Source organism: Oncorhynchus mykiss, chromosome 15, assembly GCF_013265735.2.
Source record: "Oncorhynchus mykiss isolate Arlee chromosome 15, USDA_OmykA_1.1, whole genome shotgun sequence".
Classification (NCBI taxonomy): Eukaryota; Metazoa; Chordata; class Actinopteri; order Salmoniformes; family Salmonidae; genus Oncorhynchus; species Oncorhynchus mykiss.
This window is the reverse complement of record NC_048579.1, coordinates 11448484-11520572: the sequence shown is the minus strand read 5'-3', so window position 1 is coordinate 11520572 and position 72089 is coordinate 11448484. Positions and strand designations below refer to the sequence as shown.

The window sequence follows — 72089 nt, the reverse complement described above, 5'->3', positions numbered from 1 at the left end:
ATAGTTCATTTGTCATGCTCATGCCTTGTCAATGAAGTGCCTGTTGCATTCTTTTTCAACTTGGCATATTCATTTAGCCAGTGAGGGAGGGAGGAAGGGAGTCTGTCTGTCTGTCTCTCTGTCTATCTGCTAGTTCTTGTGAAATGGAGATAGTGTTCACAGTAGTGGTCCTCTCAGCCGTACAACAGTTATAAGGCTAGTGAATGAGACAGCTGTGAACAGATGCTCTGGGGCCTAGCTGACACTAGTAGACTAGTACCCAGTAACACACAGTCTATTGCCCATCTGTGATAGTGAAAGCCAGAGAACACATCAGTATAGTGGTGGAACACAATAATCAAACCAGACTAATTTGACTCTCTTTCCCATACAGTCATCATGTACGATGAGGAAGTATTACTACAGCTCAGTTTGACAACGTATGGAACTCTCTCATTACTCATGTAGTGGATGACCTACAGTGCTGTAATTACTGGGGACAGGGAAGCATTCTTCAGTTGGCTCTATACTCCCAACAGTTTAGATTTGAAATCAAACAATGACTTTGAGGATTAAGTGCAGACTGTCAACTTTAATTTGAGGGTATTCGTATCAGGTAAACTGTTTAGAAATTACAGCACTGTTTGTACATAGTCCCCCAGTTTTAGGGGACCAAAAGTATTGGGACAAATTCACTTGATGTTTATTAAAGTACATATAAATGCTAACCTACCCTGTTATTGTAATGGTGACGTTTTGGGGGTATGATATTTGTGCTTTTATAAAAGTGACCCCAAATTGACACAATACAGGATTTACCGTTCATTTCTATTGGGAATAACATAATCCAAAACAAACAGAAAATACATCCAACAAATGTAGGACCAAATACTTTTTACTACTTTAAGTTGTCCCAATACTTTTGCTCCCGGGGGGGGGGGGGTCTGTGTTCTAAAAGTGCTGTAATTTCTACCCGATATGGATGAAAATACCCTCAAATTGAAGTGGACAATCTGTACTTTAAGCCCTTGGTCATGCTTGATTTCCAAAGTGTTGAAGTATAGAGCCAAAATAAGAAAAAAGGATTCACTGTCCCAATAATTACTGAGGGAACTGTAGTTAGAACAATGTATAAAAGGTTTACCCAAAAGCCCAACTTAAATAAAAAGGGGACATCAGTTGCTCGAAAAAACATTCCTTACCTCAGGATACTTCAACTAGTAACTATCATTCCTTACCTCAGGATAATTCAACTAGTAACTATCATTCCTTACCCCATGATAATTCAACTAGTAACTATCATTCCTTACCTCAGGATAATTCAACTAGTAACTATCATTCCTTACCCCATGATAATTCAACTAGTAACTATCATTCCTTACCTCAGGATACTTCAACTAGTAATTATCATTCCTTACCCCAGGATACTTCAGCTAGTAATTATCATTCCTTACCTCAGGATACTTCAACTAGTAACTATCATTCCTTACCTCAGGATAATTCAACTAGTAACTATCATTCCTTACCCCATGATAATTCAACTAGTAACTATCATTCCTTACCTCAGGATACTTCAACTAGTAACTATCATTCCTTACCTCAGGATACTTCAGCTAGTAACTATCATTCCTTACCTCAGGATACTTCAACTAGTAACTATCATTCCTTACCTCAGGATACTTCAGCTAGTAACTATCATTCCTTACCTCAGGATACTTCAGCTAGTAACTATCATTCCTTACCTCAGGATACTTCAACTAGTAACTATCATTCCTTACCTCAGGATAATTCAACTAGTAACTATCATTCCTTACCCCATGATAATTCAACTAGTAACTATCATTCCTTACCTCAGGATACTTCAACTAGTAACTATCATTCCTCACCTCAGGATACTTCAACTAGTAACTATCATTCCTCACCTCAGGATACTTCAACTAGTGACTATCATTCCTTACCCCAGGATACCTCAACTAGTAACTAGTAACTATCATTCCTTACCTCAGGATACTTCAACTAGTAACTATCATTCCTTACCTCAGGATACTTCAACTAGTACCTATCATTCCTTACCCCAGGATACCTCAACTAGTAACTAGTAACTATCATTCCTTACCCCAGGATACTTCAACTAGTAACTATCATTCCTTACCCCAGGATACTTCAACTGGTGACTATTCAGGAGAATAAAGGAAAAAGCACTCTGTTGCTGGGTAAATCTGATATTTATTGACCAGAGGAACAACCAATAGGCTTACGTTTAGGCATGACTCACCTTCATTCGTCATATCAATCATATCAATCATAGATGTCAGTAGTAGTAGCAGCAGCAACGCCACAGGTTATTCAAACGAGGATGATCATCAGTCAAGAGCCGTAGACATACATTCCACTTGAAAAACAAAAAGATCAGAAAGATCAGAAAGGAGCTGTTCATTCAGACCCTTTGTCTCGGCGCAATCTAAGCAGTCGATCCAAAGTGCCTCTAACAATTTCCTCACTATATTCCCTCCTCTGGAGGACAGAGAAACTAGAGGCTGAGCCATGATTAGCGTTTGCGTAATGCCGCGCATTCCCCTAGTCCATAGTTTTTTTGTGCAGATAGCCGTTTTGTGCTCAGCTATTCTTAATTTGAGCGCGTGTTTCGTCTGACCAATTTAAACAAGCCCACTTGGGCATGTAAATAACGTGTTGTACTACAATTTAGGAGGTATTTTATCTTGTATTATTTAACCGAACGTGGGTGATAGAATACTTTTGTGTCTCATGAGTTGGAACAATGACCGCAGCCGTAGAAACCATTAAGGGACCTGGGAGCACACTGTGCACGACGCCGTCTCTGATATTGCAACCCTCCTAGAGCATATCAGGGGAGGGTTGGACGCAAAGTCTTTGAGCAAGGGGTGACTGGAGAATGTGCCCGTGTTTGAGGATGATGCTTTTTATCTGCCTGTCTGGCACTGTAGTTAGGCTGCTTCATGCTTGAAAGATGATCAATGTAGATTTTACAGTGGAGTGTTCGTGCCAGACAAAGTGTTTCTTGAATCTGTGCCAGGGTTTCATTGGGCTAATCTAGTTCCCTGGCTAGCATGTCCCTGATGCTAATGTAATGAACTCCCTTCTCTCACAACACCCTGTCATCCGATTGGCTATTGGCAGCACTGCTTAATAAGCCTATGATCTGAATTTCTCCTGACAGCGCTTAATGAACTCTGTAATCTGATTTGGTCCTTGCAGTGATTGGTTAAGTAATTCTGTGATTTAATTGGTTGCTGGCTCTTTTAGGTAAAGTACTAATTTGATCTGATTGGCTCTTGACAATGATGAGTGAAGGAGCAGAAAAGAGCTTGGTAAATGTCACCCCTATTGGTTAAGATTATGACAACATTTTGTCACATTTTGTTTGTTTTGGAGTTCGACTGCCTTCCAGTCGGTTCTTAGTGAGGTGTCTTAGTGTTGGAACTGGTCCAATCCAGTCGGTTCTTAGTGAGGTGTCTTAGTGTTGGAACTGGTCCAATCCAGTCAGTTCTTAGTGAGGTGTCTTAGTGTTGGAACTGGTCCAATCCAGTCAGTTCTTAGTGAGGTGTCTTAGTGTTGGAACTGGTCCAATCCAGTCAGTTCTTAGTGAGGTGTCTTAGTGTTGGAACTGGTCCAATCCAGTCAGTTCTTAGTGAGGTGTCTTAGTGTTGGAACTGGTCCAATCCAGTCAGTTCTTAGTGAGGTGTCTTAGTGTTGGAACTGGTCCAATCCAGTCAGTTCTTAGTGAGGTGTCTTAGTGTTGGAACTGGTCCAATCCAGTCAGTTCTTAGTGAGGTGTCTTAGTGTTGGAACTGGTCCAATCCAGTCAGTTCTTAGTGAGGTGTCTTAGTGTTGGAACTGGTCCAATCCAGTCAGTTCTTAGTGAGGTGTCTTAGTGTTGGAACTGGTCCAATCCAGTCAGTTCTTAGTGAGGTGTCTTAGTGTTGGAACTGGTCCAATCCAGTCAGTTCTTAGTGAGGTGTCTTAGTGTTGGAACTGGTCCAATCCAGTCAGTTCTTAGTGAGGTGTCTTAGTGTTGGAACTGGTCCAATCCAGTCAGTTCTTAGTGAGGTGTCTTAGTGTTGGAACTGGTCCAATACATTTTGTCACATTTTGTTTGTTTTGGAGTTCGACTGCCTTCGGCAGTTATTGTTTTGCGGGTGTTCGACAAGCACACCATTTTTTGGGGGCAAGCCGAAGATCAGTACCCGAAGTCTACGCCCCTTCGTTAGTGATTGGTCAACAGTAGTGATTCTTCAATTAAGTCTTTGTTGTCATTAAACGAGAGACGACTGCTTTTCAATGAGAAATACTGCACCAAACATCTTAGTTAGATGGAAAATTGTGCGACTAAGATCACCTCAGCACAAACGTGAAAATGAATGGCAGATTTCTGGGTATGTTGTTGATACGGCAAATGTCTTTAGGCAGTATGCGAGCACAGAAGTTCACTTCCCCTCGCCGAGTTCTGCTAGGAGCAAAGACATACCACGTCATGATGCCAAAGGTACACTCACTGATGGGGAGCACTCTCACCTCATAGTGAGGTAATGGCTGGCTGGCTGCTGAGACAGACTGCAGCATGATGCCAAACCTGAACAGCAGCCAACTCACTGAGAGGAAATCACTAAATCCCTAACACACCCACTGCAACTCTGACAGAGTACACACACATATACACACACACACACACACACACATATACAGTGGGGCAAAAAAGTATTTAGTCAGCCACCAATTGTGCAAGTTCTCCCACTTAAAAAGATGAGGCCTGTAATTTTCATCATAGGTACACTTCAACTATGACAGACAAAATTAGGAAAAAAAATCCAGAAAATCACATTGTAGGATTTTTAATTTATTTATTTGCAAATTATGGTGGAAAATAAGTATTTGGTCAATAACAAAAGTTTATCTCAATACTTTGTTATATACCCTTTGTTGGCAATGACAGAGGTCAAACGTTTTCTGTAAGTCTTCACAAGGTTTTCACACACTGTTGCTGGAATTTTGGCCCATTCCTCCATGCAGATCTCCTCTAGAGCAGTGGTGTTTTGGGGCTGTTGCTAGGCAACATGGACTTTCAACTCCTTCCAAAGATTTTCTCTGGGGTTGAGATCTGGAGACTGGCTAGGCAACTCCAGGACCTTGAAATGCTTCGTAAGAAGCCACTCCTTTGTTGCCCGGGCGGTGTGTTTGGGATCATAGTCATGCTGAAAGACCCAGCCACGTTTCATCTTGAATGCCCTTGCTGATGGAAGGAGGTTTTCACTCCAAATCTCACAATACATGGCCCCATTCATTTTTTCCTTTACACGGATCAGTCATCCTGGTCCCTTTGCAGAAAAACAGCCCCAAAGCATGATGTTTCTACCCCCATGCTTCACAGTAGGTATGGTGTCCTTTGGATGCAACTCAGCATTCTTTGTCCTCCAAACACGACGAGTTGAGTTTTTACCAAAAAGTTATATTTTGGTTTCATCTGACCATATGACATTCTCCCAATCTTCTTCTGGATCATCCAAATGCTCTCTAGCAAACTTCAGACAGGCCTGGACGTGTACTGGCTTAAGCAGGGAGACACGTCTGGCACTGCAGGATTTGAGTCCCTGTAGTCCCCGTAGTGTGTTACTGATGGTAGGCTTTATTACTTTGGTCCCAGCTCTCTGCAGGTCATCCACTAGGTCCCCCCGTGTGGTTCTGTGATTTTTGCTCACCGTTCTTGTGATCATTTTGACCCCACGGGGTGAGATCTTGCGTGGAGCCCCAGATCGAGGGAGATTATCAGTGGTCTTGTATGTCTTCCATTTCCTAATAATTGCTCCCACAGTTGATTTCTTCAAACCAAGCTGCTTACCTATTGCAGATTTAGTCTTCCCAGCCTGGTGCAGGTCTACAATTTTGTTTCTGGTGTCCTTTGACAGCATTTTGGTCTTGGCCATAGTGGAGTTTGGAGTGTGACTGTTTGAGGTCGTGGACAGGTTTCTTTTATACTGATAACAAGTTCAAACAGGTGCCATTAATACAGGTAACGAGTGGAGGACAGAGGAGCCTCTTAAAGAAGAAGTTCCAGGTCTGTGAGAGCCAGAAATCTTGCTTGTTTGTAGGTGACCAAAAACTTATTTTCCACCATAATTTGCAAATAAATTCATTAAAAATCCTACAATGTGATTTTCAGGATTTTTTTTCTTCTCATTTTGTCTGTCATAGTTGAAGTGTACCTATGATGAAAATTACAGGCCTCTCTCATCTTTTTAAGTGGGAGAAATTGCACAATTGGTGGCTGACTAAATACTTTTTTTTTCATACATATATTGTCAAGGAAAAGTATGTGAACCCTTTGGAATTACCTGGATTTCTGCATAAATTAGTCAGAAAATTTGATCTGATCTTCATCTTAGTCACAACAATAGACGACCACAGTGTTCTTAAACTAATGACACACCAATTATTGTATTGTATTTCTCCATATTGAATACATAATTTAAACATTCACAGTGTAGGTTGGAAAAAAGTATGTGAACCCCAAGGCTAATGACTTCTCCAAAAGCTAATTGGATTCAGGAGTCCAATCAATGAGACGAGATTGGAGATGTTGGTTAGAGCTTCCCTGCCCTATAAAAAAACACTGAGTTTGCTATTCACAAGAAGCATTGCCTGATGTGAACCATGCCTCGAATAAAAGAGATCTGAGAAGACCTAATATTAAGAATTGTTGACTTGCATAAAGCTGGAAAGGGTTACAAAAGTATCTGATGTTCATCAGTCCACGATAAGAAAAGTTCTCTATAAATGGAGAACGTTCAGCACTTTTGCTACTCTCCCTAGGAGTGGCCGTCCTGCAAAGATGACTGCAAGAGCACAGAGCAGAATACTCAATGAGTTTAAGAAGAATCCTAGAGTGTCAGCTAAAGACTTACAGAGATCTCTGGAACATGCTAACATCTCTGTTAACGAGTCTACGATACGTAAAACACTAAATAAGAATGGTGTTCATGGGAGGACACCACCTGAAGAAGCCACTGCTGTCAAAAAAAAACATTGCTGCACGTCTGAAGTTCGCAAAAGAGCACCTGGATGTTCCACAGCGCTACTGGCAAAATATTCTGTAGACAGATGAAACTAATGTTGAGTTGTTTGGATGTGTGGAGGGAAAAAAGGCCCAGCACACCAACATCAAAACCTCATCCCAACTGTAAAGTATGGTGGAGGAAGCATCATGGTTTGGGGCTGCTTTGCCTCCTAAGGGCCTGGACAGCTTGCTATCATAAACTTGGGAATTAATTTTTCCATTGATCAAGACATTTTGCAGGAGAATGTTAGGCTATCTGTCTGCCAATTGAAGCTCAACAGAAGTTGGGTGATACAACAGGCCAACAACCCAAAACACAGAAGTAAATCAACAACAGAACGGCTTCAACAGAAGAGAATACTCCTTCTGGAGTGGCCCAGTCAAGAGTCCTGACCTCAACCCGATAGAGATGCTGTGGCATGACCTCAAAAGGGCAGTTCACACCAGACATCCCAAGAATATTGTTGAACTGAAACAGTTTTGTGAAGAGGAATGGTCCAAAATTCCTCCTGACCTTTGTGCAGGTCTGATCCGCAACTACAGAAAACATTTGGTTGAGGTTATTGCTGCCAATGGAGTGTCAACCAGTTATTAAATCCAAGGGTTCACTTACTTTTCCCTCCCTGCACTGTGAATGTTTACAAGGTATGTTCAATAAAGACATGAAAATATATAATTATTTGTATTATTAGTTTAAGCAGACTGTGTCTGTCTATTGTTTTGACTTAGATGAAAGATCATATTAAATTTTATGAACAATTTATTCAAAAATCCAGGTAATTCCAAAGGGTTCACATACTTTTTCTTGCCACTGTACATACACATACACACACACAAACCTGTGACAGGGAACAATTACAAACACACACCATCAGAGAACAAGTTTACAAACACACACACACTAGCACAGCTTAGCGGAGTAGGGTTTTCCTCTTTATCTTTCCAAATGAAGGGATGTAACCATAATACACAGTATTATAGGTCCTAACCAGCAGTACTTTGTATTCACAGTATTATAGGTCCTAACCAGCAGTACTGTGTATTCACAGTATTATAGGTCCTAACCAGCAGTACTCTGTATTCACAGTATTATAGGTCCTAACCAGCAGTACTCTGTATTATAGGTTCTAACCAGCAGTACTCTGTATTATAGGTTCTAACCAGCAGTACTGTGTATTATAGGTCCTAGCCAGCAGTACTCTGTATTATAGGTTCTAACCAGCAGTACTCTGTATTATAGGTCCTAGCCAGCAGTACTGTGTATTATAGGTCCTAGCCAGCAGTACTGTGTATTCAGCTAATTCTGGATAGGTACAGCTGTAAAACATGAGGGGGGCATGCTGTGTGAGTGTGGAGCGACCTAGCCAGGACACAAGTCAGGACACATCAAATCCCTCTTTTCAGATGGACTGGTAACCCACTTCTCCCTTCTAGGCTGTGCTAGTCTCTTCATCGTCTTTAGGTAGCTTAGGACTGACGCTTGTGCCTAACGCTCCATAGACTGTAGTGCCAGTCTGTATGTAGAGGCTGTGGTCCCAGTGAAGAATTTGTTGCACATCAGCAGCCTCTACTGCAGCCTGGCTCTGGGAAACAACATCTCTGGGGAAGTGACGCTGTCACAGAATAGTGTGAAGGGAGGAGGGAGGAAGAGAAAGAAAGAGAGAGAGAACAAGTGGACAGAGCTGGACCGGAAGGGAGATGGACGAGAGAGGGAAAGATGAGGGAGAACAGCTCTTGTCCCCTGGCAACATGCTGTCAGGGTAGGTCCCAGCTAACAGGGCCTGGACAGCTTGCTATCATAAACTTGGGAATTAATTTTTCCATTGATCAAGACATTTTGCAGGAGAATGTTAGGCTATCTGTCTGCCAATTGAAGCTCAACAGAAGTTGGGTGATACAACAGGCCAACAACCCAAAACACAGAAGTAAATCAACAACAGAACGGCTTCAACAGAAGAGAATACTCCTTCTGGAGTGGCCCAGTCAAGAGTCCTGACCTCAACCCGATAGAGATGCTGTGGCATGACCTCAAAAGGGCAGTTCACACCAGACATCCCAAGAATATTGTTGAACTGAAACAGTTTTGTGAAGAGGAATGGTCCAAAATTCCTCCTGACCTTTGTGCAGGTCTGATCCGCAACTACAGAAAACATTTGGTTGAGGTTATTGCTGCCAATGGAGTGTCAACCAGTTATTAAATCCAAGGGTTCACTTACTTTTCCCTCCCTGCACTGTGAATGTTTACAAGGTATGTTCAATAAAGACATGAAAATATATAATTATTTGTATTATTAGTTTAAGCAGACTGTGTCTGTCTATTGTTTTGACTTAGATGAAAGATCATATTAAATTTTATGAACAATTTATTCAAAAATCCAGGTAATTCCAAAGGGTTCACATACTTTTTCTTGCCACTGTACATACACATACACACACACAAACCTGTGACAGGGAACAATTACAAACACACACCATCAGAGAACAAGTTTACAAACACACACACACTAGCACAGCTTAGCGGAGTAGGGTTTTCCTCTTTATCTTTCCAAATGAAGGGATGTAACCATAATACACAGTATTATAGGTCCTAACCAGCAGTACTTTGTATTCACAGTATTATAGGTCCTAACCAGCAGTACTGTGTATTCACAGTATTATAGGTCCTAACCAGCAGTACTCTGTATTCACAGTATTATAGGTCCTAACCAGCAGTACTCTGTATTATAGGTTCTAACCAGCAGTACTCTGTATTATAGGTTCTAACCAGCAGTACTGTGTATTATAGGTCCTAGCCAGCAGTACTCTGTATTATAGGTTCTAACCAGCAGTACTCTGTATTATAGGTCCTAGCCAGCAGTACTGTGTATTATAGGTCCTAGCCAGCAGTACTGTGTATTCAGCTAATTCTGGATAGGTACAGCTGTAAAACATGAGGGGGGCATGCTGTGTGAGTGTGGAGCGACCTAGCCAGGACACAAGTCAGGACACATCAAATCCCTCTTTTCAGATGGACTGGTAACCCACTTCTCCCTTCTAGGCTGTGCTAGTCTCTTCATCGTCTTTAGGTAGCTTAGGACTGACGCTTGTGCCTAACGCTCCATAGACTGTAGTGCCAGTCTGTATGTAGAGGCTGTGGTCCCAGTGAAGAATTTGTTGCACATCAGCAGCCTCTACTGCAGCCTGGCTCTGGGAAACAACATCTCTGGGGAAGTGACGCTGTCACAGAATAGTGTGAAGGGAGGAGGGAGGAAGAGAAAGAAAGAGAGAGAGAACAAGTGGACAGAGCTGGACCGGAAGGGAGATGGACGAGAGAGGGAAAGATGAGGGAGAACAGCTCTTGTCCCCTGGCAACATGCTGTCAGGGTAGGTCCCAGCTAACAATACAGCAAGGTCCCTCTCTCCTCTACTGCAACTATTTTCATGTTTTAAAGTCCTCTCCCCTCTCTCTCTCTCTCTCTCTCTCTCTCTCTCTCATACTCTAGGGAATGCCAAGGAGGGATGGTGCAGACAGCTAACTTCAGGGATGTGATTTTTCCTGAAATGTGATTTTTCCTGAAACCAGTCATTCCTGCTTTTTTGTCGCCATCCTCCAGTCCAACAGCATTAGAAGGGATGAGTTATACCCCCAAAAGTAAAATCCCATTTTCCCTGTCCTGAATTATAATGCTTTCTGTATTGTGGACCAGTGACTAGGACCCAGGACAGGAAGCCTCATTCAAATACGTGTCTGCCTATTGCCTGTCTATAATACTGTACTGTGATATGACAGTATGTGTGTATCTGTATCCATGTCCACTCTTATGGACTCTTTATTTACTTGTACTTTGGTTCTGGGCATTTTCAATCCACCTGGGACTGAATAAAGTTGTTTTATAGTATTTCTAGGCTGTCTTTTAATAAATGGTACGTACACACACACACACACACACACACACACTCACAGTCAGACACACACACACATATGCATGGGAGCGAGTACGCACACATACAAACAACTTGTGTTAATGAAGGGTGTTGCTCTGTGGTTAGAATTTGTTAATTGCTACTCGGAAGGCTAAATAAATACTATTTAATTAATGCCATTTACCATGCACTCTCTTTCCACCTCTCTCTCTCCATGTCTCTCTCCTCCTCTCTCTCTCTGCCCACCTCTCTTTGCCCACCCCTCTCTCTCTCTCTCTCTCTCTCTTTGCCTACCTCTCTCTCTCTCTCTCTGCCTACCTCTCCACCTCTCTCTCTCTCTGCTCACCCCTCTCTCGCTCTCTCTCTCTCTGCCTACCTCTCCCACTCTCTCTCTGCCTACCTCTCTCTCTCTGCCCACCTCTCTCTCTGCCCACCCCTCTCTCTCTGCCTACCTCTCCCTCTCTCTCTCTCCACCTCTCTCTCTGCCCACCCCTCTCTCTCTCTTGTGCTCTCTCTCACTCTGCCTACCTCTCTCTCTCTCTCTCTCTCTCTCAGCCTACCTCTCCTTTTCCACCTCTCTCAATTCAATTAGCTTTTTTGGCATAACGTAACAATGTACATTTTGCCAAAGCTAACTTTGGATATTTATAATATTAAAATAATAAGAATCAAAATTGTCAACGGGACAACAGTAACAACAGTAACAAGGCTCAGAATAACCATAAATTGAACAATAACAATAAGCATAGAGAACATGTGTAGGTTGGTTGGTCTGTCAGACAATGTCCCTCATCTTATGGCAGGCAGCAATGTTGTGCGCTGCCAACCCACAGCTCTCTGCGTCCTCCCCCAACAGGACGGGTAGCCTACTCTCATCAGAGAGGTCTTTGAAATCTTGAATAGGGGTTTCACATTTTGGGAAATTACACTCTAATTGTTTTATATTTTGACATTTTGTCAGGAAATGCAGCTCCGTCTCAGGTTCTGCTGTTGTGCAGTGGTTGCACAACCTTTCCTCTACAGGGAGCCAGGTTTTCCTCTGTCTACACTTCTCAATGACAAGGCTGTGCTCACTGAGCCTGTACTTTGTCAAGGTTTTTCTAAGGTTTTGATCAGTAACCATGGTCAAATATTTAGCCACTGTCGATTAAGGGCCAAATAGCACTGCATTTTGCTTTGTGCTTGTGTTTCCCAATAATCAATATAGTTTTGTTTTGACTGTGTTCTAATTTGATTTATTCTGATTGATTGGATGTTCTGGACCTGAGGCTTCAGTGTGTTAGTAGAACAGGTTTGTGAACTCAGCCCCAGGACCAGCTGGATGAGGGGACTGAGGCTTCAGTGTGTTAGTAGAACAGGTTTGTGAATTCAGCCCCAGGACCAGCTGGATGAGGGGACTCTTTTCTTTGCTCAGCTCTTGGCATTGCAGGGCTTGGTAATGATACGACCGGGCGTCACTGTATTTTAGATGTTTCCAAAACTTAATTGCTCTTTTTTAAAAGTTTTTATTATTGGTGGATATTGGACTAATTCTGCCCTGCATGCATTGTTTGTAGTTTTCCTCTGGACATGTAGGAGAATCTTACAGAACTCTGCATGCTGGGTTTTAATGGGGTGTTTGTCCCATTTGGTGAAACCTTGTTTTGCAAGTGGACCCCACACCTCGCTGAAATAAAGTGCAATTGGTTCAATGACACATTCAATTAGTTTTAGCCAAATTTTAATCGGTATTTAAATTTGAATTTGTTTTTTAATGGCGTAGAATACAATGTGTGCTTTCTCTCTCAATTCATTCACTGCCTCATTAAGGTGTCCAGTTGAGCTTATTTTTAAACCTAAGTAATTGTAGTGTGTGCAGTACTCTATATATTTTGTACCAATTGAGAACTTTTGTCTAATCTTTGGTCCCTCTCTTTCTCTCTCTGCCCAACTGCCTCTCTCCCTCTCTCTACCCCTCTCTCTCTACCTCTCTGTCTCTCTCTACCCCTCTCTCTCTACCTCTCTCTCTCTCTACCACTCTCTCTCTCTACCCCTCTCTATCTCTCTCTCTCTCTCCTTTAGTGTCTACCTGGTGTCCTCTGCTCAGGCCAATTAACTGATTGACCTGTTGGTTCAAGAGCTGCTAATCAACCTATTAATACCAGATTGGTACTTTATGGTAAAAGGGGAAACCACTCATAGAGACCTGTAAAAACCCACACAGGGTATTTCAGACTGGTTCAAGTTTACCCCAGAAATAAACCAGGTTTTTCCAGACATCTGAACCTTGGGCAGCTCTATGCCTTTAAGGTGTTGTGTAGGCCCTGTGGTAAAGGAAATAATTGGAGAGGTCTGTAGGGAGAGAGAGAACATGTATAGACGTGTTTAAATCCCAGGTTGGATGCTGTTGTGTTGAGGAATACTGACTTAGATTACCAGAATGCTATATGACTGGTTAGTTGTCAGTCAGTTCCTCTAGGTACAGTATAAATGTCCTATAAGACCTTCATGGGGGAAGTAACAGCATTGAGATGACATTGACTCAGGCTCATCTTTGCAGTGACACACCTTCCTCTGTGGCTATCTCACACCTGTGGCCCTCCCCCCAGTGGTCCTATTCTGATTGGCTGTCTAGGGATTCCAGGAGCGGCTCGCTGTCGATGAGATGAATGTTATTGGCTGGTGGTGCATAATCCCAGAGGGATAGTACTTTAGGGGCTGAAATTACATGGCAGGAAGTTACATCCTCCTCACTGTCTCACACAAACTAGCTCCAGCCAGGGCCGTGACTAAAAATCATTGGAGGTGGGGCGGCAGGTAGCCTGGGCCAGTAACCGAAAGGTTGCTAGATTGAATCCCCGAGCTGACAAGGTCAAAATCTGTTGTTCGGCCCCTGAGCAAGGCAGTTAACACCCAACAACTGCTCTCTGATTCAGAGGGGTTGGGTTAAATACGTAAGACGCATTTCAGTTGAATGCATTCAGATGTACAACTGACTAGGTATCCCCCTTTCCCTTGTGTCAGACCTGTGACTAGATCAGGAGAAAACAGGCCTGTGACTAGATCAGGAGACAACAGACCTGTGAATAGATCAGGAGACAACAGACCTGTGACTAGATCAGGAGAAAACAGGCCTGTGACTAGATCAGGAGACAACAGACCTGTGAATAGATCAGGAGACAACAGACCTGTGACTAGATCAGGAGAAAACAGGCCTGTGACTAGATCAGGAGACAACAGACATGTGACTAGATCAGGAGAAAACAGACATGTGACTAGATCAGGAGAAAACAGACAGGTGACTAGATCAGGAGAAAACAGACCTGTGACTAGATCAGGATAAAACAGACCTGTGACTAGATCAGGAGAAAACAGACCTGTGACTAGATCAGGAGACAACAGACCTGTGACTAGATCAGGAGAAAACATACCTGTGACTAGATCAGGAGAAAACAGACATGTGACTAGATCAGGAGAAAACAGACATGTGACTAGATCAGGAGAAAACAGACAGGTGACTAGATCAGGAGAAAACAGACCTGTGACTAGATCAGGAGAAAACAGACCTGTGACTAGATCAGGAGAAAACAGACCTGTGACTAGATCAGGAGAAAACAGACCTGTGACTAGATCAGGAGAAAACAGACCTGTGACTAGATCAGGAGACAACAGACCTGTGACTAGATCAGGAGACAACAGACCTGTGACTAGATCAGGAGACAACATACCTGTGCCTAGATCAGGAGACAACAGACCTGTGACTAGATCAGGAGACAACAGACCTGTGACTAGATCAGGAGAAAAGAGACCTGCTGAACTGAACACTGAACAGCCTTGCCATCCACTCCTATTGGATCTGATTAGCTATGTACTGATACATTACAGACCGACTGAGAGGATCCCACTGGGAACAGATGTCTATTCCACGTTCAAATTGAAATTACGTGGCAACAACGTTGATTCAACCAGTCTGTGCTCAGTGGGATGGGACCATATTAAACACATTAGTGTATGGTAGCCTGCCCTGGATAGGTCTGTGAATCAATAGTTAGTTTGGTGGAGTATCTAGGCTAATGTGCTGCTCACAGTTTGCCTACTTTAACTTGGCTTGTTCTGAAGGTGTGGAAATATGAAAACTATTTGGTTGAATCAAGGAAGGATATTGTATGAATTGTTGTAACTGTTTTGATTGAATGGCTGAGTCAGTCAGCTCCGAGGTAGTGTAGGGGATTCCATGACAAGAGGAACAAACTTCTATGGTTTTGATTACACCGCCAAAACCTCACATTATCTCATTTGCGTTTCCAAGAAACAGAAAAGGGGTGTTTTTCCTGTAAAAACTTCAGAAGGACTGCTCATAAGTTGTGTTTTTTCTTTTCTGCAGTATGAATCATCCTAACAATGACAGTTCCTGGCACATTCTTTCTCACTTGTGCCAAACAATATAGTTTGAAAAGGGGGTTTAACATTAGGAAAGGGTAGCACTGGGTTGACCTCGTTTAGTTCTGATCAGTGGCGTCATTAGGCCTGGGCTTCCAGGGCTTCAGCCCCGGATGGTTTTGGTCCAGTCACATAAATAACATAATTTTACATTTCAGTGTGATATGAGTTTCTACAACCACACATCACTTGCTCTATGCAGTTTAACATTTGTATTTTTACGGACAAATTTTACTGACAAAAATAAACAATCCAACCTACTGCACTAGGCCTTAGCAGGCACTGCAAAAAGCCCCTGGACATGTGGTGCCTGCTGTGATTGGTCAAGATTTCACAACGCAGTGGACTGCACACGTCCCTTGACCCTTCCTCCACCCCTACAGCACCTGTTAGATGTCAATGTCACCACTCAGCAAGACGCCTGACACTCAGAGGCTGCAGCATAGCACAGAGCAAATATGGATATTCTAAATTTCTTCCTGAAAGAGGCGCAAAGAAAGTGAGCAGGTTGAGGCAACAGTGAATGAGGTGGAGAGAGCAGAAAAGCCAGAAAGTCAAGTGCAGCAGAGATACAGTGCCATGCGAAAGTATTCGGCCCCCTTGAACTTTGCGACCTTTTGCCACATTTCAGGCTTCAAACGTGGAAAGAACTGAAAACTGCTGTTCACAAATGCTCTCCATCCAACCTCACTGAGCTCGAGCTGTTTTGCAAGGAGGAATGGGAAACAATGTCAGTCTCTCGATGTGCAAAACTGATAGAGACATACTCCAAGCGACTTACAGCTGTAATCGCAGCAAAAGGTGGCGCTACAAAGTATTAACTTAAGGGGGCTGAATAATTTTGCACGCCCAATTTTCAGTTTTTGATTTGTTAAAAAAGTTTGAAATATCCAATAAATGTTGTTCCACTTCATGATTGTGTCCCACTTGTTGTTGATTCTTCTCAAGAAAATACAGTTTTATATCTTTATGTTTGAAGCCTGAAATGTGGCAAAAGGTCGCAAAGTTCAAGGGGGCCGAATACTTTCGCAAGGCACTGTAGCCATATGTTTGTGCAGGGTTGGTGGTAGCTAACTATCTAGTCTCCCTCAGCATACGGGTTGGTGGTAGCTACCTATAGTCTCCCTCAGAATAAGGATTGGTAGTAGCTAACTATCTAGTCTCCCTTAGAATAAGGGTTGGTAGTAGCTAACTAGCTAGTCTCCCTCAGCATAAGGGTTGGTAGTAGCTAACTATCTAGTCTCCCTCACCATAAGGGTTGGTAGTAGCTAACTAGCTAGTCTCCCTCAGCATAAGGGTTAACCTAGCTAATGCTAATAAGATTAGCGCTCAGCATCCTTAAACTATTGGGTGTAAGTCAGAGTTATTTAACAGTATATTTAGTGAATGGGCAAGCTAAGGATGTTGAAATAATCATGATATTAGGAAAAATTCTTTATTTTCCGCGAGTATGTGATGGGTTTCGTTTCTGTAGCTAGCTTGGCTGAATAGCCACTTCGGGAGCTACTGGCTGGCTAGCTAGCTGAGACCGAAGAGATGAGATAATGTGCTTCAGTCAGAAAAACATTATCTTCTGGCATTGACACCGTGCCCCCCTGTGGACTGAGGCTGAACTTTACTGCATTATATTTAACCTTTTTTATTTTATTACTCTTTTTATTCACTTATTTAGCTACTTGTTTTTACATGTTCGAGAGGTTAACCTGCAAGTAAGCATTTCGTTGCACTGTGTACTCTTATGGTGATTTTTCAGTAGCATATTGTGAAATAATATTGTAATAAAACCGAATCGTTAAAAGCTTTAAAGGAACCTGTAACCACACCTGTATAGCATAAGAAAAGCCAATATACAAAAGAAATAGACACACATTGTAATCCAGATGCGTGCCTGGATAAGAAGTATCAGAATCAATATAATGAATGTACTTGTGAATGCAGCCTGGTAGGGGCCCCTATTATTTTTTTACCAAACTGTCACAGTTGCACCACCAATATAAACGGGTCAGTGATTTGTAGAGTGTTAAATGATTTGTAGAGGCGGGAAAAAGCCTACCTCCAAGAAAGAACTTTGGGTGGGAAACAATAGTGGTGCAAAGCCAAAAAGAGTTGATCATTTACATAGACAAGAGTGGCTATGTACAGTATGTGATGTAAGGATGAAACTGTATAAAAGGAGTGTGCCGAGGCTGGGAAAAACAGTTGATCCAGGGACCAGATCGGCCTGTTACTTTGTAATAAAGTCTACTTTGGATTCACAAGTTCCCGTATCTGAGAAATATTATTGGACCAATATTTCTACGACAACTTCAAATCAAATTTTATTTTTCACATACACGTGGTTAGCAGATGTTAATGTGAGTGTAGCGAAATGCATGTGCTTCTAGTTCCGACCATGCAGTGATATCTAACAAGTAATCTAACCTAACAATTTCACAACTTGAACTTAGAAGGAGGAGGGCAGCCAGAAAGAGAGGGGAAAAGTTGTCAGCTTTGTGGATAGTTTGTAGGTGAACAAAACATTGAAAATACATAGGCTCTTAAGTTATGAGTCCTCAAATATTATGTAATCTAAAAATATCACATTAGCTGCTAGAACTGACGAAGTCATAACTTATTCCATTCTACAGGTACATTGTTTTGGCTTATGTCTCTTTATATTCATATAGCCTAGGGCAGGGTTGGGCCCCAAAATATCTGAACTCATCAGGAGGGCCCCTCACATACACACACATTGCGAGCAAAACATTTTCGTGAACTCCCTTTGGACAGTGGCGAGAAAATGTTCATTTTGTGCAATTCTACAAATTTTGCCATGTAGTGTAGAGAAAATGTTGCAGTTTTTAAGCAAGTTTTCTGCAATTGTACTCATTTTGCCATTGGGCGGAGAGGAAAAATAGCTGTTTCAACCATGATTAGGAAGTTTAGATTTGTAATGTAGTCTAGTGGCCAGCTACCTAAATTTAGTAATCATGGTTGAAGTGCCGGCCGGGTGGCCCCCCATTGGTAATCAGTCTCACTCAGATATCATATTAAAAACGAATAACATTTCTCTCCATCCTATGGCCAAATCAAATCAAACTTTAATTATTTGTCACATGCGCCGAATACAACATGTCACCTTACCGTGAAATGCTTACAGTGGGGCAAAAAAGTACTTAGTCAGCCACCAATTGTGCAAGTTCTCCCACTTAAAAAGATGAGAGAGGCCTGTAATTTTCATCATAGGTACACTTCAACTATGACAGACAAAATGAGAAGAAAAAAAATCCAGAAAATCACATTGTAGGATTTTTAATGAATTTATTTGCAAACAATTGGAAAATGAAAAGTGGATTGGCGGTGGCTAGAAGGCCGGTGACGTCGACTGCCGAACGCCACCCGAACAAGGAGAGGGACCGACTTCGTGACAACGGCGGAAGTCGTGACAACAGCATGCCAGTGTTGCACTCAGAACAGCAGTAGTCAGGGGCAAATGGTAGGGAAGAGGATGAGTTAGGTGACTCAGACACAGGCCCCAAACAAGTTAAGTTCCCCAGTATCCCCTTGACTGTTTTGGATTGCAAAACTGAAGAGACACATCAAACACACCAGAAAGCAACATAAGAATAGGATATGATGGAGAGAGACACCAGACAATGCACAGAGACAGAAACAGAAGAATAGGATATGATGGAGAGAGACACCAGACAAGGCACAGAGACAGAAACAGAAGAATAGGATATGATGGAGAGAGACACCAGACAAGACACAGAGACAGAAACAGAAGAATAGGATATGATGGAGAGAGACACCAGACAAGACACAGAGACAGAAACAGAAGAATAGGATATGATGGAGAGAGACACCAGACAAGACACAGAGACAGAGACAGAAACAGAAGAATAGGATATGATGGAGAGAGACACCAGACAAGACACAGAGACAGAAACAGAATATGATGGAGAAAGACACTAGACAAGGCTCAGAGACAGAAACAGAAGAATAGGATATGATTGTAGGGTTACATATGTTTTCAGAAGATGGGCAGCGACTCTGCTGTCCTAACTTCATTATGAAGTCAGTTCCACCATTGGGGTGCCAGGACAGAGAAGAGCTTGAACTTGGCTGAGCGGGAGCTGCCCTCTCGTAGAGGTGGGAGCCTGAAGGTAGGGACATGACTGGAGACATGACAATAATATTTGTTCATGCCACACAAACGACCAAAATGACAAGATACTCGTACATTAGCATAATGAGCTCAATAAAACGTCCCATGTCTAAAACGCTAAACCAATAGCCTAGGCCAATGAAAAGAATAGATAGACAGATTGTAGGCCTACAATAAGATGAATAAACTATTATCCACCAACTTTACAGTGGCACTTACTTATCCAAATAGCTTTTTCCCTTAATTGTATTTTGAAATATTGCGAAAGACATTTTAGCTGCCGCCTGCTGTTTATTGACAGCCGCCCACAACTCAGAAATCAGCTGTTGGATATTGGCCGCGCGGGCTGCTCAACGGCCGGATTCCCAACTGTAGGCCTATGCCTTTGACCCTCTGTGGCACAATTATTCTCTCTGGTGTAGTGTTTTTAATGATTTAATTTATTTCAGTACAGACAGGTACTGTCATTTTGCTCATTTATTTATATTTATCTGCAGCACTTACAGCAACCCTTCCGGCGGCAATGGTTTCTTCCATGGATTGTGTACAGTAACCAGAGGTTATTGCGCAGCTAGGTCGACTGTTACAATAACATTTAAAATAATCTATCAGCCTACAGTTAAAAGAGAGCACATACAGTAGGCTGAGTTAATGAAGCCAATAGTGTTTTCAGTTATATTGTTATAGAACCTATGTAGGCCTCATGTCTGTTTTGAACCAGCGTAGCACAGTTTCAATGTCCATAAGGCTAATGAGAAAACACGTCGAATGACTTGAATGGCCAATGGGAAAAGTTATCTTTAATTTGTATTCGCATCAGTAGGCTAAGTGACTGAAATGCATTAGAAAAGTATTGGAGAGTTCAGGAAAACATCAGGGAAGCTTATCAGGTAGGTTATAGGCCTACTGTGTGTGCCGAGAACATCTGCATTGCTTTCAATTGCTAGACTAATGATCATGAGCACTGATCTCAATTTAGCTAATATTTCCCAGCCTAATTGTAACCAAATATCCAAATGGAGATTCAGTGAAAAATGAAAATCTTACATTGAATGATTTATCGAGACGTGTCCCCCCATGCTTGACGCTGTCAAAACAGGGCTGAAATGATCAGTTGACCACACATGGCAATCGATTTATATTTGTTTTAAGAAGTGGTGTAATGCTGTGTTTGTTTAGGTAGCCTACTGAAGCACAGTTTAATACTATTATTTTGTCTTAACTTCTGAATGAAAGTTGGTACCAACATGTAGCCTATTATATAATACATTTTTAGAATATAATTACAATGCATCCTCCAAATTTTAGTATTGCCTATGCCTACACACGTGGTTCAATTAATTAATAAAACAATGTTTTCTTCCTTAAAACACCAAATTAGATCTACCTTATTTTAAATTAGGCAATCATCACTGTCAATCGTGAACGATAATTCCCCACGTTTTACAGGTGAAATGTCCATGCTGCCTTTGATCCCAATCAGTTTCACGGGAATATGCATGTTGATCTTATTGAATGATATAGGCTAAGTAGCCTAATTACTATTTAATCTAATGTTAGAGCCGATGGAGCTAAACACAGCCACATGGATTTTATTTCAATCAAAGCATGGTACGCTGTTGAGTGACATTTCAGCAAACATCCTAAATTGTCATAAGAAATGATGTGGTGTTTTTGGTCTAACAGTATCTTAACATTATGTGTGCTATTATATTTGATTTATTATATAGAATACTAATTAATCATTAATGCATCTTGTGAGACAGCACCATTCTGAGAAGTGGCAGCTCTACACCCCTGGTTATAACAGTTGGATGACTTCGGGAGTGACACCACACCTCTATGAACTAAGCGGTGCATTCATTTGGCCCAACAAATGTATTTCACCATCACAGCAACGCAAAAGATTCAGGGCTGACCCCGAAAGGGTCCTGGTGATGTCCCTGGTGAGCACGCAGTAGACGGTATCACTTAAACCTGCTCTATGGATTCTAATTACAGCACTGTGTGTGTGTGTGTGTGTGTGTGTGTGTGTGTGTGTGTGCGCGTGCGTGTGTGTGTGTGTGAGAAAGAGAGAGAGAGTGTGTGTTTGGGTACTGTGTGATTCTTTAATCAGTTTGGCTCATCGGACAGGTCAGAGTTCATGTTTGAAGTTGTTGAGTGGTTTTTGGCAATACACTGTAGATGTATGTGTTCCAGAGTAGAGAGTAGCAAATATTTCAGAGTAGAGAGACCCACAGTAGCAACTGTAATTGACTATTGATGGTGTCTGCTGTGGCAGGTGGGAAGGTGCAAATCACTAGAAAAATATATAATCTCTCAATGTTCTAATCTCTCAATGTTAATCACAAAATGCACCAAATTCATGCATTTAGCTGTTGAAATTATTTGTACATTTTTTTAGGGGGATACCTCAGGACCACCCTACTGGCATTGGGCTGAACCCCCAATGTCTTCATATCCTAGAAACGCCCCTGGCTCTGATGCTCCCGATGGGTTTGCCCGATTTTAATCTGCTCAAACGAAATGAGAGGGAGGGAGAGAAGGGGGGAGCGAAGGAAGGAAAAGAGAGAGAGAGAGAGAGAGAGGAGGGGGGGACGGGTAGTACACTACGAAACTAATCGGATTATGGGAAAGTTTAGCGTGTGCCTGTTTCTCTATTCTACATTGGTTTCTATTCTATTCTACACTGGTTTGGTGTGTGTGGTACTTTTAATTTCTGTACTGTCCGTTTTCTCCCCGAAATGAGGACCGGAATTTTGTCTCATCTCGATGATGAAATTACAAATCGGTGGAACTCTCTCGGTTTGATTTGCAGAGGAGGACCTTTGACTGGTGAATTAAAATGAAGACAAAAAACACCAATAATCTTATAATTTCGAATGCGGACTACAAACCCGTGTTGCCTAGGTTGGTACTCCAGAGCGAGAGCAGAAATATGGTTTGATGTTTATTTCTCACGGAATGATGGAGTTGAAATATTAACCGGGAAATATTCCCCAAAGGAGTCGGAGCGGCAGTTGGCCTCTTGGATTACGTCAAAACTATTTGCCAAACCTTCACTTTCATTTCATTTCCAGGCTCTTTACAAAGTTAAACTCATAATCCGCGTTGATGTTGGCAAAAACATCCAAGTGCGCCAGCCCACATCCACCATTCTTTCCCCCAAGGAGGACAGCCACCTAGGGGGTTAGATGGTTCTGATCACGGACGAGAGAGACGGAGGTGGCTCCTCTACTACGACCCGTGTCAACCAGCTGCAGCAGAGCACCAAAGGCGCCAGCGTTTTCGTCCAGGTCCACCCGACCATAACCGCCGAACCCCCGCCCTTATCAAACGACGACTCATACCTCGGGTCCTGTGAGTCTGAAGGAGACGAGGACGATGACTACGAGGAATACGACGATTCATCGTTATTACCGGACACCAAGAGTATCGCCTCGGACGACTCATTCTACCCACCGGACGATGCGTTCGCGGACAACGAGCGGACCCCCTCCCCGCAGAGTCCCGAGCCGTTGTCCTTCTTCCAGGCGTGCTGCACCAACAATGCCACGATAGTCCGGATCATGATCCGACAAGGTGTGAAGGAGGCGGAGGTGAGGGAGACGGATAAAAACAACAGGGTAAGTCGAGTTCAATGTGCCTATATGTTCAGTGTCAAATAGTTTCATCGGAAAGTGTTCTGTTCTAATGTATATCCAGTGGCTGCTCCTCTTGTGTGTTTGGAGATTAGGAAAATATAATTAGGTCGTTTGGACACAATGGCGCGTGAGGTGCGAACTCATATGTGCGTAATTACGCATGGTCAAAATGCGTATCCAAAGTGATCAACTGTTGCATGTCTGTTGGATGAAGACTTGGGCATTTCACACATTTATGTCACAGGAGTTAAACAAAAACATGTCAGCCACTACAACAGTATTCAGATGATCCATATATCACCGACCACTGTACCTGATATTCAAACTTTCAGATTCATGAGGACCTTTGTATCCCAAAGTTAAACCTGTCCTTCCATCCCTGCTGAACTGAGTTGCTAATGTAGTTTGTTCCACATCTAGGCCTAAGTGCTGTGTTTCCCTGGTTTCCCTGGTTTCCCTGGTTTTGTTATGAAACTGGTTTCCTGTAGATGGATGAAACATTACATGGGTATACTGTATTTTACCCAGTTCCATGTTTTATTCAAGTTGTTTGATATAACGGCCATATTCATTTAATATCCTCTCAGGTGTGTGTGTGTGTGTGTGTGCGTGTGTGTGTGTGTGTGTGTGTGTGTGTGTGTTTGTGTGTGTGTGTGTGTGTGTGTGTATGTGTGTGTGTGTGTGTGTGTGTGTGTGTGTGTTTCTCTCTACCCATAGTTTATGGGTTTAGAGAGAGGAGCCTGGAGCTCTGCTAGTCATAATTACAGCAACAGGAAAACACTGAGCCTCTCACAGTCAGCAGAACAGCCAGTCTTGTATGCATGTATGTATGTATGTATGTATGTATGTATGTATGTATGTATGTATGTATGTATTTCTGTGTGTCTGTGTGGATTTAGGGTAATTGTGAGAGAGTCAGTGTAATATAGATTTGCTTTCTGACTTTCTAATATGAATCTACCTTCAAATGAAGGGCCTGTTTTAAGACAGTATTTTACAGAGACTCATGAGAATACTTTTCTAATTTAGGTCTACAGACTGTCCAGCGACACATTACAACTCAATATCTGTTTTCTATAAAACATAGTGTAGATTTTATTAGACAATGTAAGTCAAAGAGACAGCTAGCTTCCCATCTGTTTATCAATGTTCCGATCCACCTGGTGTTTTAACTGTCATTATGACTCACCAGATGTTTTTCAACCACAGCCCTCACAACAGAGAGACCTAAGAGGAACTGGCTGGAAACCACCAGTGGGGCCCCTCCTCCTTTGACACAGACACTCAAAAGCCACTGAAGACAAACGTCCCTTTAAGTCTTCACCTCTGTACGGGGCGGCAGGGTAGCCTAGTGGTTAGAGCGTTGGACTAGTAACCGGAAGGTTGCAAGTTCAAATCCCTGAGCTGACAAGGTACAAATCTGTCGTTCTGCCCCTGAACAGGCAGTTAACCCACTGTTCCTAGGCCGTCATTGAAAATAAGAACCTTGCCTAATAAAATAAAGGTAAAAAAATATATAATTTTTTTTGTTTTGCTTTTTTTCATGCAAAGGACAGTTGCATAAACACACTCACTTGTTCTATCAGTGTGCTGTATCAGGGGCTTTTCTCAAATTGTACAGTGAAGTGGCCATGCAGTCCTCTCTGTGTGTAATCACTGATGAGGTCAGAGTGCCTGAGGGAGGAGGAGCGGGAACTACATCATCGGAACCGGAGTGCCATGATGCCGACTGGATGTGTCTCTCTGCTTGGCCCTGTGCCTGCTACCCATCTCACCCCATGCTGTATAGCATTCCCTATCAATGCTCCTAGTGTGTGTGTGTGTGTGTGTGTGTGTGTGTGTGTGTGTGTGTGTGTGTGTGTGTGTGTGTGTGTGTGTGTGTGTGTGTGTGTGTGTGTGTGTGTGTGTGTGTGTGTGTGTGTGTGTGTGTGTGTGTGCGTGCGTGCGTGCGTGCGTGCGTCTGCTGTTCATTACACTGAGAGATACTCCTGTCTCCTGTCTCATGTTCATTACACTGAGAGATACTCCTGTCTCCTGTTCATTACACTGAGAGATACTCCTGTCTCCTGTTCATTACACTGAGAGATACTCTTGTCTGCTGTTCATTACACTGAGAGATACTCCTGTCTCCTGTCTCCTGTTCATTACAGTGAGAGATACTCCTGTCTCCTGTTCATTACACTGAGAGATACTCCTGTCTCCTGTTCATTACAATGAGAGATACTCTTGTCTGCTGTTCATTACACTGAGAGATACTCCTGTCTCCTGCCCGCTGTTCATTACACTGAGAGATACTCCTGTCTCCTGTTCATTACACTGAGAGATACTCCTGTCTCCTGTTCATTACAATGAGAGATACTCTTGTCTGCTGTTCATTACACTGAGAGATACTCCTGTCTCCTGTCTCCTGTTCATTACACTGAGAGATACTCCTGTCTCCTGTTCATTACACTGAGAGATACTCCTGTCTCCTGTCTCCTGCCCGCTGTTCATTACACTGAGAGACACTCCTGTCTCCTGTCTCCTGCCTGCTGTTCATTACACTGAGAGACACTCCTGTCTCCTGTCTCCTGCCCGCTGTTCATTACACTGAGAGACACTCCTGTCTCCTGTCTCCTGTTCATTACACTGAGAGATACTCCTGTCTCCTGTTCATTACACTGAGAGATACTCCTGTCTCCTGTCTCCTGCCCGCTGTTCATTACACTGAGAGACACTCCTGTCTCCTGTCTCCTGCCCGCTGTTCATTACACTGAGAGACACTCCTGTCTCCTGTCTCCTGTTCATTACACTGAGAGATACTCCTGTCTCCTGTTCATTACACTGAGAGATACTCCTGTCTCCTGTCTCCTGCCCGCTGTTCATTACACTGAGAGACACTCCTGTCTCCTGTCTCCTGCCCGCTGTTCATTACACTGAGAGACACTCCTGTCTCCTGTCTCCTGTTCATTACACTGAGAGATACTCCTGTCTCCTGTTCATTACACTGAGAGATACTCCTGTCTCCTGTCTCCTGCCCGCTGTTCATTACACTGAGAGACACTCCTGTCTCCTGTCTCCTGCCCGCTGTTCATTACACTGAGAGACACTCCTGTCTCCTGCCTGCTGTTCTGTAAGACACACCTACTATTCTCCATGTTCCTGTCACTCAGAGGCCCCGTAGACACTCAGGTTGTAAAACTGATGTACAACGCATTTGCACATAATGGTTGTGATCCAATGGAGAGAATGTCTGCACAAATATGTTTACACAGTAATGCTTGTGTTATTATTTTTTGTACAGAAAAATGTTTTTCTCACAATGGCTGTGCCAATTTTGTTGTACATCAGTTGTACTATTTGAGTGTGTATGGGGCCAACAAAGGGATTAGTGGTTCGGGTTTGAGATGTGTTTTCAGTTTGCTTAGTCACAGAAACAAGGGACAATGTTTTCATCTGTGAAATGATCTCTTGGATCAGGAATGATGACCGTAGCTATCTGTCACACTGTCAACAAAGCTCTGTTTTGGGTTTGAGTCTCTCTGTGTGACGTACGTCCCACATCTCGTGTCCTCTGGTGTTACCGAGGCAACATCTATATCTGATACACAGACAGAAACAAAACTAAATCTGTTAAATATTTTATTAAAGCAAGGAGGAACACATATAGAATTCTGTTTACTATTGCTGTGGTTTAGAAGTTGTAAAATGTATCAATGGAACCTGGTCAGTTGAAGACAAGGAACGATGAACAGGCTACATGGTAGAGTAATATGGTAGCATACAGCAACAGAACACAGTCAACAACCTGTCTAGGGGGTTAAAGGTCATCCTCTGGACTGGACACAACCCTGATGATAGAGAGCACCTCTAAACCAGTGGAGGCTCTTCAGATGAGGAAGGGGAGGACTATAGTCCTCAGTGAGTTTCATAAAAACAAAAATAGTGAAACATGTAAAAATGTATCCTTTTTAGATAAAACTGTACTATATATATTCACGTCACCAAATAATTGATTAAAACACACTGTTTTGCGAAAAAGGTCAATGGTAGCCTTAACAGCACTCTGTAGAGTAGCACCATGGTGTAGCTTGTACGACAGCTAGCTTCCGTCCTCCTCTGGGTACATTGACTTCAATACAAAACCTAGGAGGCTCATGGTTCTCACCCCCTTCCATAGACTTACACAGTAAAACAACTTCCGGAGGACATCCTCCAACCTATCAGAGCTCTTGTAGTATGAACTGACATGTTATCCATCCAATCTAAGGATCAGAGAATGAATGTAGTTCTGAAAGCATAAGCTACAGATAGCTAGCACTGTAGTGTATAAAATGTGGTGAGTAGCTGACTCAAAGTGAGAGAAAGACAGTAGTCAAACAGTTTTTAACAAATTAATTTCTTCCAAAATTAGGGAGAAGCAAGAGAGAAATAGAGAGAGCGAGAACTTAACTTTAACTTTCACTTAGCTAGCAAATGCATATAGCTAGTTTAGCCTACTCAAACACCGGCTCAAACAGAGAGGGATGCTATGTTAGCTAGCAGGCTATGGCTATCAAACAGAGAGGGATGCTATGTTAGCTAGCAGGCTATGGCTATCAAACAGAGAGGGATGCTATGTTAGCTAGCAGGCTATGGCTATCCAATGCTGGAACTCTTCCAAGTCAAGGTAAGCGTTTGGTTTTATGAATTTATTGCCACCGGGGCTCGCCGGTGTAACTGCCAAACGGCTTTCTGACTGTACGCTGTACTAACGCGTTAGTTCTAGTAGACTATGACTTGACAACGATGTAAGCTGTGTGTAGCAGTTAGCGGTTATGATATGAACGTTTGGCTTGGAAAGGTTTTTTCACCTTTTCACAGACAGCTGATGTGTTGTGCACTGAAATCCATAAGCGAAGGGAAAAGGTGAGAGAAGTAGAGCGCGCAGATAGTCTAATTATATTAAACAATGAGCAACGTGACCATGCAGTTTTTATGTGGCTGCTATGAAAGTGAACTGTTTTCGTGTGATCAGGTGGTGTATTCATTCCACCGATTCGGTTGAAAAACGTTTCTTAAACGGAAGCAAACGGAACGAAACGGGGATAAACATACCTGAATTTGTCCGATAGACTTGTTTGCAACTGTTGAACTAATGATTACACCCTAGATCAGCTAGATGCAGGCAAGAGGTGATACTGTTGAACTAATGATTACACCCTAGATCAGCTAGATGCAGGCAAGAGGTGATACTGTTGAACTAATGATTACACCCTAGATCAGCTAGATGCAGGCTAGAGGTGATACTGTTGAACTAATGATTACACCCTAGATCAGCTAGATGCAGGCAAGAGTGTACATGGTGGTATTGAATGTGTCACTGTTTGTCACATTGTTTACTCACAATTCTCTTGACCTGTGTGCGTCTACGTTGTAAACTTTCATTCATAGGTTAGGTTGTAAGCAACCTCATGATTGGAACAGGGACCATTTGAGTATCATCGAGCAGCCTAAACCTATAGATGTTACATTGAACTGGGTGAATGGAATATGAATGACAGTCATCCAACATGCTGTAATAGAAGTAAGGCTCATAAAGACATGATCTCTCATCATAAACGGCACTGACTGCCACTGCTGTAAACCCCTAGAGATGAAGACACTGACTGGAGGGACAACGGGATGTTTTATTCAACATGTTACATTTCTTCTTTCTTGAGGTTGATCTTTCTTTTGTTGAGGAAAGGCTTCAAAGTTGAACATACTGTATGTCTTCGACACAAACACACCACTCTCTCAGTGACCTGTGGAAGTTTCAGCAACGGGCTGTTTCTTGACAGAGTAGTGTGTGCGTGTGTATTTGTATGTGTGTGTCAGCAGTGGCAGTCCCTCTCTCCTTCTGTCTCGGTTTAGCCTCTCCCACGCTCTCTCGCTCTCTCTCTCTCTCGCTCTCTCTGTCACACACAGATGGATGGACACACAGCAGATCACTAGAATGAGGCCACCCCTCTCTCTGTCCCTTCTCCATGTTACCTCACCTCTCTCTCTCTCTCTCTCTCTCTGTCTCTCTCTGTCACACACAGATGGAAGGACACACAGCAGATCACTAGAATGAGACCACCCCTCTCTCTGTCCCTTCCCCATGTTACCTCACCTTTCTCTATCTCTCTCGCTCTCTCTGTCACACACAGATGGATGGACACACAGCACATCACTAGAATGAGGCCACCCCTCTCTCTGTCCCTTCTCCATGTTACCTCACCTCTCTCTCTCTCTCTCTCTCTCTCTCTCTCTCTCTCTCTCTCGCTCAGTGTGAAGCTGATAGGGCTAAGCTTTTCTATTTCTGTCTCTCTATATTCCGAGATTACTCCCTGGCACTGGGTCTCTCTCTCTCTCTCTCTCTCTCTCTCTCTCTCTCTCTCTCTCTCTCTCTCTCTCTCTCTCTCTCTCTCTCTCTCTCTCTCTCTCCCTCTCTCTCTCTCTCTCTCTCTCTCTCTCTCTCTCTCTCTCTCTCTCTCTCTCGCTCTCTCTCTGTGTATCAGCGTCCTGGGATTTTGTGTGTGTACCTGTGAGGCTGACCCTATTGACCTTAAGGACCTCCACCTACAGTATATATCTAATGGGACTAGCCCTGATGCTCCTCCTCTTTCCCCCTACCCCGCTACACAGTTTCTCCCTGCAGTTAAGAGCTCCTTAAACTGACTCCCCGAAAAACATCTGGGTCAGATGGTTTAGACCCTTTCTTCCTTAAGGTTTCTGCCACTATCATCGCCACGCCCATCTCTGACCTTAAGAATCTGTCTCTCCTTTCTGGGGAGGTTTCCAGTGCTTGGAAGGCAGCCACGGGGTGTCCTTTATTTAAAGGGGGAGATCAAGCTGATCCTAACTGTTATAGGCCAATTTCTATCTTGCCCTGTTTACCAAAAGTGTTGGACAAACTTGGCAATAATCAACTGACTGGTTTTCTTGATGTCTATAATATTCTCTCTGGTATGCCGTCTGATTTATGGATGTGTCACTGCAACCTTCAATGTCTTAATTTATGTCACCACTGTTCTTGACTCTAAGCAATGATGTGCTTATATTTTATTGACTTGGCCAAAGCATTTTGATAGGTAGCCATTACAAGTTGATCACCAAACATTTCTGTAAAAAACCCAACGATAAGCCCTATTCTTTATTTGTTTGCAGGTAGCTGCACTTGATTCAGCAGCGCTAGTGCCGGGAAGTCAAAGTGTTCCCATGTTGAATCATTTCATGTGTCTGAAGGTAGAACTCCGCCTACCCGCAAGCCCAGAGAAACAGATCATGTGCACCTATAGGCCTACCGCTGGCCAATCAGATAGCTGAGATCACAGTGTCTAGTTTCCTCGCTCCATAGACTGTAAAAAGAAACCTTGAACATTTTTGAAACTATGACTAGAGAGAGACTCAATGAATACAGCAAAGAGCTGCTGTTTTTATGATTAAGTTCATCTTTAAGTTGTTATTCAGCACATTGTTCAACAGTTTTATAAGACATAAAATGCATGTTTCGATAAGCTTGCGTTGTTATTATTTGGGAGTTGTGTCTTTTTTAATATCAATGAATATTTCACTTTCTCTGGTCATATGAGTAACAACATGAATTGGTGCATGAGGCAGAGATAATGCAGTGCGACTTGAGTTTCGCTATCAGCTGGAAGACTGTCTGTCCCCTTTTCTCAGCGGAGGGAGGGAGAGAGAAGGGACAGTGAGTCGCGTGGGAGGCAGCCTCAGCTGGCACCCGCACTCCCCTCAGACTGACCATCAGATGCAGGCCAATAGTCTACTCAAATTTTAAAAAAGCAAACTATTATGCTCACTCAGCTGTGCCTCACAAGTAATACAGCAAATGATCTATTACCAACCAGTGTGGTCATAAACCTTCCATTTTGAAAATGGTTTGAGAAGAACAACATTGGTGGGAAAAATAAAGTGTATGCAGTGATAATGTTTCAGAGCATTTTTAAACATTTATTTTGGGTCATTTTCATTGTCAAACAGTTTTGAAATGATTATGTAGTGAAACATTTGTTTGCGATCTGTTTGACGTCTACAAATGATTTGTAATTATGTTCTGGCCCCCATCCACTCAAGAAAAAAATTGCCCATGACTGAATTTAGTCGATGATCCCTGGTATTGCGCTTTATTAAGTCACCTCATACACTGTAAGTACTTAGGAGTATGGTTAGACTACACTGTCTTTCTCTCAGCACATACTGTGGCTTGCGAAAGTATTCACCCCCTTGGCATTTTTCCTATTTTGTTGCCTTACAACCTGGAATTAAAATAGATTTTTGGGTGGTTTGTATCATTTGATTTACACAACACGTCTACCACTTTGAAGATGCAAAATATTTTTTATTGTGAAGCAAACAAGAAATAACACAGAAAACAGAAAACTTGAGCGTGCATAACTACAAGGCAAAACTGCTCCAGCTCTTTCAAGTTGTATGGGTTCCGCTGGTGTACAGCAATCTTTAAGTCATACCACAGATTCTCAATTGGATTAAGGTCTGGGCTTTGGCTAGGCTATTCCAAGACATTTAAATGTTTCACCTTAAACCACTCAAGTGTTGCTTTAGCAGTATAATTAGGGTCATTGCCCTGCTGGAAGGTGAATCTCCTTCCCAGTCTCAAATGTCTGGAAGACGGAAACAGGATTCCCTCAAGAATTTCCCTGTATTTAGCACCATCCATCGTTCCTTCAATTCTGACCAGTTTCCCAGTCCCTGCTGATGAAAAACATTCCCACAGCACGATGATGCCACCACCATGCTTCACTGTGGGGATGAGATTCTCGGGGTGATGAGAGGTGTTGGGTTTACACCAGACATAGCGTTTTCCTTGATGGTCAAAAAGCCAAATTTTTGTCTATTCTGACCAGAGTACCTTCTTACATATGTTGTGTCTCCCATATGCCTTTTGGTCAACACCAAATGTGTTTTCTTTTTTTCTTTCTTTAAGCAATGGCTTAAAGCCCAGCTCTGTGGAGTGTGCAGCTTTTATTATTTTTATTTCACCTTTATTTAACCAGGTAGGATAGTTGAGATCAAGTTTGCAACTGCGACCTGGCCAAGATAAAGCAAAGCAGTTCGACAAATACAACAACACAGAGTTACACATGGAGTAAAACAAACATACAATCAATAATACAGTAGACAAATCTAAATATAGCAAACAAGTGAAGACCTAAGTGTATGTAAACTTCCGACTTCAACTGTATGTTCTTTACCATTCTGCCATCAGATTTGTCACCAAAGCTCCTTTTAGGACACATCACTGCACTCTATACTCCTCTGTAAACTGGACATCTCTGTATACCCGTCGCAAGACCCACTGGTTGATGCTTATTTATAAAACCCTCTTAGACCTCACTCCCCCCTATCTGAGATATCTACTGCAGCCCTCATCCTCCAGTCACATTCTGTTAAAGGTCCCCAAAGCACACACATCCCTGGGTCGCTCCTCTTTTCAGTTCGCTGCAGCTAGCGACTGGAACGAGCATGGAACTACCATGTTTTGTTTCTGCCATGTTGTGTTGCTACCATGCTGTGTTGTCATGTTGTGCTGCTACTATGCTGTGTTGTCATGTTGTGCTGCTACTATGCTGTGTTGTCATGTTGTGTTGCTACCATGCTGTGTTGTCATGTTGTGCTGCTACTATGCTGTGTTGTCATGTTGTGTTGCTACCATGCTGTGTTGTCATGTTGTGTTGCTACCATGCTGTGTTGTCATGTTGTGTTGCTACCATGCTGTGTTGTCATGTTGCTGCTACTATGCTGTGTTGTCATGTTGCTGCTACTATGCTGTGTTGTCATGTTGCTGCTACTATGCTGTGTTGTCATGTTGTGTTGCTACCATGCTGTGTTGTCATGTTGTGTTGCTACCATGCTGTGTTGTCATGTTGTGTTGCTACCATGCTGTGTTGTCATGTTGCTGCTACTATGCTGTGTTGTCATGTTGCTGCTACTATGCTGTGTTGTCATGTTGCTGCTACTATGCTGTGTTGTCATGTTGTGTTGCTACCATGCTGTGTTGTCATGTTGCTGCTACTATGCTGTGTTGTCATGTTGCTGCTACTATGCTGTGTTGTCATGTTGCTGCTACTATGCTGTGTTGTCATGTTGCTGCTACCATGCTGTGTTGTCATGTTGCTGCTACCATGCTGTGTTGTCATGTTGCTGCTACTATGCTGTGTTGTCATGTTGTGTTGCTATCATGCTGTGTTGTCATGTTGCTGCTACTATGCTGTGTTGTCATGTTGTGTTGCTACCATGCTGTGTTGTCATGTTGCTGCTACTATGCTGTGTTGTCATGTGTTGCTGCCATGTTGTGTTGTCATGTTGTGTTTCTACCATGCTGTGTTGTCATGTTGTTTTGCTACCATGTTGTGTTGTCATGTTGTTTTGCTACCATGTTGTGTTGCTACCATGCTGTGTTGTCATGTGTTGCTGCCATGTTGTGTTGTCATGTTGTGCTGCTTCCATGTTGTGTTGTCATGTTGTTTTGCTACCATGTTGTGTTGCTACCATGCTGTGTTGTTGTGTTGCTGCCATGTTGTGTTGTCGTGTTGTGTTGCTACCATGTTGTGTTGTCATGTTGTGCTGCTTCCATGTTGTGTTGTCGTGTTGTTTTGCTGCCATGTTGTGTTGTCATGTTGTGTTGCTACCATGTTGTGTTGCTGCCATGTTGTGTTGTCGTGTTGTGTTGCTACCATGTTGTGTTGTCATGTTGTTTTGCTACCATGTTGTGTTGTCGTGTTGTGTTGCTACCATGCTGTGTTGTCATGTGTTGCTGCCATGTTGTGTTGTCATGTTGTGCTGCTTCCATGTTGTGTTGTCATGTTGTTTTGCTACCATGTTGTGTTGCTACCATGCTGTGTTGTTGTGTTGCTGCCATGTTGTGTTGTCGTGTTGTGTTGCTACCATGTTGTGTTGTCATGTTGTGCTGCTTCCATGTTGTGTTGTCGTGTTGTTTTGCTGCCATGTTGTGTTGTCATGTTGTGTTGCTACCATGTTGTGTTGCTGCCATGTTGTGTTGTCGTGTTGTGTTGCTACCATGTTGTGTTGTCATGTTGTTTTGCTACCATGTTGTGTTGTCGTGTTGTGTTGCTACCATTTTGTGTTATCATGTTGTGTTGTTGTCTTAGGTCTCTCTTTTTGTAGTGTTGTGGTGTCTCTCTTGTCGTGATGTGGGTTTTGTCCTACATTTTGAATTCCATCCCCGCAGGCCGTCTTTGTCAATACAAATATATTCTTAATTGACTTGCCTAGTCAGATAAAGGTTCAGTAATGTTTTATTTTTTTATTCTGTGCTCTGCCATTCTGGCCACCTGTAATGTTTTGTTCTAGGAAATGTATGATTAGACATGTTTTTTAACACCTGCTGATCAAATAGATGTTATTTGTCTCAAAAACAGTGAAAATGTGTAACTTGTATAACAATTAGGGTTTCAAACAGGGAATAAATGTAATGTTTCCACAACAGGGTTGGGATTTGGACGTTGCTCCAGACAAAACACTATGGACACCAGACTGCTGTCTTTTAATCAACTAATATCTTCAAAATTAGCCAATTTAGATGTTGAATTTGTTCTGTGGATGAAGAGTTTGCACTGTTGCAAACAAGTGAAGACAAATCTTACAAAAAGTAAAACATGATCCAACAACCTTGGACATGGAAACCTGTTACTCATGCACATTATAGAACAATGTCATCCACACTAAAGACACACCTCTTCACACAGATTCTCTGTTGTCTTAGTTACAGAACAATGTCATCCACACTAAAGACACACCTCTTCACACAGATTATCTGTTGTCTTAGTTACAGAACAATGTCATCCACACTAAAGACACACCTCTTCACACAGATTCTCTGTTGTCTTAGTTACAGAACAATGTCATCCACGCTAAAGACACACTTCTTCACACAGATTCTCTGTTGTCTTAGTTACAGAACAATGTCATCCACGCTAAAGACACACCTCTTCACACAGATTCTCTGTTGTCTTAGTTACAGAACAATGTCATCCACGCTAAAGACACACCGCTTCACACAGATTCTCTGTTGTCTTAGTTACAGAACAATGTCATCCACACTAAAGACACACCGCTTCACACAGATTCTCTGTTATCTTAGTTACAGAACAATGTCATCCACACTAAAGACACACCTCTTCACACAGATTCTCTGTTGTCTTAGTTACAGAACAATGTCATCCACGCTAAAGACACACCTCTTCACACAGATTCTCGGTTGTCTTAGTTACAGAACAATGTCATCCACACTAAAGACACACCTCTTCACACAGATTCTCTGTTGTCTTAGTTACAGAACAATGTCATCCACGCTAAAGCCCCCCCCTCTTCACACAGATTCTCTCTGTTGTCTTAGTTACAGAACAATGTCATCCACGCTAAAGACACACCTCTTCACACAGATTCTCTGTTGTCTTAGTTACAGAACAATGTCATCCACACTAAAGACACACCTCTTCACACAGATTCTCTGTTGTCTTAGTTACAGAACAATGTCATCCACACTAAAGACACACCTCTTCACACAGATTCTCTGTTATCTTAGTTACAGAACAATGTCATCCACGCTAAAGACACACCTCTTCACACAGATTCTCTGTTGTCTTAGTTACAGAACAATGTCATCCACGCTAAAGACACACCTCTTCACACAGATTCTCTGTTGTCTTAGTTACAGAACAATGTCATCCACACTAAAGACACACCTCTTCACACAGATTCTCTGTTGTCTTAGTTACAGAACAATGTCATCCACACTAAAGACACACCTCTTCACACAGATTCTCTGTTGTCTTAGTTACAGAACAATGTCATCCACGCTAAAGACACACCTCTTCACACAGATTCTCTGTTATCTTAGTTACAGAACAATGTCATCCACGCTAAAGACACACCGCTTCACACAGATTCTCTGTTGTCTTAGTTACAGAACAATGTCATCCACGCTAAAGACACACCTCTTCACACAGATTCTCTGTTGTCTTAGTTACAGAACAATGTCATCCACACTAAAGACACACCTCTTCACACAGATTCTCTGTTGTCTTAGTTACAGAACAATGTCATCCACACTAAAGACACACCTCTTCACACAGATTCTCTGTTGTCTTAGTTACAGAACAATGTCATCCACACTAAAGACACACCGCTTCACACAGATTCTCTGTTGTCTTAGTTACAGAACAATGTCATCCACGCTAAAGACACACCTCTTCACACAGATTCTCTGTTGTCTTAGTTACAGAACAATGTCATCCACGCTAAAGACACACCTCTTCACACAGATTCTCTGTTGTCTTAGTTACAGAACAATGTCATCCACGCTAAAGACACACCTCTTCACACAGATTCTCTGTTGTCTTAGTTACAGAACAATGTCATCCACGCTAAAGACACACCTCTTCACACAGATTCTCTGTTGTCTTAGTTACAGAACAATGTCATCCACACTAAAGACACACCTCTTCACACAGATTCTCTGTTGTCTTAGTTACAGAACAATGTCATCCACACTAAAGACACACCTCTTCACACAGATTCTCTGTTGTCTTAGTTACAGAACAATGTCATCCACGCTAAAGACACACCTCTTCACACAGATTCTCTGTTATCTTAGTTACAGAACAATGTCATCCACGCTAAAGACACACCGCTTCACACAGATTCTCTGTTGTCTTAGTTACAGAACAATGTCATCCACGCTAAAGACACACCTCTTCACACAGATTCTCTGTTGTCTTAGTTACAGAACAATGTCATCCACACTAAAGACACACCTCTTCACACAGATTCTCTGTTGTCTTAGTTACAGAACAATGTCATCCACACTAAAGACACACCTCTTCACACAGATTCTCTGTTGTCTTATTTACAGAACAATGTCATCCACGCTAAAGACACACCGCTTCACACAGATTCTCTGTTGTCTTAGTTACAGAACAATGTCATCCACGCTAAAGACACACCTCTTCACACAGATTCTCTGTTGTCTTAGTTACAGAACAATGTCATCCACGCTAAAGACACACCTCTTCACACAGATTCTCTGTTGTCTTAGTTACAGAACAATGTCATCCACGCTAAAGACACACCTCTTCACACAGATTCTCTGTTGTCTTAGTTACAGAACAATGTCATCCACGCTAAAGACACACCTCTTCACACAGATTCTCTGTTGTCTTAGTTACAGAACAATGTCATCCACACTAAAGACACACCTCTTCACACAGATTCTCTGTTATCTTAGTTACAGAACAATGTCATCCACGCTAAAGACACACCTCTTCACACAGATTCTCTGTTGTCTTAGTTACAGAACAATGTCATCCACGCTAAAGACACACCTCTTCACACAGATTCTCTGTTGTCTTAGTTACAGAACAATGTCATCCACGCTAAAGACACACCTCTTCACACAGATTCTCTGTTGTCTTAGTTACAGAACAATGTCATCCACACTAAAGACACACCGCTTCACACAGATTCTCTGTTGTCTTAGTTACAGAACAATGTCATCCATGCTAAAGACACACCTCTTCACACAGATTATCTGTTGTCTTAGTTACAGAACAATGTCATCCACGCTAAAGACACACCTCTTCACACAGATTCTCTGTTGTCTTAGTTACAGAACAATGTCATCCACACTAAAGACACACCGCTTCACACAGATTCTCTGTTGTCTTAGTTACAGAACAATGTCATCCACACTAAAGACACACCTCTTCACACAGATTCTCTGTTGTCTTAGTTACAGAACAATGTCATCCACACTAAAGACACACCTCTTCACACATATTCTCTGTTATCTTAGCTTTCCATCCTCCGTCTAGTTCACTTCCCTGGTTAGTCTGTCATCATGTTTAGTCTATTTTTATATCCCAACTTATTTTAATGTGATTTTTATTGCTTTTTATCCTGCTGGTTTCCTTCTGTATGTTAAGTGACTTTGGGTGTCTTGAAAAGCACTTAAAATAAAGTGTAATATGATTATGAATGAAACTGTTTTCAAATTTAAATTCATAACAGTTTGAAGTGCGTTTAAAAAAACAACAACATTCAAATCCTTTTGAAGCTGCTAAGCAGTTATGCAGAACCCAGTGCAAGAGCTGGGAGCAACATCAATCCACTACAGAACAGATTAGGATTTGGGAAGGACACACATTAATCTGCTTTAAGAACAAGCCAGCGCCCTAAATTTAAAACATCAGAACTTCCGCTATGTGTATGGCCAGGTACATTACGTGCAAAGGCAATATTTCACACACACAGCCATCGTCTCACGTAGAATTTAAACACCAAAGAACAATTTCGCTGCTCAGTTATTCCATGAATTCCTGATAATACACCACACAAATCACTTAAATCAGCCACACACACTCACACACACACACACAAATGTATACAAACACACACACACACACACACAAACACACAGTCGTTCCCTAGAAGTACCTCTCAGGGTGATTGTTTCAGGGTTGAGCCGTGAGTGTCTGGCATTATTTTTAGCCTCAGCACTCAATAGGCTTGTCTCATACCCCCCTCCACCCACCCACCCAACCAACCACATACGCATTCACTCACTCACTCACGCACGCACGCACAAACACACACACACACACACACACACACACACACACACACACACACACATTCTCAGCCGTCAACATATCTGTTAGACAGACTGCTAACACACAGTCAGTCAGGAAAGCAAAGACTAGCTTTTTCAAACAGAAATTTGCATCCTGTAGCTCTAACTCTAACAAAAAGTTTTGGGACACTGTAAATTCCATGTAGAACAAGAGCAACTCCTCCCACCTGCCCACTGCACTGAGGCTAGGCAATACGGTCACCACCGATAAATATACGATAATCAAAAATTTCAATTAGCATTTCTCTACAGCTGGTCATGCTTTCCTCCTGGCTACCCCAACCCCGGCCAACAGCTCCGCACCCCTCGCAGCTACTTGCCTAGACAATCTGGACACTCTCTTTCCAAAATTATACGCCGCCATTGTTGCAACCCTTATTACCAGTCTGTTCAACCTCTCTTTCGTTTCGTCCGAGATCCCTAAAGATTGGAAAGCTGCCGTGGTCATCCCCCTCTTCAAAGGGGGTGACACTCTAGACCCAAACTGTTACAGACCTATATCCATCCTTCCCTGCCTTTCTAAAGTCTTCGAAAGCCAAGTTAATAAACAGATCACTGACCATTTCGAATCCCACCGTACCTTCTCCGCTGTGCAATCCGGTTTTCGAGCTGGTCACGGGCCACGCTCAAGGTACTAAACGATATCATAACCGCCATCAATAAAAGACAGTACTGTGCAGCCGTCTTCCTCGATCTGGCCAAGGCTTTCGACTCTGTCAATCACCGTATTCTTATCGGCAGACTCAATAGCCTTGGTTTCTCAAATGACTGCCTTGCCTGGTTCACCAACTACTTCGCAGACAGAGTTCAGTGTGTTCTCCGGACCTCTGGCAGTCTATGGGGGTACCACAGGGTTCAAATCTCGGGGCGACTCTTTTCTCTGTATACATCAACGATGCCGCTCTTGCTGTGTGTGATTCCCTGATCCACCTCTACGCAGATGACACCATTCTGTATACATCTGGCCCTTCTTTGGACACTGTGTTAACTAACCTCCAAACGAGCTTCAATGCCATACAACACTCCATCTGTGGCCTCCAACTGCTCTTAAACGCTAGCAAAACTAAATGCATGCTTTTCAACCATTCGCTGCCCGCACCCGCCCGCCCGACTAGCATCACTACTCTGGACGGTTCTGATCTAGAATATGTGGACATCTACAAAGACCTAGGTGTCTGGTTAGACTGTAAACTCTCCTTCCAGACTCATATAAAACATCTCCAATCCAAAATCAAATCTAGAATCGGCTTTCTATTTCGCAACAAAGCCTCTTCACTCACGCCGCCAAACTTACCCTAGTAAAACTGACGATCCTACCGATCCTCGACTTCGGCGATGTCATCTACAAAATAGCTTCCAATACTCTTCTCAGCAAACTGGATGCAGTTTATCACAGTGCCATCAGTTTTGTTACTAAAGCACCTTATACCACCCACCACTGCGACCTGTATGCTCTAGTCGGCTGGCCCTCGCTACATATTCGTCGCCAGACTCACTGGCTCCAGGTCATCTGTAATTCTATGCTAGGTAAAGATCCGTCTTATCTCAGTTCACTGGTCACGATAACAACACCCACCCGTAGCACACGTTCCAGCAGGTGTATCTCACTGATCATCCCCAAAGCCAACACCTCCTTTGGCCGCCTTGCTTCCAGTTCTCTGCTGCCAGTGACTGGAACGAATTTCAAAAATCGCTGAAGCTGGAGACTTACATTTCCCTCACTAAATTTAAACATCAGCTATCTGAGCAGCTAAGTGATCGCTGCAGCTGAACATAGTCCATCTGTAAATAGCCCACCCAATCTACGTACCTCATCCCCATATTGTTTATATTTACTTTGCTGCTCTTTTAAACACAAGTATCACTATTTACACACCATCATCTGCTCATCATCATCTGCTCATCTATCACTCCAGTGTTAATCTGCTAAATTGTAAATACTTTGCTACTATGGCCTATTTTTTGCCTTACCACCTCATGCCATTTGCACACAATGTATATAGACTTTCTTTGTTTCTACTGTGTTATTGACTGTACGCTTGTTTATTCCATGTGTAACTCTGTGTTGTTGTTTCTGTCGCACTGCTTTGCTTTATCTTGGCCAGGTCCCAGTTGTAAATGAGAACTTGTTCTCAACTGGCCTACCTGGTTAAATAAAGGTGTTCTCAACTGGCCTACCTGGTTAAATAAAGGTGTTCTCAACTGGCCTACCTGGTTAAATAAAGGTGTTCTCAACTGGCCTACCTGGTTAAATAAAGGTGTTCTCAACTGGCCTACCTGGTTAAATAAAGGTGTTCTCAACTGGCCTACCTGGTTAAATAAAGGTGTTCTCAACTGGCCTACCTGGTTAAATAAAGGTGTTCTCAACTGGCCTACCTGGTTAAATAAAGGTGTTCTCAACTGGCCTACCTGGTTAAATAAAGGTGTTCTCAACTGGCCTACCTGGTTAAATAAAGGTGTTCTCAACTGGCCTACCTGGTTAAATAAAGGTGTTCTCAACTGGCCTACCTGGTTAAATAAAGGTGTTCTCAACTGGCCTACCTGGTTAAATAAAGGTGTTCTCAACTGGCCTACCTGGTTAAATAAAGGTGTTCTCAACTAGCCTACCTGGTTAAATAAAGGTGTTCTCAACTAGCCTACCTGGTTAAATAAAGGTGTTCTCAACTGGCCTACCTGGTTAAATAAAGGTGTTCTCAACTGGCCTACCTGGTTAAATAAAGGTGTTCTCAACTGGCCTACCTGGTTAAATAAAGGTGTTCTCAACTAGCCTACCTGGTTAAATAAAGGTGTTCTCAACTATCCTACCTGGTTAAATAAAGGTGTTCTCAACTAGCCTACCTGGTTAAATAAAGGTGTTCTCAACTAGCCTACCTGGTTAAATAAAGGTGTTCTCAACTAGCCTACCTGGTTAAATTAAGGTGTTCTCAACTGGCCTACCTGGTTAAATAAAGGTGTTCTCAACTGGCCTACCTGGTTAAATAAAGGTGTTCTCAACTGGCCTACCTGGTTAAATAAAGGTGTTCTCAACTGGCCTACCTGGTTAAATAAAGGTGTTCTCAACTAGCCTACCTGGTTAAATAAAGGTGTTCTCAACTAGCCTACCTGGTTAAATAAAGGTGTTCTCAACTGGCCTACCTGGTTAAATAAAGGTGTTCTCAACTGGCCTACCTGGTTAAATAAAGTTGAGAAAAAAAACAAGAAAAAAACAACATATAGATTGGAGAAGAGGACTGTTACATACATGTAGAGGTTGGAGAAGAGGACTGTTACATACATGTAGAGGTTGGAGAAGAGGACTGTTACATACATGTAGAGGTTGGAGAAGAGGACTGTTACAGACATGTAGAGGTTGGAGAAGAGGACTGTTACAGACATGTAGAGGTTGGAGAAGAGGACTGTTACAGACATGTAGAGGTTGGAGAAGATGACTGTTACATACATGTAGAGGTTGGAGAAGAGGACTGTTACAGACATGTAGAGGTTGGAGAAGAGGACTGTTACATACATGTAGAGGTTGGAGAAGAGGACTGTTACAGACATGTAGAGGTTGGAGAAGAGGACTGTTACAGACATGTAGAGGTTGGAGAAGAGGACTGTTACATACATGTAGAGGTTGGAGAAGAGGACTGTTACATACATGTAGAGGTTGGAGAAGAGGACTGTTACAGACATGTAGAGGTTGGAGAAGAGGACTGTTACAGACATGTAGAGGTTGGAGAAGAGGACTGTTACAGACATGTAGAGGTTGGAGAAGATGACTGTTACAGACATGTAGAGGTTGGAGAAGAGGACTGTTACAGACATGTAGAGGTTGGAGAAGAGGACTGTTACATACATATAGAGGTTGGAGAAGAGGACTGTTACATACATATAGAGGTTGGAGAAGAGGACTGTTACATACATATAGAGGTTGGAGAAGGGGACTGTTACATACATGTAGAGGTTGGAGAAGAGGACTGTTACAGACATGTAGAGGTTGGAGAAGAGGACTGTTACATACATGTAGAGGTTGGAGAAGAGGACTGTTACAGACATGTAGAGGTTGGAGAAGAGGACTGTTACAGACATATAGAGGTTGGAGAAGAGGACTGTTACAGACATGTAGAGGTTGGAGAAGAGGACTGTTACATACATGTAGAGGTTGGAGAAGAGGACTGTTACAGACATGTAGAGGTTGGAGAAGAGGACTGTTACATACATATAGAGGTTGGAGAAGAGGACTGTTACATACATGTAGAGGTTGGAGAAGAGGACTGTTACATACATGTAGAGGTTGGAGAAGAGGACTGTTACAGACATGTAGAGGTTGGAGAAGAGGACTGTTACAGACATGTAGAGGTTGGAGAAGAGGACTGTTACATACATATAGAGGTTGGAGAAGAGGACTGTTACATACATATAGAGGTTGGAGAAGAGGACTGTTACATACATGTAGAGGTTGGAGAAGAGGACTGTTACATACATGTAGAGGTTGGAGAAGAGGACTGTTACATACATGTAGAGGTTGGAGAAGAGGACTGTTACATACATGTAGAGGTTGGAGAAGGGGACTGTTACAGACATGTAGAGGTTGGAGAAGATGACTGTTACAGACATGTAGAGTTTGGAGCAGGGGACTGTTACAGACATATAGAGGTTGGAGAAGAGGACTGTTACAGACATGTAGAGGTTGGAGAAGAGGACTGTTACATACATATAGAGGTTGGAGAAGAGGACTGTTACATACATGTAGAGGTTGGAGAAGAGGACTGTTACATACATGTAGAGGTTGGAGAAGAGGACTGTTACATACATGTAGAGGTTGGAGAAGAGGACTGTTACATACATGTAGAGGTTGGAGAAGGGGACTGTTACAGACATGTAGAGGTTGGAGAAGATGACTGTTACAGACATGTAGAGTTTGGAGCAGGGGACTGTTACAGACATATAGAGGTTGGAGAAGAGGACTGTTACAGACATGTAGAGGTTGGAGCAGGGGACTGTTACAGACATATAGAGGTTGGAGAAGAGGACTGTTACATACATATAGAGGTTGGAGAAGAGGACTGTTACATACATATAGAGGTTGGAGAAGAGGACTGTTACATACATGTAGAGGTTGGAGAAGAGGACTGTTACATACATGTAGAGGTTGGAGAAGAGGACTGTTACATACATGTAGAGGTTGGAGAAGGGGACTGTTACATACATGTAGAGGTTGGAGAAGAGGACTGTTACATACATGTAGAGGTTGGAGAAGAGGACTGTTACATACATGTAGAGGTTGGAGAAGGGGACTGTTACAGACATGTAGAGGTTGGAGAAGATGACTGTTACAGACATGTAGAGTTTGGAGCAGGGGACTGTTACAGACATATAGAGGTTGGAGAAGAGGACTGTTACAGACATGTAGAGGTTGGAGCAGGGGACTGTTACAGACATATAGAGGTTGGAGAAGAGGACTGTTACAGACATGTAGAGGTTGGAGAAGAGGACTGTTACATACATATAGAGGTTGGAGAAGAGGACTGTTACATACATGTAGAGGTTGGAGAAGAGGACTGTTACATACATATAGAGGTTGGAGAAGGGGACTGTTACATACATATAGAGGTTGGAGAATGGGACTGTTACAGACATGTAGAGGTTGGAGAAGAGGACTGTTACAGACATGTAGAGGTTGGAGCAGGGGATTGCCACACTGGGCACAGTTGTTGTGGGAGGTTAAGTGCCTTGCTCAAGGGCACAATCTGTCAATGGCATCTAGGATTTGATACCAGCAACCCTCTGGTTTCCAGCTCACTTCCCAACAGATTATTTTCCCAGTCAGACCCAGGATTCAAACTGACAAACCTCCGGTTGCTGGCTCGCCTCTCATCTTGTCTACTATACATTTTACTCCTAATAGAAAGAATACTGCTGTCTCTATTGTACTGTCCTTTAGTCCTCTCCTTTGTAACCAATACCTCTTCTATCCTTTCTCTATCTCCATCTCCTCTCCTTTGTACCCAATACCTCTTCTATCCTTTCTCTATCTCCATCTCCTCTCCTTTGTAACCAATACCTCTTCTATCCTTTCTCTATCTCCATCTCCTCTCCTTTGCCTTTCTCCACTCATCTACACCCCCACCCATCCTCCCTCTCTGGCAGTAGTGTTTGTTTTGGCTGATGGAGTGTTGGCCTTCCGGAAAACACTGGCACTTTTCCAGGAGATTCCAAGCTGTATACACACACATTTCACTGGCATTCCAATAACACTGGCATTCCAAGAACACGGCATTCCAAGAACACGGCGTGACAGAAAGCAGTAGGAGTTTTCCACAAGGATCGAAATTCTGTTTTAACAGCAAACAAAACTGATTTAATGTTGACGGTATGATATTAGTTTTGGACCGTACATACAGGCCTCCCGTTGTTGTCTAACCTCATTGACACTGGCTTGGATCTCATATCATGTTTCCCCAGTTAAGCATCAGAACAGAACTAGCACTGTCAACTAGATTGTCTATTCAGGAACCAACTTTGCCATGCAGACACGCACGCAAGCACGCACAGTGGCCTTCCCGGAACAGTAGCCACCTCAGCGCTATAGGTCGCTATAGGTAGAGAGGGTGGGAGGGAGAAACACAGCTGTTGAAGACAGAACATTAAAACGCATGTGACTGTCTGAGATAGCCTTTTATTAAACCTTTTCTCTCTATATATATCTCTCTCGCTCTCACTCTCTCTCTCTATATCTCTCTCTCTATCTCTCTATCTCTCTATATATATCTCTATATCTCTCTATATCTCTCTCTCTCTATATATATATATCTCTAACTCTATATATCTCTCTCTCTATATATATATCTCTAACTCTATATATATCTCTCTCTCTCTCTCTCTCTCTCTATATCTCTCCCTCTCTCTCTCTCTCTATATATATATATATATATCTCTCTCTCTATCTCTCTCTCTATATATATCTCTCTCTATCTCTATATTTCTCTATCTCTATATCTCTCTCTCTATATATATATCTCTCTCTCTCTATCTCTCTCTCTCTATCTCTCTCGCACTCTCTCTCTCTCACACACAGACGGGGTTGATGGTGGCATGCTACCAGGGTTATGTTGACGTTGTCATAGCGTTGGCTCAGTGTTGTCACCTGGATGTCAACTGGCAGGACACTGAGGGGAATACCGCCCTCATCACAGCTGCACAGGCAGGTACGACACACAAACACACAGACCCACACACACCGCATGCTCGCACACAGACCCACACACACCGCATGCGCGCACCCAGACCCACACACACCGCATGCGCGCACACAGACCCACACACACTCGCATGCGCGCACACAGACCCACACACACTCGCATGCGCGCACACAGACCCACACACACTCGCATGCGCGCACACAGACCCACACACACTCGCATGCGCACACACACAGATCCACACATTTCAAAAGGCTCTCCCCATCTCGCCCCACCTCCAGGTCACATAATGATCAGTAACTACCTGTTGAACTACTCCCCTGGTCTGGACATAGAGAGGAGGAACTGTCATGGCTTCACCGCTCTGATGAAAGCTGCTATGCAGGGCAGGGTGGAGTGTGTACGAGCCCTGATGCTAGCAGGTAAGTACACAGATGGACAAACAAATTCACCTGGTTTATATTTAACTTACTTGAACATATATTTCATCATTCACATTTCAATAATATTTAACTTCAAACAGTAATTTAAAGCAGAAATAACATCTACCAGTAGGGTTCAATTTGCCATCTGAAGGATCTCGTCATACATTTATCTCCTTGCCTCTCTCCTCCTTCTCTCTCTCCTCCTTCTCTCTCTCCTCCTCTCTCCTCCTTCTCTCTCTCCTCCTCTCTCCTCCTTCTCCCTCCTACTATCTCCTCCTTCTCTCTCTCCTACTCTCTCCTCCCTCTCCCTCCTACTATCTCCTCCTTCTCTCCTCCTTCTCTCTCTCCTCTCTCCTCCCTCTCCCTCCTACTCTCTCCTCCTTCTCTCTCTCCTCCTCTCTCCTCCTTCTCTCTCTCCTCCTCTCTCCTCCTTCTCTCTCTCCTACTATCTCCTCCTCTCTCCTCCTTCTCTCTCTCCTCCTCTCTTCTCCTTCTCCCTCTTACTATCTCCTCCTTCTCTCCTCCTTCTCTCTCTCCTCCCTCTCCCTCCTACTATCTCCTACTCTCTCCTCCTTCTCTCTCTCCTACTCTCTCCTCCTTCTCTCTCTCCTCCTCTCTCCTCCTTCTCTCTCTCCTCCTCTCTCCTCTTTCTCTCTCTCCTACTCTCTCCTCCCTCTCCCTCCTACTATCTCCTCCTCTCTCCTCCTTCTCTCTCTCCTACTATCTCCTCCTTCTCCCTCCTACTATCTCCTCCTTCTCTCTCTCCTACTATCTCCTCCCTCTCCCTCCTACTATCTCCTTGCTTCTCTTCTCCTTCTCTCTCTCCTCTCTCCTCCCTCTCCCTCCTACTATCTCCTCTTTCCTCCTTCTCCTCCACTCTCTCCTACTTTCCTTCTCTCTCTCCTACTCTCCTCCTCTCTTTCTCCTCTGTAAGGAGCTGACACGGAGGCGAGGGACTTTGGTCGTCAGCTGACCTCCAGAGAGTGGGCGTTTTTCACAGGACGCTACGACACCGCCTGGGCCATGACACGTCTCCACTCCAGACCCTGTCCTTATCAACTATGTGACGCATACAGGTAGACTATACTTGATGAGTGATGATGAGGATGGTGGTGATGATGATGAGGATGGTGGTGATGATGATGATGGGGATGATGATGAGGATGATGGTGATGGTGGTGATGATGATGATGGTGGTGATGATGATGAGGATGGTGGTGATGATGATGATGATGATGGTGGTGATGATGATGATGATGATGAGGATGATGGTGATGGTGGTGATGAGGATGGTGATGATGAGGATGGTGGTGATGAGGATGGTGGTGATGATGAGGATGGTGGTGATGATGATGGTGGTGGTGGTGATGATGATGATGATGATGAGGATGATGGTGATGGTGGTGATGAGGATGGTGATGATGAGAATGGTGGTGATGATGATGATGGTGATGATGATGAGGATGGTGGTGATGATGATGGTGAGGATGATTATTGTGATGGTGGTGATGAGGGTGGTGGTGATGATGATGATGGTGGTGATGATGATGAGGAGGATGATGATGTTGATGATGAGGAGGATGGTAGTGATGATGAGAATGGTGGTGATGATGATGATGATGTTGATGATGAGGAGGATGGTGGTGATGATGATGGTGATGAGGATGGTGATGATGCTGTTTCTGCTGATGATGGAGGTGGTGATTCTTATTATCATTATACGATGTCATCGGTATAGTTTCATATTGCAATTCTTCCAATGGTATTATTTCCTAATCTGATATAATTGTTCCAGTCCAGAGTGGCCCCAGCTGGCGTCTCTAGTATCTAAGGCCCGGGAGCCTCGAGGCTGTATGCAGCGTATATCAGACACCATACGAAACGCTCTGACGTTTGCCAACATCACAGAGCCTGACGACGAAGGAGTCTTAGATCACCTAGTCACCGTGACAACAGCACTGGGGAGCCCCTTCGTGGCGATGGCTTGTTCCACAGTGAGTTAGAAACGTCTGTTTCTTCAGTCCTCTCACTTCTACTGTATTTAACCTCTCTCTCTGTCTTCGTGTTCTCATTGCTCCCCCCCCCCCCTTCCTCTGATATACCTGTTTGTACTTGCTCTTTAGGTGTGTCCGACAAGCCCACCTTGCGTGGGTAAACGTCGTTACTCCGTCCCAGAGATCCTCCGACGCCAACGGGCCAAAGAACTGAAAACGCAGAACCCTGAGAGGATCGACAACCACGGCAAACTCTTCCAGAACTCACGGGTCACTCTGGTGTCCAAACCTCCAAAGGACCGGCGGACCATCCTGCTACCGCCGAACAAAAACCCCACCACGACTAACCCTACCCTCGGTAAGGTGTCTGCGGCTGGGGCCTCTTCCTCCATGGCCCTGAGAAAGACTAGCCTGCTGCCTCTGGGTATGGTGAAGTGTAGCAGTGTGCGGCCGGGGATGTCCATTCCCAAGGTGAGAATCTCTAAGGCCCCAACGCCGACCTTTGAACCTGAAAGAGTCCACAGGAAGAGCAGCTTTAAAGACGGAGGGGGTGACTTCCTGCAGCTTCCCAAGTGGAGGTATAAAGAACTGAAGGAGGAGAGGAAGAGAGCAGAGGAGGCGGAGAGGAGGAGGGTGGAGGCGGCCACGAGGCGGCACCTGGGTTCCAGGAAGAAGAAATGACATCGTAGGAGGAAGTGATGTCACTCCACCCTGTCCTCCACTGTTGCCTAGGTAGCAGTTCAGAGGTTTTTTTTTTGCTTTTTGAGGGAGTAAAAGTGACAGTGCTTTATTTTCTAATGCATTTGATCCACAAAATCAGCAGTATTTTTATAGTGTGATTTCTGTATTACCTGACACTTACCCAGGCTACAAACCCATATGATCTGACTGTGTACAGATCATGTTTCACTAATATATCTGACACATCACACGTTGAAACTTTATTGCCTAAAATGATGATACTATACGCTTCGGGAAGGGTTAGAATGGGACAAATATAAAGGGTTAAAATATGGCGTAGCCTATACAACCGTTGAGTAAGCCTCCCAGCATGTCAAACTGACTTATCGTCAAAGATAAACATAAGATAAGCATTATTTTGTTACCAGTGGCATTTGACTGACTTTTTTAGATAGGCACTGTGCTTTGATATGTTGAAATGGCATCTACTTTATATTGGCTTTTTGAAAGCTTTTCTAATTCTGTGAATGTATTTTGCATATAGATTGTACCTCATCAGGTATTTTTTTATTATGAGTATACTATATATAAACTGTTTTTATTTTCTACTAAAGTTAAAAGCATATTTTGAGAATGTGAATGAAAAAAAAAGAACTGTCTTAGAGCAATATTATCTATCAAATGAGGAAAAACAAACTATATCCTGAAATGTTTACATGTTATGAATGAGATCAAAGTACTGCTACACTGACCTCAGATCAGCATCTAGGAGCACCTTCATCATGTACTTTTTACAAACACACGTGTGTATTCCGATCAGACAGACGCCATACTATTGGTTGAGAAGTTCAACAGAAAATAATGGATGAAAATAATGGGAGGTAGGATCACAAATGGCAACTGGAAAGTCTTGATATAATATAGTATTATTATGGTAGGGATTGATATAATGTAGTATTATTATGGTAGGGATTGATATAATGTAGTATTATTATGGTAGGGATTGATATAATGTAGTATTATTATGGTAGGGATTGATATAATATAGTATTATTATGGTAGGGATTGATATAATATAGTATTATTATGGTAGGGATTGATATAATGTAGTATTATTATGGTAGGGATTGATATAATGTAGTATTATTATGGTAGGGATTGAAGAGAAGACAATTTCACAGTGATAACCCCAAAGACAGGACTGGCTTTAAGTGGCATATTTTAGGTGTGTCTAACAGCCAATGTGATAAGTTGCTATGGAGTTAGTAGGGGGCAGTGGTTGGCACAAAAAATAATTTCTGAAAACAAATGAAGCAGGCTAGGCAGCAGGAGTGTAACCCTAAAATGCTTTCCCAGACATATCACAAAGACTCCAGGTGAATTCTGTGTCTGCCCAAGTGTGCCCTGGTTCCCCTCATTGATTTAAAAGGAATGGACGAAAACTCTCTAAACTCTCTGCTTATACAAGTCCAGTTTTAAAGAATATATATATATATTTAGTGAACAAGTGTACACTTCTCTCAGGAAGCCACGCTATGGATTTACGAAACAGATTTCCAAGGTTTTGTTTGTTTGAGTGGTAATGGAACCACAATGGGACCAGCAATATCTAGTCCGTGTACTCTACAATGTTCTTGTTTATGGTGAATAAAAACACAACTGGAATACAATGCACTCTTCTGTTTGTGTCTGTGAGAGTGAGTGACTCTTTCTAAAACATAAAAAATATGGTGCATCATTTCCTGATAAGTACCAGGTGCATCATTTCCTGATAAGTACCAGGTCCATAATTTTCTGATAAGTACCAGGTCCATCATTTCCTGATAAGTACCAGGTCCATCATTTCCTGATAAGTACCAGGTCCATCATTTCCTGATAAGTACCAGGTCCATCATTTCCTGATAAGTACCAGGTCCATCATTTCCTGATAAGTACCAGGTGCATCATTTCCTGATAAGTACCAGGGGCATCATTTCCTGATAAGTACCAGGTCCATAATTTCCTGATAAGTACCAGGTCCATAATTTCCTGATAAGTATCAGGTCCATCATTTCCTGATAAGTACCAGGGGCATAATTTCCTGATAAGTACCAGGTGCATAATTTCATTTCCATATTTTGTTCTGTTACAGCCTGAATTTAAAATTGATTAAATTGAGATTTTGTGTCACTGGCCTACCCACAATACTCCATAATATCAAAGTGGAATTAGGTTTTTAAACATTTTTACAAATGACTTAAAAATGACAAGCTGGAATGTCTGGAGTCAATATGTATTCAACCCCTTTGTTATGGCAAGCCAAAATAAGAATTTGCTTAAAAAGTCACATAATAAGTGTGGACTCACTCTGTGTGCAAAAATAGTGTTTAAGATGATTTTTGAATGGCTACCCAATCTCTGTACCCCACACATACACATGTGTAATGTCCCTCAGTCAAGCAAAGAATTTCAAACACAGATTTAACTACAAAGACTAGAGGTTTTCCAATGCCTCGCTAAGAAGGGCATCTATTGGTAGAAGGTTTAAAAAAACACACAAAAAACAGACATTGAATATCCTTTGAGCATGGTGCAAGTTATTAATTACACTTTGGATGGTGTATCAACACACCCAGTCACCACAAAGATACAGGCGTCCTTCCTAACTCAGTTGCTGGAGAGGGAGGAAACTGCTCAGGGATTTCACCATGCTGCTCGCTAGCAGTGACTTTAAAACAGTTACAGAGTCGTCAAAACCCAATCCTTACCATATCCAAACAGGGAAACTCAGACTGGCACACTCTGCTGGGAGATAGGGGGTACTGCATGACAGGCTCAATTCACTATCACAATGAAAATACAAACAGATGATCACTGATTTAGAAAATGGCCATGATAAGGCTTTATAAATAAGCATGATTACTATTTTATCCAGTCTTAGTCTTTCAATATCAGAGGTCTGTGTCAGTGGGACATAGTATCAGAGTAGAGGTCTGTGTCAGTAGGACATAGTATCAGAGTAGAGGTCTGTGTCAGTAGGACATAGTATCAGTATCAGAGTAGAGGTCTGTGTCAGTAGGACATAGTATCAGTATCAGAGTAGAGGTCTGTGTCAGTAGGACATAGTATCAGTATCAGAGTAGAGGTCTGTGTCAGTAGGACATAGTATCAGAGTAGAGGTCTGTGTCAGTAGGACATAGTATCAGAGTAGAGGTCTGTGTCAGTAGGACATAGTATCAGTATCAGAGTAGAGGTCTGTGTCAGGAGGACATAGTATCAGTATCAGAGTAGAGGTATGTGGGATTTTGTGTCGAGGTCACCTCAAGTCACCCTATCAGTTAGCAGATAACCCTGTTGAAAGAAACATGCAGACCAGAGAGAGGCTGTAGTAATCGCTTTCACGGCTATGGTCAAAGGCAAGGGTTAGGATTGAACCGGGATGCAGAGAGAGATGAAGCTAGGGTTAGGGGGTTGACAGGGGGCAGTCTGAGGAGTCCTGCTGCCATTTTGAGTCCTACACTATGTGTTTACCAACAATATGCTAGCTTGTAGATTGATGATAGAGGACCAGAAGTGTGTGTGTGTGTGTGTGTATGAACCCATGCGTGTGTGTGTGTGTGTGTGTGTATGAGTGTGTGTGTGTGTGTGTGTATGAGTGTGTGTGTGTATGAGTGTGTGTGTGTGTGTATGAGTGTGTGTGTGCGTGTACCTGACTAGAGACCATGCACTGGCAGATCCTAATGTCACGCGTCACACCACCAGGTGATAGATGCTAACATGAGTGCTATAAACTGACAGAGCCTGGAGGGCTGATGCTAACGCTAGCTAAAACAACACAATATGATTCAAATCAATAGAGGCACTCAGTCCTCATACATAAACCTTACAAGGACATGGCAAAACGGGCACAACAAAATATACTGTACATGCTGTCTGACACAAGTGTATGTGTGGTAACACCTGGTCCAGAGACAGTAAGTGGTCAAGGGGATGAGGGAGGAGAGTAGAGAGAGGGAGGAGAGAGAAGAGAGAGAGAGGGGAGAGTAGAGAGAGAGAAGGGAGGGGGGAGTAGAGAGAGGGAGCGGAGGGGGGAGAGTAGAGAGAGAGAAGGGAGGGGGGAGTAGAGAGAGGGAAGGGAGAGAAGAGAGAGAGAGAGGGGAGAGTAGAGAGAGAGAAGGGAGGGGGGAGTAGAGAGAGGGGGGAGTAGAGAAAGGGAGGGGAGAGTAGAGAGAGAAAAGGGAGGGGGGAGAGTAGAGAGAGGGAGGGGAGAGTAGAGAGAGAGAAGGGAGGGGGGAGAGTAGAGAGAGGGAGGGGAGAGTAGAGAGAGAGAAGGGAGGGGGGAGTAGAGAGAGGGAGCGGAGGGGGGAGAGTAGAGAGAGAGAAGGGAGGGGGTAGAGTAGAGAAAGGGAGGGGAGAGTAGAGAGAGAGAAGGGAGGGGGGAGAGTAGAGAGAGAGAAGGGAGGGGGGAGTAGAGAGAGGGGGGAGTAGAGAGAGGGAGCGGAGGGGGGAGAGTAGAGCGAGAGAAGGGAGGTGGGAGAGTAGAGAGAGAGAAGGGAGGTGGGAGAGTAGAGAGAGAGAAGGGAGGGGAGAGAGGGAGGGGAGGGGGAGAGTAGAGAGAGAGAAGGAATGGTAGATGTGCAGAAGACAAATGTGCAAGTAGAGATACTGGGGTGCAAAAGAGCAAGATAAATAAATAAATACAGTATGGGGATGAGGTAGTTGGATGGGCTATTTGCAGATGGGCTATGTACAGGTGCAGTGATCTGTGAGCTGCTCTGACAGCTGGTGCTTAAAGTTAGTGAGGGAGATATGAGTCTCCAGCCTCAGTGATTTTTTGCAGTTCGTTCCAGTCATTGGCAGCAGAGAACTGGAAGGAGAGGCGGCCAAAGGAAGAATTGGCTTTGGGGGTGACCAGTGAGCTATACCTGCTGGAGCGCGTGCTACGGGTGGGTGCTGCTATGGTGACCAGTGAGCTGAGATAAGGCGGGGCTTTACCTAGCAGAGACTTGTATATGACCTGAAGCCAGTGGGTTTGACGACGAGTATGAAGCGAGGGCCAGCCAACGAGAGCATTGTTGACGAAATGGATGCCACTGTGATAGAATGCATCCAATTTTTTGAGTAGAGTGTTGTAGGCTATTTTGTAAATGACATCGCCGAAGTCGAGGATCGATAGGATGGTCAGTTTTACGAGGGTATGTTTGGCAGCATCAGTGAAGGATGCTTTGTTGTGAAATAGGAAGCCGATTCTAGATTTAATTTTGGATTGGAGATGCTTAATGTGAGTCTGGAAGGAGAGTTTACAGTCTAACCAGACACCTAGGTATTTGTAGGTGTCCACATATTCTAAGTCAGAGCCGTCCAGAGTAGTGATGCTGGACAGGCAGACAGGTGCGTGCAGCGATCGGTTGAAGAGCATGCATTTAGTTTTACTTGCATTTAAGAGCAGTTGGAGGCCACGGAAGGAAAGTTGTATGGCATTGAAGCTCGTCGGGAGGCCCAAGAATTTAACCCTGTGGCACCCCCGTAGAGACTGCCAGAGGTCCCGACAACAGAACCTCCGATTTGACACATTGAACTCTATCAGAGAAGTAGTTGGTGAACCAGGCGAGGCAGTCATTTGAGAAACTAAGGCTGTTGAGTCTGCCGATAAGAATGTGGTGATCGACAGAGTCGAAAGCCTTGGCCAGGTTGATGAATAGGGCTGCAGAGTAATGTCTCTTATCGATTGCGGTTATGATATTGTTTAGGACCTTGAGCGTGGCTGAGGTGCACCCATGACCATCTCTGAAACCAGATTGCATAGCAGAGAAGGTACGCTGGCATTTGAAATGGTCTGTAATCTGTTTGTTAACTTAGAAAAGCAGGGTAGGATAGATATAGGTCTGTAGCAGTTTGGGTCTAAAGTGTCTCCCCCTTTGAAGAGGGGGATGACCGGGGCAGCTTTCCAATCTTTGGGAAACTCAGACGATACGAAAGAGAGGTTGAACACGCTAGTAATAGGGGTTGCAACAATTTCGGCAGATAATTTTAGAAAGAGAGGGTCCAGATTGTCTAGCCTGGCTGATTTGTAGGGGTCCAGATTTTGCAGCTCTTTCAGAACATCAGCTATCTGGATTTGGGTGAAGGAGAAATGGGGGAGGCTTGGGCGACTTGCTGTGGGGGGTGGAGGACTATTGATCGGGGTAAGGGTAGACAGGTGGAAAGCACGGCCAGCCATAGAAAAATGCTCATTGAAATTCTCAATTATTGTGGATTTATCGGTGGTGACAGTGATTCCTAGCCTCAGTGCAGTGGGCAGCTGGGAGGAGGTGCTCTTATTCTCCATGGACTTTACAGTGTCCCAGAATGTTTTGAGTTTGTGCTGCTGGATGCAAATTTCTGCTTGAAAAAGCTAGCCTCTGCTTTCCTAACTGCCTGAACCAGTATTGGTTCCTAATTTCCCTGAAAAGTTGCATATCACGGGGGCTATTCGACGCTAATGCAGAACGCCACAGGATGTTTTTGTGCTGGTCAAGGGCAGTCAGGTCTGGAGAGAACCAAGGGCTATATCTGTTCCTGGTTCTAAATGTTATGTGTAGATATTATATTATGGTGTAGAGTATAATATTATGGTGTGTAGAGTATAATATTATGGTGTGTATTATAATATTATGGTGTGTAGAGTATAATATGATGGTGTGTAGATGGTGTGTAGAGTATAATATTATGGTGTGTAGAGTATAATATTATGGTGTGTAGAGTATAATATTATGGTGTGTAGTATAATATGAAGATGTGTAGATATTATATTATGGTGTAGAGTATAATATTATGGTGTGTAGTATAATATTATGGTGTGTAGAGTATAATATCATGGTGTGTAGATGGTGTGTAGAGTATAATATTATGGTGTGTAGTATAATATTATGGTGTGTAGTATAATATGATGGTGTGTAGTATAATATTGTGTGTAGTATAATATGATGGTGTGTAGTATTATATGAAGATGTGTAGATATTATATTATGGTGTGTAGATGGTGTGTAGAGTATAATATTATGGTGTGTAGTATAATATGATGGTGTGTAGAGTATAACATTATGGTGTGTAGATGGTGTGTAGTATAATATTATGGTGTGTAGTATAATATTAGGGTGTGTAGAGTATAATATGATGTTGTGTAGTATAATATTATGGTGTGTAGTATAATATTATGGTGTGTAGTATAATATGATGGTGTGTAGAGTATAACATTATGGTGTGTAGATGGTGTGTAGTATAATATGATGGTGTGTAGAGTATAATATTATGGTGTGTAGTATAATATTAGGGTGTGTAGAGTATAATATGATGTTGTGTAGTATAATATTATGGTGTGTAGTATAATATGGTGTGTAGAGTATAATATTATGGTGTGTAGAGTATAATATGATGTTGTGTAGTATAATATTATGGTGTGTAGTATAATATGATGGTGTGTAGAGTATAACATTATGGTGTGTAGATGGTGTGTAGTATAATATGATGGTGTGTAGAGTATAATATTATGGTGTGTAGTATAATATTAGGGTGTGTAGAGTATAATATGATGTTGTGTAGTATAATATTATGGTGTGTAGTATAATATGGTGTGTAGAGTATAATATTATGGTGTGTAGAGTATAATATTGTGTGTAGATGGTGTGTAGTATAATATTATGGTGTGTAGCATAATATTAGGGTGTGTAGAGTATAATATTATGGTGTGTAGTATAATATTATGGTGTGTAGAGTATAATATTATGGTGTGTAGAGTATAATATTATGGTGTGTAGATGGTGTGTAGTATAATATTATGGTGTGTAGTATAATATTAGGGTGTGTAGAGTATAATATTATGGTGTGTAGTATACGATGGTGTGTAGAGTTTAATATTATGCAGATGTGTGTGTGTGTGTGTAGTTTATAATCAAGTAAAGTTCAGTCAAAAGTTGACACACCTACACATTCAAGTGTTTTCCTTTATTTTGTACTATTTACAACATTGTAGAATTATAGTGAAGACATCAAAACTATGAAATAACACATGGAATCATGTAGTAACCAAAAGTGTTAAATCAAAATATATTTTATATTTGAGATTCTTTTAAATAGCCATCCTTTGCCTTGATGACAGCTTTGGACACTCTTAACCAGCTTCATTAGGTAGTCACCTGGAATGCATTCCAATTAAAAGGTGTACCTTGTTAAAAGTTAATTTCTGGATCTTCTTTCCTTCTTAATGCATTTCAGCCAATCAGTTGTGTTGTGACAAGGTAGGGTGGCATACAGAAGATGGCCTTCTACCAAATAGGACTAAATCCATATTATGGCAAGAACAGCTCAAATAAGCAAAGAGAAATGACAGCCCATCATTACATTAAGACATGAAGGTCAGTCAATGTGGAAAATTAAGAACTTTGAAAGTTTCTTCAAGTGCAGTCGCAAGAACCATCAAGCGCAATAATGACACTGGCTCTCATGAGGACCGCCACAGGAAAGGAAGACCCAGAGTTCATTAGAGTTACCAACCTCAGAAATTGCAGCCCAAATAAATGCTTCACAGAGTTCAAGTTACAGACACATCTCAGCATCAACTGTTCAGAGACTGCTTGAATCAGGCCTTCATGGTCAAATTGCTGCAAAGAAACCACTACTAAAGGACACCCATGAGAAGAAGAGACTTGCTTGGGCCAAGAAACACAAGAAATTGACATTAGGCTGGTGGAAATCTGTCCTTTGGTCCAAATTTGAGATTTGTGGATCCAACCGCAGTGTCTTTGTGAGACGCAGAGTAGGTGAATGGATGATCTCTGCATGTGTGGTTCCCACCGTGACGCATGGATGAGGTGGTGTTATGGTGTAGGGGTGCACACCTCCAGGCTGTGTAAGGGCTATTTTACCAAGGAGAGTGATTGTTAAGGGAATTTTTTATCAATGATGACTAATTATGTATACATTTCAATCAGGACTGACTAGTCCAAATGCTATTATGTACTGTACATATATGAATTCTCTCTTGCTCCCATTCCCAATTGTATATAATATAGTCAGGAGTTTAATAACAATGACGGTCTGTTCCTTTGTACAAATGAATGAACTATCTCCAGACTGTCTAGAATGCTGATTTACAGTGACTGACCTTGGCTTTAGGAGAGGAGGGAAGGCTCGAGAACTATAGGGCCTCTCTATCGGTGTCATGAAAGAGATAGAACATTTAGAAAACGCTGACGTCATTTTCAGTTTATAACCTGTGGAAAAATGTGTATGTACCCAGTACTCTCTTGAAATAAACGCTATTACCTGACTTTTAAGACTGGTCTCGATCTATTTCATGCATAATATGATAAACTTACAACTTATCACGAAATAGAGAGAGTGTTAATTTGGTTTTGGCTACAAAACATATAGGAATTTAGAATTCCTCTAACAGTGATGGAGTGCTGCATCAGATGACCTGGCCTCCATAATCACCCGACCTCAACTCAATTGAGATTTGGGATGAGTTGGACCACAGGTGAAGGAAAAGCAGCCAAAAAGTCCTCAACATATGTGGGAGCTCCTTTAAGAATGTTGGGAAAAGCATTCCAGGTGAATACCTCATGAAGCTGGTTGAGATAATGTCAAGACTGTGCAAAGCTGTCAAGGCAAATGGTGGGTACTTTGAAGAATCTGAAATATAAAAAAAAATATTGATTTAACACTATGTACATTATTCCATGTGTATTATTTCATAGTATTGATGTCTTCACTATTATTCTACAATATAGAAAATAGTAAATATAAAGAAAAACCCTTGAATGAGTAGGTGTGTCCAAACCTTTGACTGGTACTGTATATACAGGTCACTAAGGTTAATACACGTTTGTTTATGGACAATACAAAATGACATAATTACCCAGTAACATTGAAGACATAAAACAATGATTTTAAAGTTAAATCTTTATTTATTATGACAACCACACCTAAGTCCATTCACAGACTAAGGATTTTTATTTTTACACTTTATAAACTAAAAATCCTTCTTGATAAAATAAAGTCTGAAATTATAGTTGCCATGGACAACACCTGGCATAAATGGGATGGTGTGCGTTTGTGGTCTATGACAACCACAGACAGACTCTTGTATCTTTGCCATTATAGCACTTCAACCCTAATCTCAATTTTGAAGTTGTCAGTTTTCTTCTTCGTCACGATTGGCTGATCCCTCCTGATGACCCGGTTGGACATGACTCCAACAGGGTCACCGGGAGGGATCAGCCAATGAAGTTGGATGTCCCACTCGATTGACTACATTAAAATGGCGGAAGGCCTTCATTTCGCTGCCCATGCAAAGGCCCATGCAAATGCAACGAGAGGCCTCTATCATTTTCTATGATGACAGGTTCTTAGTTCATAGAAAGTTAAGAACAAAGAGGAAATGGAATCATATGGAATGCTTAACAAGGGTTGCCCTGGTAACCTGAGCACTTTTGAAGATTGGGTGCATGCTTGATTGGGTTTCTGTAGTTCTTTGATTGGTTGATTTCTGTTTGTGGTTCCACACAGTTTCTTTCACTTTGCTTTCTGGCACATAATTGGTGGGTTGCAGGCTTAAGAAGCTGCTTTCTGGCTACTATGGTCTGTGAGGACAGTTGTGGCGGGAAGGCAGGAGCTTGAGCTCATCTCTGGCTTATGATTGGTTGTTGAGGTGGTCGGTGGGCTGCTGTGGTCCATTGATCACATTGCGTTGGCTTTCTCTTAGGCACAGATCTAGGATCAGCTTCCCTTCCTCAAATCTTTACTTAAGCATTGGACGGGGTAAACACAAGACTGATCGGAGATATACGTTTGTGGTGATTACTTGCGAGGCCAGTTGTAGCAGAGTTAGTGGAGGGAGGGTAAGCTGGGTGGTAGCCTCACTTGCGGGGCTGGTGAATGTGCTGAGTGAGGTGCTGGTTCTGGGGCATCTTGGTGATAGATGGCTGGGGCTTCTGGTGAGCTACCTGGGCTGCTGCAGGGGTGAAGTCCTTATCACCCTGTGAACAGAACCACACAGACACTTAGTACAGCTGTGTTATAGAATACAGGCACTTACAGTGTCTCAGAATTCTTTGAAATTCTTTTTTTTTTTTTACCACAATCTGATTCCAGACCATTTATTCAGAGCCCTATAGATGCTGTTTACGTGACACTGGCCTTAGTGCTCCTCCATGTAGTTTATATCACTTGTATGTATAGGTAAAAAAAAACAGATACGAATCAGACTTGCTTTTTTATTTGAGTCACTTCAAAAACTGCGGGTGTAAACAAGGCTATAGATAAGAGTTGTTACAGTAGTGAAGTCAGAATATCTGAGGCTATAGAGAACACACACACACAGTGTTTAATGTGCCATGTCTGTGTTTTGTAATGTTCATGAAGGTCATTTATTTTTGGTCAGATAACGATTGCAGTTTATGACCATAACTCCTATTGAAAACAATTCCGACAGCTGCTGTATTAGATCTAGAAGCCAGGGAGGTGACAGAACTCGTTACCCAGGTTAGGAGGCCTATATCTGGTCATCTCATCACTCTGAACCCCCTTATACTCAAATGGAGCTGGTACGATAAAAACTAACTAGTATGTCGTCTAAACTCTAAAGGGAAATCTGTGTTGATGGTCTATGTTGTGTTTCATTCCCGGAAAGTAACTGTCCAGTGAAAAGCTCACTTTTAAAAAGTCCATATTCTGTTAACTCCTACCCAAATAATGTTGTTGACTCCTACCCAAATAATGTTGTTGACTCCTACCCAAATACTGTTGTTGACTCCTACCCAAATAATGTTGTTGACTCCTACCCAAATAATGTTGTTGACTCCTACCCAAATAATGTTGTTGACTCCTACCCAAATAATGTTGTTGACTCCTACCCAAATAATGTTGTTGACTCCTACCCAAATAATGTTGTTGACTCCTACCCAAATAATGTTGTTGACTCCTACCCAAATAATGTTGTCGACTCCTACCCAAATAATGTTGTTGACTCATCCTATATTTGTTTGTGGCCAAAGCATTGGATACATTTTGTTATTTAAAAACTCAGGAGCATTCAATATCATCTTGGTAAGCAACTCCAGTGTGTATTCGGCCTAGTGTTTTAGGTTACTGTCCTGCTGAAAAGTGCATTTGTTTCCCATTGTCTGTTGGAAAGCAGACTGAACAAGGTTTTCCTCTAGGATTTTGCCTGTGCTTAACTTTATTCCATTTATTTTTTGCCTAAAAAAACCCCTCCATAGTCCTTGCCAATGACAAGCATACCCATAACATGATGCAGCCACCACCATGCACTCAGTGTAGTGTTGGATTTTCTCCAAACATAACACTTTGTATTCAGGATAGTTTTTGCAGTGTTACGTTAGTGCCTTATTGCAAACAGGATGCATGTTTTACAATATTTTTATTCTGTACAGGCTACTTTTCATCAAGGTTAGTATTGTGGAGTAACTACAATGTTGTTGATCCATCCTCAATTTTCTCCTATCACAGCCATTAAACTCTGTTTTAAAATCACCATTGGCTTCATGGTGAAATCGCTGAGTGGTTTCCTTCCTCTCCGGCAACGGAGTTAGGAAGGACGCCTGCATCTTTGTAGTGACTGGATGTATTGATACCCCATCCAAAATGTAATTAATAACTTCAAGATTAAAGTATTATTTTTTACCCATCTACCAATCGGTGCCCTTCTTTGCAAAACATTGGAAACCCTCCCTGACCTGTGCGGTTGAATCTGTGTTTAGAAATCACTGCGCGACTGACAGACCTTACAGATAATTGTACATGGTCAAAAGTATTATGCTCGAAAAAGTCATTCCAAAATCATGGGCATTAATATGGAGTTGGTCCCCCCTTTGCTGCTATAACAGCCTCTACTCTTATGGGAAGGCTTTCCACTAGATGTTGCAACATTGCTTCCATTCAGCTTCAAGAGCATTAGTGAGGTTGGGCACTGCTGTTGGGCGATTAGGCCTGGCTCACAGTCGGCGTTCCAATTCATCCCAAAGGTGTTCGATCGAGTTGAGATTAGGGCTATGTGCAAGCCAGTCAAGTTCTCCCACACCGATGGACAAACCATTTCTGTCTGGTCTTTGCTTTGTGCACTGGGGCATTATGCTGAAATGTTGACACAAAGGTGGAAGCACAGAATCTTCTAGAATGTAATTGTATCCTGTAGTGTTAAGATTTCCCTTCACTGGAACTAAGAGGCCGGAACCATGAAAAACAGCCTCAGACAATTTATTCCTCCTCCACCAGACTTTACAGTTGGCACTATGCATTCAGACAGGTAGCGTTCTCCTGGCATCCGCCAAACCCAGATTCGGCCGTCGGACTGCCAGATTGTGAAGAGTGATCCATCACTCCATCACGCCATCACTGCTCTAGAATCCAATGGCGGTGAACTTTACACCACTCCAGCCGACGCTTGGCATTGTACATGCTGATCTTAGGCTTAATTTTTATGCTCTACGCGCTTCAGCACTCGGCGGTCCCGTTCTGTGAGCTTGTGTGGCCTACCACTTCGCAGCTGAGCCGTTGTTGCTTCTAGGCGTTTCCACTTCACAACAGCAGCACTTAGTTGACCGGGGCAGCTCTAGAAGGGCAGAAATTCAACAAACTGACTTGTTGGAAAAGTGGTATCCTATGATGGTGCCACTTTGGAAGTCACTGAGCTCTTCAGTAAGGCCATTCTACTGCCCATATTTATCTATGGAGATCGCATGGCTGTGTGCTCGATTTTATACACCTGTCAGCAACAGGTTTGGCTGAAATAGCCTAATCCACACATTTGAAGGAGTGTACACATCATTTTGGCCATGTGTAATTGTATGTGTAGGGTACAGCGAGGAGCTTGTCATTCAAAAATCATGTGAAACGCTATTATTGTACACAGATTGAGTCCATGTAACTTATTATGTGACTTTGTTAAGCAAAGGGGTTGAATACTTTGACTCGAGACATTTCAGCTTTTAATTTTTTATTAATTTGTAAAAAATATCATTCCACTTTGACATGGAGTATTATGAGTATTGTGTGTAGGCCAGTGAACACAATCTCAATTGAATCCCTTTTAAATTCAGGCTGTAACACAACATTTTGAAAAAGTCAAGGGGTAGGAATACTTTCTGAAGGCACTGTATGTGCATATTGTGTGTGTGTTGGAGTGTCAGTGTACATAGAGAAAAATTAAATACAAGGGTCAACTCAGATAGTCCATCTAGCTATTCAGTTAGCTATTCAGTTAGCTATTCAGTTAGCTATTCAGTTAGCTATTCAGTTAGCTATTCAGTTAGCTATTCAGTTAGCTATTCAGTTAGCTATTCAGTTAGCTATTCAGTTAGCTATTCAGTTAGCTATTCAGTTAGCTTTATGGCTTGGGAACAGAAGCTGTTTAGGAGCCTGTTGGTGTAAGACTTGAAGCACCGGTACCGTGCGGAAGCAGTGAGAAGAGTTTATGGCTTGAGTCTTAAGATTTTCCAGGCCTCCGTTTCACACTGCCTGATAGAGATCCTGGATGGCAGAGAGCTCAGCCCCATGTACTTGGCTGTCCGCACCACCCTGTAGTGCCAAGTCTTTTCAACCTCCTGAGGGGGAAGAGGCGCTTGTGTGGACCATTTTAAGTCCTTAATGATGTGGACACTGAGGAACTTGGAGCTCCTGACCTGCTTCACTGGAACCCCATCGATGTGGACGGGGCTGCAGGACTAAGCACACACCCCTGTGTTGAGGATGAGTGTGGCGGAGGTAATGTTACCTACAACGGCTGTGCGAAGTCGCTGGATATTGGAGGGAACCGGAACACACCACTGTTGTACACCGATTCAGAACTTCCCAAACATACTTAAAGGGTGACATGTCTGGTGATTATGCAGGACATGTCTGGTGATTTTGCAGGCCATGGAAGAACTGGGACATTTTCAGCTTCCAGGAATTGTGTAAAGCTTATACCAGCCCATACCATAATCCAAACTCCACCATGGAGCACACCATTTCCAACGATGACATCAGCAAACCACTCGGCCCCCACGACGCTATCCACGCTGTCTGCCAGCTGCCACGACGCTATCCACGCTGTCTGCCAGCTGCCACGACGCTATCCAAGCTGTCTGCCAGCTGCCACGACGCTATCCAAGCTGTCTGCCAGCTGCCACAACGCTATCCACGCTGTCTGCCAGCTGCCACGACGCTATCCAAGCTGTCTGCCAGCTGCCACGACGCTATCCAAGCTGTCTGCCAGCTGCCACGACGCTATCCAAGCTGTCTGCAAGCTGCCACGACGCTATCCAAGCCGTCTGCCAGCTGCCACGACGCTATCCAAGCCGTCTGCCAGCTGCCACGACGCTATCCAAGCCGTCTGCCAGCTGCCACGACGCCATCCAAGCTGTCTGCCAGCTGCCACGACGCTATCCAAGCTGTCTGCCACGACGCTATCCAAGCTGTCTGCCAGCTGCCACGACGCCATCCAAGCTGTCTGCCAGCTGCCACGACACTATCCAAGCTGTCTGCCAGCTGCCCGGTACAGTTCAAACTGCGACTCATCCGTGAAGAGCACAAGGTGAGCATTTCCCCACTGAAGTCAATTACGACACCCAACTGCATTCAGGTCAAGGCCCTGGTGAGGACGACACGCTTCCCTGAGATGGTTTCTGACTGTTTGTGCAATAATTCTTCAGTTTCATCAGCTGTCCGGGGGGCTGGTATCAGAAGCCGGAAAAGGAGGTCCTGGGCTGGCGTGGTTATACGTGATCTGCGGTTGTGAGGTCGGTTGGACATACTGCCAAATTCTCTAAAATGTAATTTGAGGCAGCTTATGGTAGAGAAATTAACATTCAATTATCTGGCAACAGCTCTGGTGGACATTTCTACAGTCAGCATGCCAATTGCACAAACTTGAGACATCTGTGGCATTGTGTTGTGTGACAAAACTGCACATTTTAGTGTGGCCTTTTATTGTCCCCAGCACAAGGTTCACCTGTGTAATGAGCATGCCGTTTGATTAGCTTCTTGATATGCCACACCTGTCAAGTGGATGGATTATCTTTGCAAAAGAGAAATGCTCACTAACAGGGAAGCAAACAAATTTGGGCACAACATTTCAGAGAAATAAGCTTTTTGTGTTTATGGAAAAGTTCTGGGATATTTTATTTCAGCTCATGAAACATGGGACCAACACTTTACATGCTGCGTTCATATTTCTGTTCAGTAGAGTGTAGCGATTCATTATACCATCTAAACCGCTGTGAAATATATTTTCCTAAAGCAAAAATATTGTTGTTTCAGCTGTTTGTTAGCTGGTGTACAAAACCGAAAGTAAAAGAAAAGTACAGCAAAAATAGAAATAGCGCACATAGAACAGATCTACCGCTTCTTAGACTTGCTTTCAATGAGAATGACAAGATCTATAACTCACACTTCTATGTGTATTTGTTCGGGTCGCCCAAAAAGTTACATATTTACACTTTAAATGATGGCGAATTAAAATCGCTGCCAACCAGAAAAGACAGTAAAGCAGGAAGAGAGAAAGTCAGGGTTTGAGAGAGAGATCTCTCTCCATAGGAATGCAATATAATTGAGTGGAATTTAGACAGTGTTAACCCCTAGTTCACCAAACCTCAGATAGAACTGAGGCAGTAAGGCTAGCCTTTATCAGGGAGATGTAGCCCCTCTCTCCAAGGTCATCTCAGTGGGAGAATATAAAGTCATCTGAACAGCTGCCCCCTGGTTCACCAGGCTTTATTTAAGGCCTGTAGCAGCCTGCAGGCGTGTTGGAGGATACATGGCAAGACTAGGGGAGAGCCGGAGAGGTAAAGGGCCTGCAGGCGTGTTGGGGGATACATGGAACGACTGGGGTTAGAGCCAGAGAGGTAAAGACCCTGTCGCAGCCTGCAGGCGTGTTGAGGGATACATGGAAAGACTGGGGGTAGAGCTAAAGAGCCTGTCGCAGCCTGCAGGTGTAATAACACAGACAGCTAGAGGATTAAAAGGTACAGATGGTAAGTAGGAACCACAGGGAGGTGAGCTTAGCTAGGGGGGTCAGTATGGTGTATGTGGGGTGGGCTAATTTAGGGGTGTGTGTGTGTGTGTGTGTGTGTGTGTGTGTGTCCACTTACCTTTGTAACCACTCCTGAAACAACCACAGTGGGCTTTGGTGGGCTAGACAGAGAGAGAGAGACAGAGAGACAGAGAGAGGTTATAAAAACAGACTGACTAGCTCCATGTCAATACTCTGACGGGACAAAATAACATTTTGTTGAGATAAAATGTCAGTGTCAATATCAAAACCACTGACCATCGACTTTCTTTTTCAGGATGTTACAAAGACAGGAACAGAAATCGCTTCTGTTTGATCCCATTGAACAGTGAGTGTGTTATAAGGAAAGGAACATCCTGGCCTAGTATGACTCCAGAGGGAGAGACTGCAGAGAGAGAGAAAAAAGAGCCCTGAGCTCAGCCACAGTACTGTGGTGCTGTGGACCTGCCTGCCAACCTGCTAAATGACTAACATGAATCCTGGTCTGGATCTACACTGCAACTCAAACAGCAGACAGGAGGGAGGGGTGAGAACACACCTTTGGAGCAGGGAGAGAGAGGAAAAGTTGAGAGGGAAGGAACGAGAGCGAGTAAGCGGGATTATTCCGAGGTGGACATGGACCTTGACATGGGAAACGAGTCCGGTCTAGTTTAACAGCAGAACTATTACAGGAAGTAAAATGCTGTCCTCAGCAACTACCTCTGGAAGTTCGGACAGGGCTACATAAAGTAGCATACACACTTAAGGTAGTCTACATATTGTAGATAGCATCCATGGTACAAAACCCGCGACCTTGTCAAGAAGTTAACGACAGACTAACCTAATGTAACATGTTTTTTTGTTTTTAAAGAGCCTAAAACTACATCCCCCAAAAATAATAAAAACTTCTGCACTGTTCAACCAATCCAGAAATGTGAAGGAGGAGTTAAGATGGAGTGTCGTCATGTTAACGTCCAAAAGAGGAAGTGGTGTCACAGGCTCCATTTCCATTGTTCCCTCCACTTCCAGTGCTCGTTTCCTGTGACCACGGAGGCTGTACCCGCTTTAAGTTACATGTGGTTGTGTTTGATGCAAGAAACCCACTTTACAAAATTAAATGCATTTTTTTTACTCTGCCATTTTTAAAGTCATGCCCCTCAGTCCTTGACTTTTCTTAAATAAGTCTATGTAACACACTGTCAGTGATAATTTCTGTTGTGATGTTAAGATTCTAAGTTATAACCAGTTTAAGGAGGGCATGTCATTTTTAATAACGTTTCTCCCCCATTGCCCCTCCTCCACTCCTCAGCCTGAGCCTTAACCTCCTCAGCCTGAGCCTTAACCTCCGAGGCCTGAGCCTTAACCTCCGAGGCCTGAGCCTTAACCTCCGAGGCCTGAGCCTTAACCTCCGAGGCCTGAGCCTTAACCTCCGAGGCCTGAGCCTTAACCTCCGAGGCCTGAGCGCCAAAAAAGCGAGAAAGCGACCACACAACCACCAGATAAAACTGAGACGGGAGAGAGGAAGGGCCGGCACCATTTAGATAGAACAAGCTGGTGACAATGCTACGGGACCATTTTCAGCACAAAATGTCATCACAGAGAGCAGGCTCTACATCTCAAGCAACAAAAAAAACAACAACGCCCTCACCAGCTTTCGTTGTTTATGTTGACATGCTCCAACAGATGACATTGTGTGAAGAGCCACCATTAAGCACTAGCAGACAATTGACTGCGATCATATTGACACATTCATTATAAATGCCATTATCGCTTCTGTGCTGATTTTCACAATTTATTAAGTACATTTGGTACTTATAATGAAGTTTAGGCTCCTGATTTTTCATTTGATTGTGCGTCTTGCTGACCGTGCATCTTAGGTTGGGATATTGTTTGTCTTTTAGTCAATAGACAACGTTACCGCGACCCAACAGATTTGCTTTTTGATTCATAGTTGGAAAAAAGGCACTCCGCAAATAATAATGTTGAATACTTGAACGTGTTTAGTTGACATTTATTTTTACATACAGCCTACAGTAACATAAACTCATGAAAACGCCATTGTGTTAATTTAAATATATATATTTTTGTATTCTAACAATACCCAAGACCTTTATAAACAGAACCAAATTATTATTTTTTGTGATAGCATACATGTATTAATTACACGGTCAGAATGACTGCTCATTAGCTTGAGAGGAGGGGGGGGGGGGGGTCACTCCAGGCCAAGCGGTTCTATTGTTAACCGGCAGAATATCTACTGTCAAAATGTATATTTTGCCACAGTTGAATTTCTGTACTTCAATGACATCCATGGTTCCCTCATCTGGCTATTGGTATAAAATTATATATAAACTACTGTTAGCCTAAACCAGTGAAGAGCAAAATGATCCACTACGTTTTTACATTTTAGTCATTTAAACAGACTCTTCTCCAGAGAGACTTACAGTTAGTGCATTCATCTTAACATAGCTAGGTGGAACAACCACACACACTAAGAGTATGTGGACAACTGGTCGACGAACATCTCATTCTAAAATCATGGGCATTATAATATATGGAAAAATATGGAGTTAGCAGAAAAGGGGGAACTATAACAGCCTCCACTCTCCTGGGAAGGCTTTCCACTAGATGTTGGAACATTGCTGCTATAACAACCTCCACTCTCCTGGGAAGGCTTTCCACTAGATGTTGGAACATTGCTGTGGGGACTTGCTTCCATTTAGCCACAAGAGCATTAGTGAGGTCGTACACTGATGTTAGACGATTATGCCTGGCTCGTAGTCGCATTCCAATTCAAACCCATTTCATGAATCTCCCGACGAACAGTACTCGTGCTGACGTTGCTTCCAGAGGCAGTTTGGAACTCGGTAGTGAGTGATGCAACCGAGGACAGGCGTTTTTTACGCGCAACACGCTTCAGCACTCGGCAGTCCCGTTCTGTGAGCTTGTGTGGTCTACCACTTCGCGGCTGAGCCGTTGATGCTCCTAGACGTTTCCACTTCACAATAACAGCACTTACAGTTGACCTGGGAAGCAATTTGACGAACTGACTTGTTGGAAAGGTGGCATCCTATGACGGTGCCACGGTGAAAGGCACTGGGCTCTTCAGTGTGGGCCACTCTACTGCCAATGTTTGTCTATGGAGATTGCATGGCTTTGTGCTCCATTTTATACATGTCAGCAACGAGTGTGGCTGAAATAGCCCGAATCCACATATACTTTGGCCATGTAGTGTCATTTTTTATTTGAATCCCAGCCCCCGCAGGAGGCCTTTTGCCTGGCGGTTATTGTAAATAAGAATTTGTTCTTAAACGTCTTGCCTAGTTAAATAAAAAGGTTCAATTAAAAAAAAAAAAACTAATGAGTAGACCAGATCATCATGAGCACTCACCTCAATTTAGATAAATATCAAAAATGGAGATCTGCCATTGAGTTATTGAGACGAGTCCCCGTGCTTGTATCAAATCAGCGCAATGGTGCTGGCCCAATCAAAAACAGTGATGAAATTATAGCTGAACACACGCTGGGAAATGATTTAACATTAAAAAAATGTTTTAAAACGGATGACTTTAGGAGTTGCAGTAAGTAAAGTTTTGATACAAGCCTTCAATGGCATTAGCCTACTTTATTTGAATATTCTGGTCACTCATTGATAGTCATTCTCACAGTAATCATTTATTGATTCATCCAGTTGGTTAAGAAAACGTATGTGGTGAGCTTTACAAAATGATGTGTGAAGTGTGTACTTTACAGGCAGTGTAAATTTGGCCACAAGAATGGTAACAGCTTGGTAACAGGTGCAGCATACCAAACGTCATTATGAATCATTAAATCTAAACGATTTAATTTAAACGATGAAGCAACGACTAGTCATATTTTTGGTTGTGCAAAACATTTGACCAATCATTTAAGGCCAATTTTTTTTTTTTTTTTTTTTTTTTTTTATTCCCAACTGGTGCAACAGGTCCCAGAAGACCAGGAAGTGTGTGTGGCAGAGCAGAGTTGACCATGGTGAAAACGCTCTGTTGACTGACTATACAGTCAACTTCCTGACTGGCTTCAACATTTCAAGATTTACTTGGACTGGGAGAGCGAGCCAATACTCTCTACCCCCCTCTCAGTCTATCCATCTCTCTCTCTCCTCCCATCCATCTTAGAGGTCTAAATTGTATGTGACAGGCGTTCCCTTGGCCACTCGGCTCCACATCTACACAGAACCCACCTGCCCACTGTCGAGAGCAGGTGGACACACACATGCACACACTCTAAACTAGCTCTTTAATGAGCGACAGCTTGAGCCAGAACTAGGGCAAGAGCCAAGTTGTATGCATCAGTGGGGATTTCTACTGCATTTCACACGGGCAGATTCACAGCCGCCTCTGATCTCTCCAGAGAGAACTCGGAGACATTATGGCAGCCTCCCTCTTTAGGCCAGGATGGAAGGTAAGCCTCTCTCTGTGGTTTAGCTATCACGCAGCAAACAATCTCCTCCTCTACCACACACACGTTCAAAGGTTTGGGGTCACTTAGAAATGTCCTTGATTTGTTTTGTTGACGTTGAGACTGGTGTTTTGTGGGTACTATTTAATGAAGCTGCCAGTTGAGGCCTTGTGAGGCATATGCTTCTCAAACTAGACACTCCAATGTACTTGTCCTCTTGCTCAGTTGTGCACTGGGGCCTCCCATTCCTCTTTCTATTCTGGTTAGAGCCCATATGCGCTGTTCTGCGAAAGGAGTAGAACACAGCGTTCTACGTGATCTTCCGTTTTTTCCTCAGAAAAAGAATAGACTGACGAGTTTCAGAAGAAAGGTCTTTGTTGACCTTGCTCGAACACACTTTTTCAGTTCTGCCCACAAATTTTCTATAGGATTGATATCAGAGCTTTATGATGGCCACTCCAATACCTTGACTTCGTTGTCCTTAAGCCATTTTGCCACAACTTTAGAAGTATGCTTGGGGTCGTTGTCCCTTTGGAAGACCCATTTGCGACCAAGCTTTAACTTGATGTCTTGAGATGTTGCTTCAATATAGCCACACAATATTCCTCTCTCATGATGCCATCTATTTTGTGAAGTGCACCAGTCCCCCCTGCAGCAAAGCACTCCCACAACATGATGCTGCCACCCCCGTGCTTCACGGTTGGGATGGAGTTCTTCGGCTTGCAAGCCTCACCCTTTTTCCTCCAAACATAACGATGGTCATTATGGCCAAACAGTTCTATTTTTGTTTCATCAGACCAGAGGACATTTCTCTAAAAAGTATGATCTTTGTTACAAACCGTAGTCTGGCTTTTTTATGGCAGTTTTGGAACAGTGGCCTCTTCCTTGCTGAGCGGCCTTTCAGGTTATGTCGGTATAGGACTCGTTTTACTGTGGATATAGATACTTTTGTACCTGTTTCCTCAAGCATCTTCACAAGGTCCTTTGCTGTTGTTCTCGGATTGAGTTGCACTTTTCACACCAAAGTACATTCACCTCTAGGAGACAGAATGCATCTCCGTCCTGAGCGGTATGACGGCTGTGTGGTCCCATGGTGTTTATACTTGCACACTATTGTTTGTACAGATGAACGTGGTACCTTCAGGCATTTGGAAATTGCTCCCAAGGATGAACCAGACTTGTGGAGGTCTGCAATTTTTTTCTGAGGTCTTGGCTGATTTCTTTTGATTTTCCCATGATGTCAAGCAAAGAGGCACAGAGTTTGATGGTAGGCCTTGACATACATCCACAGGTACACCTCCAATTGACTCAAATGATGTCAATTAGTCCATCAGAAGCTTCTAAAGCCATGACATCATTTTCTGGAATTTTCCAAGCTGTTTAAAGGCAAAGTCAACATAGTATTTCAACTTCTGACCCACTGGAATTGTGATATAATTCACTGTAGGTGAAATAATCTGTCTTAACAATTGTTGGAAAATGTCCTAACCGATTTGCCAAAAC

General features: G+C 42.9%; 3 protein-coding genes across 4 annotated transcripts in view; 2 read left to right on the top strand and 1 right to left on the bottom strand.

Annotated features, from left to right (window-relative positions):
• ropn1l (rhophilin associated tail protein 1-like) overlaps positions 1–10947 on the top strand; it is a 15987-nt gene extending 5040 nt beyond the window's left edge. For both annotated transcript variants that reach the window (XM_036943700.1, XM_021562318.2), the window contains exon 6: positions 10552–10947. In XM_036943700.1, the coding sequence (XP_036799595.1) occupies positions 10552–10615 (64 nt within the window). In that variant the 3' untranslated portion in view covers positions 10616–10947. The remainder of the gene's footprint in view (positions 1–10551) is intronic.
• Positions 10948–22123: 11176 nt separating this feature from the next.
• On the top strand, positions 22124–50799 carry LOC110490908 (ankyrin repeat domain-containing protein 33B). The gene is made up of 6 exons (XM_036943699.1): positions 22124–23164; positions 45916–46045; positions 46321–46461; positions 47399–47540; positions 48260–48458; positions 48588–50799. The coding sequence occupies exons 1-6, from the start codon at positions 22733–22735 to the stop codon at positions 49137–49139; spliced, it is 1596 nt and encodes a 531-aa protein (XP_036799594.1). The 5' UTR covers positions 22124–22732; the 3' UTR covers positions 49140–50799.
• An 8245-nt stretch (positions 50800–59044) lies between these two features.
• LOC110489585 (death-associated protein 1) overlaps positions 59045–72089 on the bottom strand; it is a 20255-nt gene continuing 7210 nt past the window's right edge. The window contains exons 3-4 of the mRNA XM_021562320.2: positions 66247–66289; positions 59045–60135 (exon numbers count right to left, since the gene is read on the bottom strand). Of these exons, the coding sequence (XP_021417995.1) occupies positions 60016–60135; positions 66247–66289 (163 nt within the window). The 3' untranslated portion in view covers positions 59045–60015. The remainder of the gene's footprint in view (positions 60136–66246; positions 66290–72089) is intronic.

Excerpts from the sequence above, each read along its gene's own strand:
- LOC110490908 (XM_036943699.1), top strand. The coding sequence starts at position 22,733 with ATGGTTCTGATCACGGACGAGAGAGACGGAGGTGGCTCCTCTACTACG. Across the intron at positions 23,165-45,915 it reads AGACGGATAAAAACAACAGG|ACGGGGTTGATGGTGGCATG; the intron begins GTAAGTCGAGTT and ends TCTCACACACAG. Across the intron at positions 46,462-47,398 it reads ACGAGCCCTGATGCTAGCAG|GAGCTGACACGGAGGCGAGG; the intron begins GTAAGTACACAG and ends CTCCTCTGTAAG.